This window comes from Myotis daubentonii, chromosome 17, assembly GCF_963259705.1.
Source record: "Myotis daubentonii chromosome 17, mMyoDau2.1, whole genome shotgun sequence".
NCBI lineage: Eukaryota > Metazoa > Chordata > Mammalia > Chiroptera > Vespertilionidae > Myotis > Myotis daubentonii.
In genome coordinates, this window is record NC_081856.1 from 13,785,982 (window position 1) to 13,858,070 (window position 72,089).

Consider the following 72,089-nt stretch of genomic DNA (forward strand, 5'->3'; position numbering starts at 1 on the left):
CAGATAAACTTGAACCCACTGTGTGTCCTTGGGCAAATTCTTCTTTGAGCCTTCGAGTTCTCCTCTATAAAGTAGTAACAATAGTAATAATGATAATCACAATCATCTCCATCCTCCTTGTTTTGAAGAATTAATAGTAAGTGTACAGGGAGAAAAATGATTTTTTTAAAATTCAAAACAGAATAAAAAATGGAGAGTATAATTGCTCTCCAGGTGCCTTTATATATATATATATATATCTAAAAATGCAAGAATATGAAAAACTCAAGGGGTAATTTGCAGTGATGAAAGCAAAGAGAAAGCTGAGCTTCTCTGCACAGGAAAAACACTTGGAAGTTTTGGAGAAAAGGGGAACACAGAAGAAAGGAGCTGGATGTGGGACCAAGGACACAGTGTTCAGGTGAGGAGATGGGTGGCTGTGGAGATCTGTGGAAAAACACCAGGACTGAGCAGCTCCAGTGATGAGCATCTCTAAGAAATTGTGACGTGATGCCAAGTAATTTTATTGCAGCCAAACTCAGCAGATGCCCTTGCACATGAAAATTTATACTGTGAATGTTGTATGTGGAAACCAAACATAAGGGGCAATTGGGAACCACATCTGGCCACAGGGAAACAAAAGAGTACAGTTAATAGGATGTAATGAGACCCAGTTGAGAATGGGCCCTTGAAGGTGACAGGAAGCTGGAGAAAGAACTGAACTTGAGAAAGAGCACCAGCTACTTAGAACTTGGGGATATCAAACACCCGAAGGAACTTGGGAGAGAGAGTTTAAACTAATTGTTTGCATATCTCAAATGACAAGGTGTCCCCAGCTGATATTCAGATTACTTAAAGATTTAAAATACCAAGAATAGAGCCTGTTTTGATTTTTAAATCAAAATTGGAGCTAGGGTCAGGGAGTTTAAAAAATTACATTCCCAGATTGCTGAACATAATTCATACAAAATTAAAGAATATGACTTACTAAAGAAATTCACCCATTGGGACTTGAGTTATTCCTATTCATTAGATGGATGTGTTAACCGAATGGGGGAATTCTCTCACAATGTATATATGCATCAAATCATCACAGTGTGCACTTTAAGTATCTGACAGTTTTGTCAACTGTACTTCAATAAAATAATAAAAGAAGATGTGAGTCAATTATATCAATTTATTATCAACTATATTCTGTATTATAATATGTCTATATCTCTACACACATATTGCTATTAAGCTGCAAATCAAATGCATCAAAATCCTGTTAATACGTTCTTACTGTGGAATTTGTAACCCTGTTGCATATGTGGTCACTAGCTCTTCCCTCTCCTAGGATGGCTCCTTTTCTTCCTCTTCTTAATCTTGTCCTAAGGTGAGACCTCTCCGAACTGCACTCTTACCAGCTCTCACCTGCCCAGCACACTCCCTCCGTATTCCTGCTTTATTCATTAGTGTATTAACGCTCCTCTAAAACAGTTACCACTATCCACTAATTTACTTATTGTTATTTTTTCACAATTTCCTCTCCACAATAAAAGTTCCATGAAATCAAAAGTTTTTATTCTTTACTGTTTTCTTCAAGATTGTTTCTCTAGCCCTTAGAACAGTGCGCATTCCCTAGTAGGCATGCAATGACTATTTATTGAATAAATAAATGAATTTTTAACTAGGAGTCCCATTAGGACATGCCATCTTCTCTGTTTGATTTGTCCTATTTTTCAGTTAATGTCCTGGGTTCAGAGTGGCTTGTTTATCTGGTACTACATCCTCTACTATTTGTAATGCATTCATATTTCTGAAATAAGACTTTGTTACACACAAGAGGACATTCTCATCATTTCTATCCCAACTTGTTTTAAATTCACATTTTAAAGACAGAATATTTTGGGGATATCACCTTTCAAAAATTTGTTTTTTAATATGGTGGTATGTTATTTTTTTTTAATTGGGAAAATGGTGTTAGTTGCTTCAGTTTATCCATTTTACTTGAAACATAAAATAACTTCTATGGCAGGGAAGCACGTGAGAGGTTGACCGTGTCATTGAGGCCTTCTCTGTAAGAGGCTAATTTCTCTTCTTTCCTCTCCTGGATGCTCAGCTGCTGTCCTGATGGCATCTAAGCTGTTATTGCCACCTAGCCTTTTCCTCCCCTCTCTGATTACTCTGCTCAGCATCTCCTTCTTCTGTTATCAAGATCACTGGGACACTACAGAGGTACAGAGGCTTAAACTTCAGGGACTTTTCCTTGCACAGGCCTCTCTCAAGACCCGTACATCATTTTATATTTCTAGATCTTGTAGTCTTTTCCTCACCATTTCCCCACTCCCATACACATATGAAATTGTGTATGTCTTAGTCAGCTCAGGCTGCTATAACAAAGAACCTAGAATGGGTGGCCTAAACAATAGACACTTATTTCTCACAATTCTGAAGACTGGGAAGTACAAGATCAAGGTGCTGGCTAATTCAGTTCCTGGCGAGAGTTCTCTTCCTGGTTATGTCCTCACAAGGTGGAGAGAGAGAGAGAGAGAGAGAGAGAGAGAGAGAGAGAGAGAAAGTGCGAAAGCCAGAGGAGTGAGTGAGGGAGAGGTTGGAGAAGAGGGAGGGAGAGAGGGAACTAGGTGGAGAGGACTCTCTGTAGGGTCTCTTTTATGAGGGCACTAATCCTATTCATAAGGACTCCACCCTCGTGACCTAATCACCTCCCAAAGGCCCCACACCCTAATAACCATCACATTGGGAGTTAGGATTTCAGTATGATTCAGTATGACTATTGGGAGGACACAAACATTCAAACCATAACACCTCACAGAACCAGATGGATCCTGCCATTGTCCCATGGAATTTTGTAGGGTCTAACGAACTTACCACATGTTATCATAGATATTTATCTCTGTGGATAGTATTTATGCAGAGTATGGCCTTCTCAAGTCCAGAGTTTTGTCCTATTATCTTTTTATCCTGCGTGTGTGGCATGCAGCCAGATGCATAGTGGTCACTAGTAGGCAACCACGGAAGTGATATTTTTTAGAAAGAAATGGCACCACAGTTCCACGAATCCATCTCACGACTTTCTCACCCTATAATCGGGGGTGGGGCGGGGAGCTTCTTTCCTTCCTGCCACCCATTAAAAGTTTCTTTGAATTAGTTAGTACCCAGCTCAGGAAGGAGCAGTTACATTTTTCGTTTCACTCATTTCAAGTCCGAGTTAAGCTGTTTACACACTTCGAGGGAAACTACCGTTATGGGAAGAGGGATGACGTTTTTAGCTTTAGATCTGGAGCAAGCACCTATATTTGTATGACTCTGGAGAAATCATTTTCTATCTGTAAGCTTCGGTTTTCTTATTTAGAAAAGCAAACAAACAAGCAAACAAATTCCAAGCGGGCGAGGAACCTGGGGAAGAGCAGTACTTGACCTGGCAGAATCACAAGCCGTTCAGCAATCAGATGGCATTTTATATATGGAAGTCTTGACACTACATAAATCTAAAGTGTTAATATTATTTTGAAGAGTAGGGGATAGCTTTTATTTACATAATCTTATTTATATGTAAACATGGGTTAGCATTACTCTTTAGTTAAATGATTATGATCTCCCAAGCTCACAAATTTAAACTCCAGGATCATAAAGTGATTCACAGATCAAAAGAAAAAAAAATACATAAGTGCACTCATAATTAAAATGTCATAATAATAAAGTTCACTTGCTACTTTTGATTTCTTGGGGTTTAGAAACAAACAACTCGCTCAGCATGTTTTGGCAGAACTTCTTTTTAGAAAACAAGAAGGTTAACTACGAAATTATGAGGACAGCAAATGGAAAAAAACAACCGTAATGTTGCTAAATATAGATAGGAACACAAATTCTATATTGGAAATCAAACTAGTGTGTTTTAAATTGGAGGTTGTGTGGGTTATTTTTTTTTTTTTTACTTTCTTCTTATATTGGATAAATTTTTCAAGAGTCTTATTATACTTGAAAAGGAGTTCCATTTTTTGGTTCCTTCCCCCCTAAAAAAGTATGAACTTTTTTAAAAAAAACAACAACTCCGTGACGTCTATTGACAGAGAAATAAATATGTTCCTCTATTTTAGTCTTATTTAAATACATGTGGTACATAAAGGTGTGATTAGCACTAAAAATACACATTCCATGTGAAGAAATTGTGTCTTTAGGATATAACATGTAGGAATGCAGTAAGAGACTTTCTGTTGGACCGTGTGTGTGAAATAATATTTTATGGCTGTTATACTATTAGCAGAGGGCATGCGTGTGGACTTGGCCCACAAACTGGTGAGAAACATAAAGGGAGCCAGCCCCTGTGGGAGGAAGGCATAACTCGCCCTTACAATTCAGGCCCACATAGATTACTTTAAGAATATTGTATGGCTCTACCAATTTTGGGGTGAATCAAATTGCTAAGTCCACCGTTCACATCACCACACACTTGAGTATTTGTAGATGCAGTTTATTAAAAAAACATATATATCTTTCTTTCTTTTAAAAAAAAATATATTTTATTGATTTTTTACAGAGAGGAAGGGAGAGAGCCGGAGAGTCAGAAACATCGATGAGAGAGAAACATCGATCAGCTGCCTCCTGCACATCTCCCACTGGGGATGTGTCCGCAACCAAGGTACATGCCCTTGACCGGAATCGAACCCGGGACCTTTCAGTCCACAGGCCGACGCTCCATCCACTGAGCCAAACCGGTCTCAGCTAAAAAAACATATATATCTTTCTTATTGCCAGGTAGGCTGGCAGTTTCAAAAGATTTCACTAGTGAAACAAGGATGGAAACAAATGGGAATAAAGAGAATTTTCTTTTAATGGCTTACAGAGCACAGAAGGGCTATGCTAAGATAATTAAAAGTCAAGAGATCAAGCGAAGGACTTGTATGCATGCATATAAGCATAACCAATGGACATAAGACACTGGGGGGTAGGGCAGGCTAGGGGACTGTCAAGGGCGGGGGGGGGGGAAGGACACATATGTAATACCCTTTGTAATACTTTAAGCAATAAATATATATATAAAAAAATAAAAAAAATAAAAGTCACCTCAGTCTTCCTGCCTGACGCTAGACAAGCATTTTCAATCACTGAGTTGACTTGGTTAAAACACAAGAGTAAAGAGACCACCAAGCTGAAATGGCTTCAGGAGCTGTTGTGAATCACAGACTATCTTCGAAGCTACGTTGTGGGGTTACCCATCGGATATGAACACATCGGTTTTACACTCTGGTTTCAGGGTTGACTGTCTTTCTCCATTAGGTTCCTCAGAAATCTGGGAGATAAACGATATTTCCATTTCTGGTCCCTAGTTTTCGTCCCAAGTTTCAAATCACTCTTTACCCAACTTGCAGGCAACTTTGCTTTCACTGTGTCACATGGTTTCTCTTACTCCCTGGTACCTTACTTGCTGTCCTGTTTGGCTTGCTTGAAACATAATTTTTTACCCAGTGTTTCTCAAATGATCAGAATGCAAAATAAATAAGTAAACTACAATAAAAATGTTGACATGCAGAAAAGGATCCCCTGGTGAAATAAACTGAGTTAATTGAAGTTAATCTGCAGAGTTTCTCCGGGTTGCAGTGTACAAAGTTTACATCCGAGGTGCTGAGCATTTTCCAGAATCGTTTAACTGTGGAACATTTTTTCCTCAGTGGAGAGTACTGTGAGAAGTGATGCTCTGTTGGAAGTTATATAATATTGATTCTACCCATAAGCGAAGTCAAACCTTTCCATCTGAGTTTGCATTTGGCATCTGAGCGTCGTTAGCCAGCTCCTCCTTGTCCCCATGTCATTGGTGTGCGAGGATGGAGAGGTGGGGTGGTGGAGTAGAGGATTGGGCACATTTTTTCAAAGATCCTGAATTGACCCCAAGTACCTCCTCATTTTATAGGACTATTAGAACACTCAGTATCACTCTCTTCAAAGACTCCGTTTTTCCTCTAAGAATTTTTGCTCAGTTCTCCAGACCCTCAAATAGTTGAAATTAAATCTGTGCTGATCTTAGGAGATGTATGGACCTTGAATGCCATACACTCAAGGTCTTGGCTGGCCCCACTCTCCATTTCTATTTGGTCCTGGCTAGAAGAATAGTGTGGTACAATTTTAGTCTTTGTGACCCAACAACTAAATCATTAAAAATGCAATCTTACTAACAGAAGCCTACGTGGTCCTCACGCCCTCATGCCATCACAAGATGGCTGTGCGCACAGCGGAGGCAGGGTTCCTGCAGCCGCTCCGTGCGACTTCCACCGGGGCTCCTGCAGCCACTCTGGACCCCCGGCTCTGGCCTACCTCTTTGGGGCAATCCATCGAGGAGCCCTGGATGGGTGGGCAGGGCCTGCCTCTATGGGGCGATTGATCGCCGGGCTCCCGCACTGTGAGAGGGCACAGGCCAGGCTGAGGGACCCCCCCCCCCCAGTGCACAAATTTCATGCACTGGGTCTCCAGTAATAGTAATAACAGAGAGACCTTATTAGTTAAGTTGCTCACTTTTAAAGTCTTGACTTTCAAGATTCTAAAGATTAAATGAAATAATGTGTATTAAGTGTGAAGCAGAAATACCTGCTACATAATGACTCAGTAAATGGTGGGGACTCTTTGTCTATAACAGTGATGGCAAACCTATGACACGCGTGTCAGAGGTGACACACGAACCCATTTTTTTGGTTGATTTTTCTTTGTTAAATGGCATTTAAGTATATAAAATAAATATCAAAAATATAAATCTTTGTTTTACTATGGTTGCAAATATCAAAAAATTTCTACATGTGACACGGCACCAGAGTTAAGTTAGGGTTTTTCAAAATGCTGACACGCCGAGCTCAAAAGGTTCGCCATCACTGGTCTATAACTAAATCTTAAAAAAAGAATTATATGCAGAGTATGAAGGACTATTCTATGGTAATTCCAAGCTTTCTAACAAGGGTAACTGAGAGGCAGGTGACCCATGTAATGGAGGCGAGGAAATGTGGACAAATCATTCTGCTGAGGCAGATACCTTAAAGAACCAACAGAATACCTGTTTCTCCAAAGCAGGTCACACACCTGCAAGGTTGATGTGGTCATATACTTGACACAGTCAGAAAGTCAGTTGTGCTGAAAATAATTTTCTTAGTTTCTCCATAACTGATATCACCTTTGTTCATACGACTTCAGCTCCAGTTGTACTAGAAAATGTAACCTTGCTATTCTAATGTAACTCAGTTGGAATCAATTAGATCTCATTCACCAACTATTTGGATTCTTCAAGGATTTCTCCTACTTCCTCCTCTTCCCTTATTACCAGGCAAAGGGAGTGATCTAGATGTGTGGCTCAGGATACCTAGTGAAGAAGCAGAGAGGGAGGTGGGGTGGCTTGTAAATTGTCCTGGCATCAAGGAAAGTGTGTCCATTCTGTGGTCCTTGCATGTCCTTGCTGGCTTCAGCTTGTAACCCCATTTTGCTCAGTGGCCTCTATCCCCAGTGCATCAGTTGCCAATGTCCATAGTTTTGCCACAGCCCCCACTTCTTCGAGCCACATGTTATGCATCCTTGCTCTCCCCCGGTGAATGGTCACTTCTTCTCTTCTGGCCCTGAGAGCTATTTCTACACCTTGCTCAAAGGGTTTTAGGATTCCCCAGTGTTTTCCCTACAACTTACTGGCATTGGCTGACACTTGTAAGCCTACACTCTGACATTTCCCACAGAATTAGCAATTCCGGCACTCAGAGACCGGATTCTAGGCTTCTCCCTAAAATTCAATATACATATGATAAAAACAACACCACCACCATTTCCCCCTACACTGTTAGAATTGTTCTTTATTTTTCTCTGGTTGAACACAACCTATTTCTTAAGGATTTCTGAGCTCTCATTTTTTTTTTTTTTTTTTTTTTAGAGAAAGGGAGGGACCCCGTTTATTAACACTAGTGGACTCCGGGAGTAATTTCCAAATCAGAGTCTCTGAGCTCTCATTTATTCTAACTATAAAGTTGTTTATGGATAGCTTGCATGATTACTAAAAAACCTATGTCATATTTTTAAGTGCAAAAATATTAATTGTTAATTATTATATTTGGGACTTGAGGATCCATACTTATTTTTCTTTACTAATCAATTAAACTACTATGTTTCTATTTCAATTTGTAGTATTTTTTTTTAAATCTATCATCTATCTATCTAGCCAGCTAGTTACTCACTCATCTATTGCTATTGCAAGTAAACCAATTACTTTCAATTAATGATTAATGTTTATGGGAGAGATCTTTACCTTATTAAAGGTCTAAAAGCAAATAATAACACACATACCAGATACTCCTCTCATAATTGTTTCTGGACACATCATAATTTTCCTATGACCCATGGTGAAAGGAAAGAGAAGAGGGCTTGGGGGAGAATTCAGAGTTGATTCCATAGTTACACTAAACAGAGTTAAAAATGGATTGAAAAGACAATTTTCTGTTTTTCAGAGTAGAAATGGTATGTGGTCTTCTAGCCATACGAAAACAGATATAGGGATTAAGAGCAAAATGAGATAAAAGAGATAATACACAACTTTCCACCTGCAAATTAAAAGGAAAGCATTCTCTTAATAATACATCAAAGTGTAAATAAACTAAATGAGAAATCTATAGAATTGAACATTAATGAAAACTTTATATATCAAAAGATATCAAATACAGCAATAGCAGAGAAAATTAATAGATTTACTCTTGCACATAAATTAAAGAAGCATAAAATAAAAAAATTCAACTAAAGGACTAAGAAAAAGAGTAACAAAATGGACCAAAAATACAAAAGAAAAAAATGGACATAAAATAGAATTAATAAATTTAAGAAGCAACAAAATATAATTCTAGGAGTAGAATAAATATAGACACAAATACACAATATACACATATTGAATGAATAATCACATACATTTGGGAATTAAAAGTATAAGCCACTGTGCTGCTCAAGCTTATGCACTTATATTTTAAAGTATAATTAAAGTAATTTTTTTTACTAAAACTAGAACAGCTAGAAAATGGAAAATACTAACAATTGCAAAAAAAGTACATAAAGATCTACCCCTCACGCACAGCTAGCAGGACCAAATAGTAAATAGATTTTCTACCAGAACTTTAAAAAGAGGTAACTCTACTATTATTTACACTATTTCAGAGCATTGCAAAAAAGGAAAACTTTTACATTTTTTATAATTCTAGTACAATATTTGCAACTAAAAACTATTAAAATGTAGCAAGATTAATTTTATTTCAAAAAGTTTAGCAAGTTTTACATGAAAATATGTCAAAAAAATTACCAAAAAATAACAATAAAAACTACAAAAAAGATTTTTAAAAATAGATACTTCAAACAAAGTACTAATCTACACTAATAAAAGAGTAGGATGCAAATTGACAACACCTCACGACACCCACCAGCCAATCAGGAGTCAGTATGCAAATTAATCCAACAAAGATGTGTTAATTTGCATATGCAGGTGCTGAACAGTCGGGGGCGGGGCAGGACCTTGCATCATCGCCATGGTGATGATGCAGGTGTTCTGCATGGCCCCAGCCACTCCGGGCCTCTGGGCAGTGTGGGAAGGCAGAAAGGAGGCTCCGGCCAGAGCGAAGGCGGTGCCGGCAGCCAGGGGAAGGAAGGCCCATTCTTGCACGAATCTTCATGCATTGGGCCTCTAGTATATTTAATAATCAAAGTTGCCCGGCTAGTGTGGCTCAGTGGGTGAACCAGGAGGTCACAGTTCCATTTCTGGTCAAGGCACATGCCTGGGTTTTGGGCTCAATTCCAAGTAGGGGGCATACAGGAGGCAGAGATCCATGATTTTCTCTCACCATTGATGTTTCTATCTCTTTCTCTATCCCTCTCCCTTCCTCTCTCTGAAATATAAATATATAAATATAAATATAAATATAAATATAAATATAAATATAAATATAAATATAAATATAAATATAAATATAAATATAAATATCTATGAAGGTTAATCAAATTTAGAAATAAAATACCAATCAGAAAATAACAAAAGAGGTAATCATTTGAAATTACTTTAAATTTATGTAAAAACTAGCCAAAAGATGAAAAGTAAAAATTAATGTATAATGGGATATCACTTTTCTCTAATCAAATGTGCAAAAACTGAAAATTATTGGTAAAGTAACATTTTGGCTAGTGGATGTGAATTTAAGATAAATTAAGCAATATTCTTTAAAATTTTTAATGTACTTCCCCTTTGGTTTAATGATTTTACATATATATTCAATCTGTGGATAAATGCACAGTATGCATTTCAGCATTCATTTTTGCATTTTATAGTCACAAAATGTGAAAACATCTGAAATGTTCATAAGTAGGTTAATTTATATAGCCATATAAATGTGTACATTTATATTCATTAAAAGCAGTGGTCTGTGTTTATTGATTTGGGCTGATTTCCAAAATATATTGAGTGATCCAAAGCAAGAGGGAGCACAGTGTACAAATGCTATCATTTGTGCCAAAAACACTCATAGATATGAAACAGAATAGAGAGCCCAGAAATAAACCTGAACCTTTATAGTCAATTAACATTTGACAAAGGAGGCAAAAACATACAATGGGATAAAGATAGTCTATTCAATAAGTGGTGTTGGGAATATTGGACAGATACATACAAAAATGAAACTAGACTATCTTCTTACATTATACACAAGCATAATCTCAAAATGGATTAAAGAATTAAACATTATGATCAAAGCCATAAAAATCCTAGAAGAAAACATAGGCAGTGAAATCTGGACATTTCTCAGAGCAATATTTTCTCTTATATGTCTCTTTGGACAAGGGAAACAAAATAAAAAAATAAACAAATGTAACTACATCAAACTAAAATGTTTTTGCAGAGCAATGGAAACCATCAGCAAAATGAAAAGGCAACCCACTGAATGGGACATCATATCCGCTGATACATCTGATAAGGGATTACTATCCAAGATTCATAAAGAACTTATAAACCCCAACACCAGGAAGACAAACAATCCAATTAGGAAATGGGCAAAGGACCTGAATAGAGGCTTCTTCAGAGAGGGCATACAGATGGCCAATAGACATATGAAAGATGCTCAACATCACTAATCATCAGAAGAATACAAATTAAAACCACAGTGAGATATCACCTCACACATGTCAGAATGACTATCATCAATAAATCAACAAATAACAAGTGCTAGCACGGATGTAGAGAAAAGGGAACACCCAGGCACTGTTGGTGGGAATGCCGATATCCATAGTCTTGTCAGAGATTTCCTCCCACAAGTTTAAAAGAGTATATATTCTAATAAATTTGAGCTTTTGTGGATAAAGTGTTGAGAAAAAAATTCCAATGTATTACATTTCCATATTATAAAGTATATTGACATTTATGTATAGTTAAAAATCTTTAGCATTCAGCATATATAACAAAACATGAATATGGTTTTAGTTATTTTGAATACCTTTTTGAGTGAATAGGAATAGTTTCTTAATCCAGAATCCTAGAAACTAACCAGATTCCAATCCTATCTAATAAAGAGGGAATATGCTAATTGACTCTCACACCATCGCAAAGATGGCAGTGCCCACAGCCAATAAGGAGGGAATATGCTAATTGACTGTCACGCCCACGAATATGTTGGTGCCCACAGCCACAAGATGGTGCTGCTGGTCCCCTCAGCCCCGCCAGGATGGCAGGCACATGGCAAGGCTGGACCTGCCGCCTGCCTTTGGAGTCCTCCAGTCCCCTCGGCCCCCCAGCCACCCAGGACCCGCCCAAGGCGCAGGCAGGCCTAGGATGGTGGCTGCCCAGCTGATGCCTGAGGTGCAGGCAAACCTCAGATGTCGGCTGCCCAGCTACCCAGGCCAGCCCGAGGCACAGGCAAACCTCGGATGTCGGCTGCCCAACCACCCAGGGCCAGCCTGAGGCACAGGCAATCCTTGGAAGTCAGCTGCCCAGCTACCCAGGGCCAGCCTGAGGCACAGGCAATCCTTGGATGTCGGCTGCCCAGCTACCCAGGGCCAGCCTGAGGCACAGGCAATCCTTGGATGTCGGCTGCCCAGCTACCCAGAGCCAGCCTGAGGTGCAGGCAAGCCTCAGATGGTGGCTGCCCAGTCTCCCAGGGCCGCCCGAGGCTCAGGTAACCGGGGCCGGCCGAGGCTTGCGCTGCTGTAGCAGCAGCAGAGGTGTGATGGGGTGTCGCCTTCCCCCTGATTGTCGGGTCGCCTCACGCCCCTGAGGGCTCCTGGCCTTTGAGAGGGGGCAGGCTGGGCTGAGGGACCCCCCCCCCACTCCAGTGCATGAATTTTCATGCACCGGGCCTCTAGTATGACTATAAAAACAAATAATATGTCATTTAAGTACAATGCGATAAAATGTAGGTGGCTTTCGATTTTTGACTAAATGGTATATTGTTATTCCAAAAGACTAATTGGATACCTGGGTTGAACAAAGGGTAGACTGAGAGTTGGGGAACATTAAATACAAGTCAAAAATATGCAAGGTAACAAACATCCTGTATAAAAAAAGCCTAATATGCAAATCGACCAAACGGCGGAATGACCAGTGGAATGACCGGTTGCTATGACACACTGACCACCAGGGGGCAGACGCTCAACACAGGAGCTGCCCCCAGCCCACAGGCCCCAGGCCAGCCAAGATGGGTGCCAGTGGCGCCCCCCCCCCCATCACCCCGCCTGTTGCCCTGCAGAGGGTGGCGACCGGCAGCAGGGGGTGGGGCCGGTGAGCCTTACTAAAATCACTTCAGTTTGCCAGCAGAGCAAACTGAATTATAAACCTATGCGCTGACAGGTTCTGCTTGAAGTAGTTATCTTTAGAGCCCAGCTGGCATGGTTCAGTAGTTGAGCATCAACCTATGAACCAGGAGGTCAGAGTTTGATTTCCGGTCAGGACACATGTCCCAGCTGCCGGCTCAGTCCCCAGTGGGGGGTGGGGGGCGTGCAGGAGGCAGCTAATGGATGGTTTCAATCATCACTGATGTGTCTATCTCTCTCTCCCTCTCCCTTCCTCTCTGAAATCAATTAATAAAAAAAGAAATAGTTATCTCTTTAATTTCCCCAGCTAATTCTTTTGCTGCCATCAGTGTATCTGAGGTTTAGAGAAATAGCTCCAAGAAACAACTGACAATCAAGCACCATTATCTGCCACGATGGCAGCAATTCTAGACCATAAAAGAATTTCCAATGTTTGAAATCAAAATACGAGAGTATGAAGATTATTTTCCATTCAGTCATTATTATCTTCCTTGAATTAAAAGTTTCAATTTCAGCAGATTCCTCGGATCCGTTTCTTTTTAAAATTTTGTTCAAAAGTTGCCTTTTTTCTCCCACTAGCTTTGCTTTCCAGAACAAATAAACATTTCCACTAACCGCGGCCGGCACTGTGGCTGGTCCCTGAGCAGAGGTCTTATGCTGGTACATAACACCTTGTCAAAAGGTGGAAAACCAGCTTCTGGCCCGAGGGAACTTGGGGTGGGCGCTACTTTATACTCTCTCTTATGCGTGTACACAGGAATTTTCCTTTCTCAAATATCTTCAAGAAAATCGCTACCCACTTGCCTTTCCACCGGAAGAATCTACGTTGCTTTGTCAAAGGTTGGGGAACTTAAAGTCATTCACATATTCTCTGCATAGATTTTGTTAATAGGCATTGACTGTTGCTTCTATATTTAATGTAAGTAATGCAAAGGATGTATCAAATGCTCCTATGATATAACTATTCTAAGTTCCTATCAATTTCAGCAGAACGATACTACTGCTGATAGTTACAAGAGTGGCATCTGTTGGTCACTCGAGTACCTGCGCGTATGTGACTACAGAAGAAACTATGTGATAGAATGACCACAAAGGTATCAATTATTTCAATAGGACACAGCTAATACTTGAGACACAATGATGACCTAGCACAGACTTGTATAACAAAAACATTTTTAGAATTTTGTGAATATGCAGTAGGGGAGGCAAGGAGGTAAATGCAGTAACAGAGATACAGTTCAAGTGCTATTGGTGCTCAGAGGAAATGGGGAACCAAAGAATCCCAAAGGAGGTCAAATTAATGCCATGTGAGAAGGACTTGTGTTACGAAGGACACACACACACACATACATATACAAACAAAAATACACACACACAAGTACACACACAACACACACACATCCATACATGCATTTGGACAATGTAAATCATATGAGACTAGACAGAGATGTTGAAATGTTTACATTAGTGTATGAGTGATATTAATTAGTTTTGTTCATCTATAGAAAAGATGTGTAAAGAGTAGTAGGAAAAAACTGAAATACAGTGGGGCCTTGACTTACAAGTTTAATTTGTTCTGTGACGGAGCTCGTAATTCAATGTGAGGACACACTGTTTGCATTTGTGCTGGAGGGGGCAAGAAGCCAAAGAAAATATTCGAAGAGGGGAGTTACGTCTCAGGAAGGCTGATTTAGGAATGAGTTGCCCCATAAATTCACTTTCTCAGTCACAGTTAACCTATTATCTTCCCGGGAACCAGAGATAGTAGAAGTCAAGGAGAACAAAGAATCCAAGGAGAAGAATTTCAAGAATAAGGAAATGAATTGCTGCCTTGAGTGAAATGGGGAGACAGGAGATAGTAAGAAGCGCTATCTACTTTCAATAAATAGATCAGAGGAACCTTCCAGCCAGTTTCCTTTGATAAAGAACAAACATTCAGGTATTTGCACAAATTTCACCTCGTAGGTGAGACCCTTCCTGGCCATCACCATCTAAAATACCCACAGCCCCTCACCCTCTATCTTCTTCCCCTGCTTTATTGTTCTTCCTAACAATTACATCCCCTGGGCATTACACCCACTGCTTTTGGTCAGCAGACACGTGGTCTGATTTTTATCTTGAATAGTACTTAGCATGTAAAATGTACTTGATGAATATTTGTGGGATATGTGAATGAATGGAAAGACACCAAGGATAAAGTGGGTAGCCAGGGTCAGAAGTCAGTGAATGTAGGTGGCACGTTTATGAATCTGAGTGGTGAGGGGCTAGAAAGCAGATAAAATAGTGACTATTTCTTGTGCTGCTCTGGACTTGGGAGAAAGGTGAAAATACAAAAGAAAGGATGACGGACAGAAGAGGGCTTAATGAAGGCGGCCTCCCTGGCTCGCTACACTGTTTGAACATAGAGGCCAGGTGATCCTTCTGAAATGTCCGAGCATGACACTTTTGACCTCTTTGCAACACCGCCTTCTTCCCTAACTCTGCTGCAAGTCTGTGGGCCCAGTGGCCATGCCCTGCAGGAGGGCTTTGTCCTCGCTTCTTCCTCTGTCTGGAAACTTCTTCCCCAGAGATCCACATGGCACGGATGCTCCTCAGCCATAGGGTTATGGCTGATAAAGTCTCGTAAGTTGAAAATACCATTAAGTCGAAAGTGTGCTTAACACACCTAACCTACTGAACATGAGCGCTTAGCCCGGCCTACCTGAAATGTGCTCAGAACACAACACCCAGGAAAGGCGTCTGGGACTCAGTCCACCGTGGAGAGCTGGTTGTTGACCCTCCGACCCCGGGGCTGATGGGAAGGTGTGGCTTCCTGCCGCTGCTCAGCTTCGCAACAGAGGAATGCACCACATACCCCAGCCAGGGAGAGATCGACGTTTAAAATTCCAACGTTTAAAGTTTCCACCGAATGCGTGTTGCTTTGGCACCACCTGCGAGGTTGAAATGTGTTAAGTTGAACCATTGTAAGTGGAGATCGTATGAATGTGCAGAGGTATAGGCTCCCCATAACCCTTCACATCTTTGCTGAATGTTCCCTTAGGCCTCGTCTGACCTTTTATGCGAAACAGTACCTCCCCTCCTCCCACCGTAAAGTTTCTCTGCAGCATTTACTGCCCTCTGACATATTCTGTGTATTTGTGATTGTTGATCTCCTCCCCTCTGGAATGTTCCATGAGGCATGGATTTGTATCTGTTTTGTTCATTGCATGCCTCCCAAATCTAGAAGAGGGAGTCAAAAAATATTGTGTGGGGGGGGGGGGGGGGAGAGTGAGTATGAGCATAATTGCAATGAAATGATGAAATGTAGGAATGAGCAGCCATAGAGGAATTTAATGAGTTCATCAGACGGGTTCGGTTGTGAGTGTTCACTCATGAAGGTCTGTATCAGGGGTCCTCATACTATGGCCCGCAAGCCATATGCGGCCCGCCGAAAACATTTATCTGGCCCGCCGGGTGTTTTTGCCGCCGCTGCCTGTTGCTGAATTTGTTCATAGTTTTTTTTTTAAAACTATAGTCCAACCCTCCAACGGTCTGAGGGACAGTGAACTGGCCTCCTGTTTAAAAAGTTTGAGGACCCCTGGATCAACGGTTCTCAATCAGGGGTCTGCTGCGCCCCTGTCCCTCCAGGAGGGCATTTCACAAAGGGTGCTGTCACCACCCGGTAGAACCTGGACCAGGTCCACAGGCATTGTTTAGTGTTCTGAGGGGCCAGGGGTGATATATGCCTTTTAAGACATGAGACAGACCCTCACAGTATTTTCCCACCCAAATGTCACATCATGCCTATTGAGAAACACTGTTCAAAAATTCTTCCTCCTTACTTATTAAAGATAACATAGAAGGGTTGCCTATTCCTGTTATGCCTGCTTATTAATAAATAGGTGAATATTGCCCTAGTCAGTTTTGCTCAATAGTTAGAGGGTAAACTGCAGACTTAAGGGTTGCAGGTTTGTCTGGTCAAGGGCATGTACCTTGGTTGCAGGCTTGATCCCCAGCTCTGGCTGGGGTGTGTTTGAGAGGCAACCAGTAGATGTGTCTCTCACATCAATGTTTCTCTCTGTGTGTCTCTACCCCTCCCTTCCATGTTCTCTGAAAATCAATGGGGAAAAAAAAGTATCCTCGGGTGAGGATTAACAAAAAATATATATAATAAGTAAACAAACAGATAATAAAATATTAAAAATACATGGGCATTGTGTTTTCCTTCAGGGATGATTTTTAATTTATCTGAAAACTTACTAATATAATCACAATTTCATATAGTTGTTATATAGCATGATTTATCATTTTATTTTATATCTCCAAAAAGTTATTTTATGTTCTTAGCCTTCATTTTTTCTATATAAATGTGTTTCTCCTTCTCACTGGTTTAATAGCTTGAGTTCACGAATTGGGTAGAAACAGATTCTCACTTTCTCACTGTTCTGTGTACAGGAACTCTCTAAGTGAATGGAAGTCCCAGGTTTCAAACATGACCATGAATCTGGACATTTCCAGATTGCCTGTCTGATTTACATAAAACTACTGCACTAACACAGCCTGCAACGCAATTCTCTGTACTTTTTAACCTCATTTTCTGTAGCCTCCTCTAGTTCTTTAGTGCAAACAGTGCAGCAGAAGCTGCAGAAGTTGGTGCTGCTCTCTCAGCATTTCATTGTTCGCCTAATTCTTTTCCATATAAAGGTGAAATCAGGGCCGCCATAAAAATGTCTCTCTGGGCGAATGTGTCATCGGTTGACCATTCAAACTATGTGGACTAGTTCCAAAAGGATATTAATTTAATTCTGATTTCAGCTGCAGATTTAAAGAAAGTATCAGATGAGGGATACTGGTATTCTGGAAAACAGGCTTGGTTAACTGCTTCTCTGGTAAATTAATTCTGTTCTTTCTTTCTAAGGATAGAGATCCCATAGATTTCCAGTTAGTTTCCAGAACATTATGAAAAAATAACAGTGGTGATAAAAATCACGATTTTTGTTCATTCCTTACCAGAAACTGTGTGTATGTAATGCTTTATGTGTGTTACCTCATTTATCTTTACAACCCCATGCATTCATCCTATCTAATAATAGACAAAGATGCAAATTGACCGCACCTTCACCATGCCCACCATTGGCTAATCAGAGCAATCTGCAAATTACCCGCCAACAAAGATGGTGGCCAATTTGCATCCTGCAGGTGGGGCTGGCAGCGCGCGACACTGCTCATGGGACCCCAGCCCCGGATCCCTGACCCGGCTAGGTGGGGCCGGCAGCACACAACGCTGCCTGTGGGACCCCGGCCCCGGATCCCTGACCTGGAGAGGGAGCAAAGCGGCAGAGAAGGGAGGGAGTGAGGCAGCGGAGAAGGGCTCCAGTCTCAGGAAGCCCTATTCTTGCAGGAATCTTCCTGCAACAGCCCTCTAGTCCTATATAATTGCTCACGTGCTAAGTGCAAGAGAAGGGAGTGTGGAGGGGAAGAGTGTCAGTCACGTGACCTTCTGGAAGGTCAGTGTGAAGAAGCTCAAGGAGGGTGTGAATTGGGCAGAAAGAGAGGGAGAGAAGTAGAGAAGGATGTGGGAGGATGAGGCGGAAGCCAGCCCCGTAGAACTCTGTAAGCAGATAGAACACTGAGTCTGTCAAGGTCATTGGGATGTCACCGGAGGTTTCCCGCAGTGAAGTCACTGCACATGCTTGACTTTCACAAAGGCCAGTCCCTGCGTGCACACGCGGTGAGGGGGGGACTGTTGGGGGGAGCCCAGCGGTGTGTTAGGCAGCTGCCAGTGTTCAGACCTGTCGCCTCCAGACATTTGGGTCGTGCGCCCTTATTTATAAACAGTTTTGTATCTTGCACTCCACTATATATAAGTTTTACCAAGCACTAATATATATTAGACAGTATACCATGTGAAATAGAAATAACACATAAAATATGCAGAAAAATTTATAAAAACCTTCAAATGATTTCATCAATGTTGTAAAAACATTTGCATTCACCAAAACATTCTTTTGCTATTCTATGATCACTTTTACATTAATTTTAAATTTTATTAGTGCTTAAATTTTTCATCAGAGCCATATAACAAAGTGTGCTTAATAATTTTGAAGAGTTTTATTTAGGACATGACTTAAAGCTACAATTTACATTTCTGTTGGTTTAAAAATGTTTGCTAATCATAACTGCTTAACTTGCACCAGCAAATATATCAAGGCAAATGCTCATTATTAATGCATAATAGAATATTTTCCACGTCAAATAGTCTTAAAAATTCTTAATTCTTTGACCAGTTGGTCAAACCCGATTAGATCATTATTGTTTTTACCTCATACCATGGTTGACAAAAATGCTTGCTATCAGAAGCAAGGTAATGATCAACTGTTCAATTTCCTTTGTGTTAGCTTGTGCTTTCATTATTAAACCCTTTTAAATCTGGCTTCTGCGGGAATTTTCTAAGTATGTTTGTCAGTGTTGAATAGAGGCTGGGTTTCAAAATTAATTGATTCTCAGCCCGGAGTCTCTAAAACGCACTATGTGCAAAAGCCCTAGAAGCTAACAGCCACGTGAGGCCCCCCCGGAGGGACACCCCACTGCATAGACCTAGGGAGGGCAGTCATGTCAGCCCATTAGCCTGTGGGAAATCTTAATAATGTCTTTCTGATTTCCTTGATAAAATTAAACATAAGTAAACTCTTGGGGGTTTTTTTGAGCACTTCTCTCAATGGTTCATCTTCTGTGCTTCCCGGAAGGACAAACTCCACTTGGGACACCATTAATCTACATGAGAAACGGTGTTGGTTTGGGTTAGGATGATTGCAGCCTGTGGGGTGCCAACGGTACTCTCAGAGGTGACAACAGCCTGGGGAATAAATGCGCTTGTCACTACTGGGAGGCCGCTGCACCGAGAGCTTTTCCCCACTCAAAGCTGACGAATATTAATTTTCAAAAAGAATATATCTTGAGTTCATAATGACATCTAAATGTTCATATTTAATGATTCATCGTTACTTAACTTTTAAAAAAAAATTGTACCTCTTTTTGCTTTCATTGAAAAACGTTGGTCTAAACCAGTGATGGCGAACCTATGACACGAACTCATTTTTTTGGTTGATTTTTCTTTGTTAAATGGCATTTAAATATATAAAATAAATATCAAAAATATAAGTCTTTGTTTTACTATGGTTGCAAATATCAAAAAAGTTCTATATGTGACACGGCACCAGAGTTAAGTTAGGGTTTTTCAAAATGCTGACACGCCGAGCTCAAAAGGTTCGCCATCACTGGTCTAAACAAATAGCCTTATTTCCTCCTTGCATTACTCCACTCCTCCTCCCCTCACTAATAATGCTAATGGCAGACTGCTGAAGAGAAATGTTTTTTGCAACCCTGCCTTTACAAGATATTCCATTAAGGCTGTGCACTCAAAATACTGTTTCAAAGTCATTGGAAATATTTCTGTCCCCTCCATCCTGTTTCCTTCTTACTCCTAAAAATAATCATTTTTCATCCTTTTTAAGTTTACGATTCCACTTTTCTTTTGGCAAATAAAAACAGGTATGTATTACAAATGCATGTGTGCATGTATATGCATTATTCCCCCTAAGCTTTCTCACAGGAGTAGCATTCTAGTTATACTCCTGTGTACCATGCTTCCTCAGTTAGTATCATCCTGGGAGACCTATCTACCAGTTTATAGAGATTTCTCTTCTTCCGTATTTCAGTTGCATAGAATCACCTTATGTGGACCTGTCATTCAGTCCACGCCCTCTTGGTGGACCTCTGAGGTGTTTCTGGCCCTTTACCAGTACAAATGACGTTATAATGATTAATGTATGCATGCCATTTTATGAATTGCCAGTGTGCCTCTGGAATGCATTTGTGGACGAGGAATTGCTAAGTCAAAGGGGAATGAAATATAAATTCTCAGGGTGACAGATTAAGGCCACATGCCAGGTCCTTGATTCTCGTTCATCAACAGTGAGAATTGGGCCCGAGAGATTCAATTCAGGTTGGTGATGGGTCTCCGGTTGGCTAGAACAGGACCGGTGTTGGCTCAACAGTGTAAGCATGCCGGGAGCCGGTCCATCCTTGCTGTTTCAAAGGACCTGGCATACATGGCATACTGTTCTTAAAATGTTTGCTCACCTTCTTGGCACTATGTGTTTTAACCAAGGTCTCCTCTCTGAGAAAGGTTGTTTCCCCAGGTAGGGATTTTCCCCTGAAGTTAGGGAGGGAATAAAACCCCTCAACTAAGTGCCAGGCGGGTAATTAATCACTTTAACTACGAACAATCATGCTTAAGCTACATAATCTTTACTCCCTGGAATGGAGATAAGAAATGCCCTAACCTTTGTAATAGAGATTGATAGGATTGAATCAACTGGTATGAATATAGATGTAACAAGACAGCAAGACACAGAACTTAGAAGACAGAACCAAGAGGCACAGAACCTAGACCAGAACCTACACAGAACCTAGAGACAGAACATGGCAAAAGATCCTGGACAGAAACTGGCCTCAGAACCTAGAGACAGAACCTAGCGAGAGAACATGGCAAAAGATCCTGGACTGAACCTGACTACAGAAATTGGCAAGAGAACCTGACTAGAACCTGGTGACTGAACCTGGCTGGAGAACCTGGACAGAACCTGGCTGGAGAACCTAGCGAGGGAACATGGCTACAGAACCTGACTGGAGTACCTGGAGAACCTAGCAAGAGAACATGGATACAGAACCTGGCTGGAGATCCGAAGCAGAACCTCTCTGGAGATCCAGACCAGAACTTGGCTGGAGATCCTGGCTGGAGATCCTGGCTAGGCTGCTGATCAACTGAACACTGTCTCCGTGTCCTTCCTTCTTCGCCGACTCCGTGTACGCCTTTGGGAACCCCTGGACCTGCTAGGGTTAGACCCCGGCATAAGCAGGACTCGGGAAGGAGTCAGTGCCCTGGCACTGCAATGCCCAGGTGACTGTCTCAGGAGGAACTGGGTCAGAGTCACCAGCGGTGCAATAGGCTTTGCCCCCAGGAGCGTAGTCCATTGTTTCTGGGAAAGCCCTTGTCAGGGTGTGCTTGCTTCTCGCGCTTGTCTCCCATAGCTGTCACTGAGGGGAAGAAGGCATGAGGAATGAGACCAGATACCCTCTATGCCCCCACGTGTGCACCGTCAGCGGGGTGCAAGGCTAGGAGGTTAAGACTTTTTTGTATCCATCTGCTGGAATCTGCTGAACACACACACACACACACACACACACACACACAATGGAGTCCTGTATTCATTGTGGAGATAGATGAGATAGATGAAACTTTCCAAACATGTGGGTGGGAACCTGGAGACTTGAGAGGAGAAAGTGAAATGAGCCCTAGCCGATTTGGCTCAGTGGATAGAGCGTCAGCCTGCAGACTGAAGGGTCCCAGGTTTCATTCCGGTCAAAGGGCAATGCCCAGGTTACGGACTTGATCCCCATTAGGGATCATGCAGGAGGCAGCCAATCAATGATTCTCTCTCATCATTGATGTCTCTATACCTCTCTCCCCCTCCCTTCCTCTCTGACATCAATAAAATTATATTTAAAAAAGGAAGTGAAGTGAGAAGGGAGGACTAGCAAGAGGAAGAGAAGCTGAGTGGTTGCCTCAGGCCTCCTGGGGATGACCCTCTGGAAAGTCTTGTGTTCGTGAGGCTTTCTCACCTGGTGTGGACTGTGGTAAGGAGGAATTTACAGTTCTAGGTTAGGTCCGTCTCAAGGAACTGGGTGGGACCTACCATCGCATCAGAAAGGAGTGACCCTTCTGCAAGGCAGAGCCACCCTGGGAATCACAGCCCTGGGTCAGCTGGTGCTTCTCCCCCAGGACCACAACGGTTTCTCCGGAGGCCCTTCGTGTGGGAAGCATGAAAATATCTCTTCAACTCATGCAATTTCTCAGCCAGAATTTCTTGATAGTTACTTTAGGTGTAAGTAGAAAAAGAAAGGAAGAAGGAAAGAAGAATGAAAGGATGGGAGGAAAGAAAAGGAGAAAAAAGAAAAAAGATGTGTATTTTAGTAATGTGTTAAAAAAATAATCATTGTTGTTTTAGAAAAATAGATCATCGCTTATCAACATTAACATGCCCTCTAGTTCTGAATCTACTTTAAAACTCTATTGAAAACAAAAAAATTAAAAAATAAAACAAATAATTATAATCTTTTATTGAAAGGAAATACAATATAGCTGAGTTCCAAAAGCTATTCATGATAAGCTTTATAAGGACAGAGGTTTACACAGCTTCTATGTATGTACACATTCATGACATTATATCACATCATTGCAGGCACCAAGCATGGCCACAGTGTTAGGTAATGAATAAAACTCATCCAAATTAACCTTTTTAATAAAAATATCTAAAATGATACAATATATGGTAGGTTTATGTACATAGTTGAAACATCTAGATACCTTAAAGACACATTATTTTCATATATGCATCACAATTATCTCTAATTCTTAAAATATTATGGTACCAACATTCTGTTTGTCAAGTAACACAAGATGATGTAATCTATAGCAAGCACCAGTTAAAGTCAGCCTCTAATTCTCCAAGTAAGAGGCTTTCTAACACCGCAAAGTGATGTGGGTATTTAAAAGAACCATTGGAATTATTCAGAGCCTCAAACTTTGTTTCTTTCATTCGTTGATTATTTTAGAGACAATGGGCTGGGGTACTGGATGATTTAGATCAATTTTTTTTTCTGTTTGATGGAATCCTGGGGCTCTCGGAAGAAACTTCCAAGGCACTGGGGAAGGTGTGGGGAATAGCAGATCCATTTTTTGTGTATTGAATGTCAGAGCTCTGTATGTCATTGAGATAATGAAAAGGGTTCTGTTGCTTTAAAATAAGTTTGAAAATACTAATTTGGAAAACAGCCTCAAAGCATATTTCATTAGGTTATGTTAACATGGTTTAAGAAACATCTCTTTCCAAACAGATGATCACATCAGTCGATTACATACCTCACCTGAGAGTTTACCTAAGCATATGGCCCATTTAGTTACAGGGGGTGTGATTCTAAACATTTGTTAGGCTAAAAGGAGTTTGAATGGAATATTAAAATTGTATTATTAGCTCAATAGTGTGATCAAAGAACATTATCACATTATAGACCAACAAGTCCAGGTGAGGAGATAATCCTTTCCTATGTGGAATTAATTTTTTTTAACCTATCTCCTTTTTATCTTATGCATTCTGCAAAGTAAAAATAAATTACTGCTTCTGAAAGTGGAGCACACTTATGATTTTGGTTGCTTAGTTTAAATCTAATTGTATTTAAAATGTAAACCAAATAAAAAATGTTTTAGTAATGCCTAGTTAAAAACAACAACAACATTGTAATAAGCACCTCAGAACTGGAAAATCATGAAAAACATTTTTATTTAGCAAAGTCGATACCAAGATATAGTATCGCTCTTATTCTCTTAGAAAAGTATGTCAAAAGAGTCAAGCATTTTCAAATACTGTCAGATTTAGAGAGTGTTTGAGAATTCTAAAATTATGCAGCTTAATTTTTATTGGACAGAAGGAAGGGCTTTTTGTTTCAGGCCAAGTAGCCATCAAGAATTTGTTTCTACAACCGCCAGAGGGCGCCAGTGTCTGCAGTATGGTTGGTGTAGGTGTTTAACCTTTAGGCAATATTTGAATTTGGACGTTGCCAAGCTAAGAAATGCTTTAAAAGAAAATTAGTAACTTCAAAAAAATAAAATAAAATAAATTTACATTCTGTAACACTAAAATAATTTTGGGCTTTTAGATTAAAAATATAGTTCACTGGCCTGTTTCTGGTTAAGATTAATTTAACAGGATTTTATTATTATTTCCAAATCGGAATTGAATGGATAACACTTTTAATAATGACTAAAAAGAGCCTTACGAAAGCTATTAACACTAACAATTCATTTAGCACCATATATTTAGCACCAAAATAAATGATAGTTCACACTTAATAAAAACTTTAATTGCAAAGAAACCTCAAAATTGTAACAATTTTGGTGGTTGTAATGCATTTTCAGCACCATTAGCAAGTTATTGTTAAACTTCCTAAGTTTTTGATTGGCCTCTCATAAGTCAAAGTTACACCATGACATAATTTTAAAAAATCATTTTGCATGTGTTTAAACATGTCTTTCCCCATACATATAATGGCAATATTAAAAAATCATACATAAGCAATGATAGTGTCAGACCGGTAGAAATCTAATTCTACTTTCCTTAAGTGCTTCAGTAGATAAAGGCTTCCATCCATGTCAAGATTTTCATCCTCTGAGACTGCAGGACCCCGAGAATGTTGTCACACAAGGGGGAGAACACATTCAAATGACCTGTTCAGCTTATCATTCATATAATAAGCAGGGGATGAACACAAAACACTTAAACTGGCCTAAATGTGTACGAGACTTGCTTATGTAGATATGTAGATGTTATAAGTTGATTTAACAGAGCATGTATTAATGAGTGTATATATGTGTGTGTGTGTGTGTGTGTGTGTGTGTGTGTGTGTGTGTGAGTGTATATGTATATGTATATGGTTTTTATTCAAATGTTCAGAGTAAATTGTATTGCTTGAACTTGCCCTCCAGTGTTTGGTCAACTCTGTGCCAAAGCTGCCTGGAGCCTTTAAATGGCTGTTTGCATGGTTTCCGGTGAGTATGACCTCACTTGCAAATGAAGTTGGTAGGGACACTCTGATGGCTCAAAGAAGTGATGGTACTTTGATTGCTGGATAGAAGCAAAAGGGATAATAAATGCTGGTTCTGCCACATTGTAAAAGCAAGTTTATCTATCATAACCAGGAACATTAAGACAGTTGCCTACGCAACTCAAATACAATTTTATAAAGAATCCATCAGTTTAACAGCAAAATTTATCATTTTCCCAGTCTTTTTATGACATGAAAGCCAAAAAATACATAATGTGACAGGTTTTGTTTTCTACTTTTTTACTAAAAAAAAAGGTGGAAATGAAAAAACTATGCCATAGAGAGGATCCATGCTGTAGAATATGTATGCCAATTACTGTATCTTTTGGATGAAACCTTTTGAAATGAAAGCTTCAATACTGACTGTTTAAAGCTGTTCTTATGAAATAGCTTATCCCCAGACCCTTCCTGCCTTCTGGGCATTACAGTGAGAAATTGTTATCCTAGCACCTTCGTTGCATGCTGTAAAAATATGACAGGCTACTAGCAAACTGTCATTTGCTTTAGCCTGGGAAATAAAACATTTTACATGGCCACATTATATTACTAACTTTAAAAAGTATAGATAGACAAACAAATATACCCGTTACGTTTTCAGCTGAGTTGTTAAATTATAAATAAACTTAGTTCTAGCCATGATTTGGAACAGACTGCTGAGTAAGTTATAAGTGTGTAGACCTTAGTCTTCATCTGATATGTCTGATGATTCATCTGGATTTTTGATGCATTCAAAGCTTTGTACTGACGACATTTTTGTCTTAATAAAACATGAAAAGTTGGGATTCCTCTAAATTGTTGCAGTTCTAGAGTTTTTAGTTAATACTGAACATCCATTCATAGAAACATTTATTACATTACAGCCAACGTAGAAGAAGCTGAGATAAATGCAAAGAATTAGAGTTTCTGCCAAGGAAAAGCTCACAAAAAACTTACTTTTAATGAAAAGTTTCACATTAATGATAATTTAATCTTCATAAATCCTATTACTATGATAATTTTACCTTCCTAAGGACCTCTGTGAAATGTGAAGCAAGTATCATTGTTCATTTTTAAAACTAAGAAACCAAGCTACACGAGTAAACCAGTAGCAGAATTGGAACTAAGCATGGTCATCTTTGGTTGAACAGTACTTTTCTACTTCTGTGCAGCAAAATCAGGGATGGAAAACACGTTCTACAGAAATCAAGCCAAAATCCTACCAATGAGATTTCTCTCCAACTGCCTATTGCATGTTAGATAAAATTTGAATTGGGGCCTGAACCATATAATCATTTCTATCCTTCATTTAAGTCCCCAAAATATGTATTTTTGATAAAGTCTATATAGGTGCCCACAGAAGCAGAGTAATAGGATGTCAAAACATTTGGTCACCATATCCAGTTTGGAACAGGAAGCAGGCCAATTGTTTGTCATCGTGTCCATCAAAACTCCAGGTGGGCATTTCTCCCGCATTGAATGGATTTAATTAACTATCTATCCTCTCAGTGCAGCCACCCTAAGAGACTGCAAGTGTGCAGGGAATTTTAAACAAGTAGCTTCCTCCTGTTATTTGCATTCTGGAACTAACCATGTTTTCTTAGTCAGAAATTCTATGGAAGTATTATACAACCTAAGCAACTCTCTCTCTTTCTTCTCTCTCTCTCTCTCTCTCTCTCTCTCTCTCTCTCTCTCTCTCTCACACACACACACACACACACACACACACACACACACACACACACACACATACGGTATATAGCATTAAGTGTCTTGGCCCAGATAATTGAGTTTCCTCTGAAAGCAATTTCCTGAATGAGGAAATGTTGCCTTTCCAAAATCACACGAGTGAAGTTTTCATGGTAATTTTGAGCTCCACAATCAAACCTAATTGAGAACTCAACTGATAAGTATTCGTCTACATAGACATATAGTCGTCCTCAGAAAGTCGTTCTGAAGGGGGCTGTTTAACACGTCATTGCCGTCTGTGGTGGGCACCCAGGGTCTCTCATATGAGCCCCGAGGTCCCACGATCACAGTGAAGCAGTGGAGTGTCCTTGGTACAGAGGTGTTTCTTTCTGGTCCTTTCCCTCCTGCGGACAGACCTCACGATACCCCAGGCCCTCAGGACAGGCCCTCCCGCAGCTCTGCACCTGGAGTTTTTGTGACTTTCATACCTGTCTCCTCAGTCTTACTTCTCTTGGCCCTCTTCAGTGTTCTTAGGGTCTAGCTTTCTGCCTTTCTGCCAAAGGCACAACTGTCTACTCCAATCCAGTGCCTTCTGGGCAGTTGTTAATTCCTTCCTGCCTCTTCTGGTTCCAAGCACGGCAGCTAAAATTCCACGCTGATCAGGAGCCTTACCTACCCCACAGTGTGGCTTATCCCCTGTTCCACCTACAGGCGGACATCGCTATTGTGTTCACTTCCTCACAGCTCCATGAACATCCATTCGTTAAAAAATAATAATTGTGCAGCCAAATCATTGGGCTGTATCATTTCCTGAATATTTTTGTGAGCTTCTGAAGGCAGGAACCGAATCTCATTATCTTTGCATTATGAGAACATAACCAGAAGAGATTAAGTAAAAGGTAGGACTTGAAGCTTACATAGTTGGAGCATAACCTTTCGTAAACCTAAATAAGAAAAAATGTCTCCAGAATGAAATCTGGGATTGCTTAATTAATTTATTATATCCAGATATCACTGAGGGTTATTTTGCAAACTATTATTTTGTGTATTACAGAGGTGGATGCTGGACATGTCCCACCACCTCACATATATTTTGAATAGAATATTTTAAGTTTCCCTTCAGTTTACTACTGAATCATATAATTATCAATGTGTTACATCATCTATTATGTTTGTGTGTGTAAATATGGACATATAAATGCATATACATGTGTATGTCTATATATGCACACACATACCCTACAGATCAACTAGATTTTTTATGCCGTAGGAACATAATATAATTCTTTTGGAAAGCAAGTTTTAGAAGTGGATGCATCAACGATATCAATACTACCTATACAATATTTTAATTTAGGGTTAGAGATCAGAAAATAGAAATGGATGTTCTGATGACCTCAAAAGATTAAACAAACATACTAGACAAACACTAATTTATACAAGGACTAATAAAAGGAAAACAAGATTGTTATAAAATATGTATAATATGTGCAAAACTCAATATATATATAGACCTATGATTCCCAGAAAGCATTCAACTTCCTGGAAGAGCAGATAAGCTTATTTGAACCAGTATAGGTAGTTTGATGTTACTCCCGGAAAACAAAGGTTGTCAGTACAAGATCCCCCGTAACTCGGAGGACAAGCTGAACATGGTACCCCTACTTTATATGGCGCTTCTCCAATCCAGTTGCCCCTAGAGAGAAAAAGAAAAAAATGGTAGCATTAATGTTACTTGCTCATTTAAAATTTTTTTTTATTTTTGCCCTGGCTAGTTGCTCAGTGGTTAGAGTGTTGGGTCAGCCTGCTGATCAAAGAGTCTCAGGTTCAATTCCTGGTCAAGGGCACATCCTCAGTTTCCAGTTTGATTTCTGGCCCCAGTCGGGCTCCTGCAGAAGGCAACCAATGGATGTGTCTCTCTCTCTCCCCCTCCTCCCTTCCTTTTGCTCTCTCTCTAAAAAAAAAAAAAAAAAAAAAAATCAATAGAAAAAATATCATGGGATGAGAATAAAACTTTTTTTTATCGTTGTTAAGCACATGATCACATGTATTGACATGATGATTTTTTTGAGAAGTTTGTCATTTTTGGAAAGGCACTGAAAGTTATATCCATTTCTTATTTATACAGTAACTTATTTATATATCTTACTTTTAAAACACTTTCTCTCTGAATTAATAATATCTTAATTTATAGGTAATACGTGACTCACTACAATGAGTAGTGACACCATTAGTCATCTGACACCAGGTTTAATGCTCATTTCAATTCACCGCACCTGTCTCTTTCCCATAGCCATCCTCTGAAGCACATAGACCAGATTCACTTTTTTTTTAATCCACATTTTTATTGGCCAAAACTTTCATTGATATTTTTTTACATGGTTATGTAAGCTTTTAAAAAAAATTTTATTGTTTAAGGTATTACAAATAGCAGTACATATGTCTCTTTCTTTTTCCCCACTGCCTTCCCCCGGCCTCCCCTATCCGCCCCCCACACCCCACTCGCCCTCGTCCCCTTTTCCCAGTGTCTTGCGTCTGTTGGTTGTGCTTATATGCATGCATACAAGTGCTTTGGGTGCTTATGACAACTTCCTACTCATGTCATCATTTCTGGGAGGCTTAGAAATGATTAAATGAACAAAAACTTGTCATAAGCACACACCAAAAGTTATAAATGTTCACAAAATTTGTTCCTAAACTTGTAAAATATTGTAGATTCTCATCATTTATAAAATGAGATATGGAAAACTCCATTTTTGTAGTAAGAGAATGATGGCCCACAGAAGCAATTAAAGATGATTTAAAAAAATTTCCTATAAATACACTCCTAGACCTTTTTATAGTAATGCTATTCATTTTCTGATAATAAACACATTTAACTGAATTACTTTCTGTTCTCAATATTTTCCTTTATCTGTACTGATCACCAATATCAAAATAATACATCAATTCACTATTAGGAGAATTACCTTACTGTTACCTACTATTATTTAGGTCCTGTAATTACAAAGGAAAGAGTAATAAATGCACTTTCATAGCCTGGTGTTAGTAACTAGAGTACTGGGAAATAGCAATATAGCCAACAATGGGAAGGAACTTGACTGTTCAGGAGAAATCTGGTTGTCAATAATAAAAAGTCGGGGTAGAAAATCAGACGACAGTAGATAAGAGGCGAGCATATGAGACAGGTGGTTCTCAGAGTCTTTATTTAAGACCTGAGCAAGACCAAGCAGGGACTCAGAGCCTGTCTCTATAGGGCGTGAAGGTCTCAGTCTAAACGTCAGTTAAAAATTCACACTTATCTATAAAACATTTATCTACTCACGTGTAAAACCTGCTGATTAACGATTCATATTACAACACGAGATGAGATTCTAAGACTGCCTGCCAAATCTAGCTTTTTCTACACTCTGTCCAGAGAAGCTTCCTCAGGTGGAATTCTGATGCCATAAGCTGGCTCAGAAACATCCAGGGCCCCCATTCGCTGGTGAGTGCAGCTCCCTCACCTGGGTCCTAAGTTCCCCCGTTCTATATTCAAAATTGTATTTCTCTAGGTATCTCTACCCAAGCTACATCTTTATCAAGATTATGCTATTTTAATTTGATATTTTTCTTTTTACTATATATACTTCTTGAAGTTATATAGCACATATTTTGGTAACATTAATTTAGAAGTACAATTTTATTATCTGTAATAATTATATGTTACGTTATGTACTTTTACATAAATCACAGATTTTTTCTCAAATAGAGAATAACTAATTGTGTTCAATAGTAAATCTGCCAACTAATAAAACTATTATTTATTCTTTTATTGTTTTGTCCTAGCGCATGTAACTAAAGTCAGGTCCCTCCCTGTCTCTGTCTCCCCCATCCCTTCTTACTTTTTACCCTGAAAAACGATTAGGCTTGAGGTAACTTCACACTGGCATTAGAAGAATCATATTCACATATCAGCCAGGATTTGAACACTTTCTTCATTGCCTAGGTTTCAAAATAATGGTCTTTTATTACAACAAATATCTTAATCTCCTGGACCCATAAAACAATCAAATCTTTCATCGATAGTATGAGAAATTCTAGTCATTGGCCCAAAACAGAGAAGTTAAATGAATAAAATAAAAATGTCTTTCATCATCTGGGGAAGACACTTGGCTTCTTTGTGTCAGAAAGAAAGGTAAAAGCTTAACAGGAAAATATAAGGAGTGAGACTGAAAATATCGGTCAAATGCACAGTTCCATACTTTTCATAAAGCAGACACATTCTACTTTCCAAATCTTATTCTCTAGTAATTGTGAAGAGGGGTCCATCGGGGAAATTGCTATTTCTCTAACTCTGCAACAACACTGGCATACTACCACACACATGAGTAATGCAGCTGTCTGTGAAACATTTTCTCATTCCCTCCCCATACTGGCAATGCTAGAGAAAATCTTTGGGACTTACTTTGGAAAACACCAAGAATGTCATAAATCCTTTGCACATTTTGGTATTTACTCCAAATGGGAACAGACTCATGAATAAACTGCAATCTTTTATCAGCTGAAGAGTTATTGTTATCAAGAAGGCATTTTCCCGAATGTTAACACGTGCTTATTTATTGCAAAAAAAGTTCATAAATATGTCATATTTTAGAAGCTGTAATCAGTTTCACAATATTTTCATATGTGCCATAGGATGAAATTACTGAATACTTTTTAATACTGAAATTTCAATCATGGCAAAGCCTCAACTGAAAAAGAAGTCATAGCTCGTAAATCTCCCCTTCTGATATTGAATGCCTCCCTAGCCATCTATGGAATGAATAAACTATAGTTTTCAATTTTACTCTTAAAACAAAGAAGGAAGAAAGTCTTGTTTTGCTTTCCTAGGGAAAAAAGTAAGTTGACATTTTGGCACTGGGAGGTGGGAATATCATGGTGTTGATAAATTCCCTAGAAGATTATGTTCTGATGCCTTTTCATATAGCTGTCAAAAGCCTGGGAGTACAGAGTTTATTTTACAATCGCCATGACAAAGGAAAGACTGTGAGGAGAATTTAGTGAATCTCCATACTCAGATTGTTTTGCCACCAGTTTTGGCCCAGAATCCTTCTCCTTGTGCAAAGAAGCCTTTCAGCTCATTTTGTCAGGTTTATGAGAATAATGAAGGATTCAAGATCAGAGGCCCTTGTATTTAAGTCCCACTCATATTAAAATACCCAACAGACTGCCCTAGCTGGTTTGGCTCAGTGGATAGAGCATCGGCCTGAGGACTGAAGGGTGCCAGGTTTGATTCTGGTCAAGGGCACATGCCCAGGTTGCGGGCTCCATCCCCAGTAGGCAGCGTGCAGGAGGCAGCTGATCCATGATTCTCTCATCATTGATGTTTCTATCCCTCGCTCCCTCTCCCTTCCTCTCTGAAATGAATAAAAAGAAAAAGTCACCTCATTAAGGTAACAAGAGGCACATTAAAAAAAAGAAAAAAAATACCCAACAGACTGAAGATATTGAATAATCATGAAAGGTCCGAGGAAGCAGCAGGCCACCTGGGACTTACTTGGGGGCATAGTTGCACACCAGGTACACTGCACGGCGCCACACAGTTCCCCACACGTTCATGTTTTGGCAAGTATGAATCGCACATCCGATCCGATTGGAGGTGGCCCAAACCATCTGCAAAAACAAACCAATATACCATTACTGAGGTCAAAGCTAAGAACACGCATGTTCACCAGAATAGATCCCGAGACATGGAAGCATGCAACACAGTGAGGATTCTCAGATGGAAGGAGGGGTGGGGAAGAGATTAATCAAAAAATGAATATGCATATATGCATAACCCACAGACACAGACAGTCATGCCGTGCAGGGCTGGGGAGGGAGCAAGAGTGGGGAGGAGGGATCAGTGGAGGGGGAAAGGGTTCGTCTGTAATACTTTAAACAATAAAGGTAAATTTTAAAAAATAGTTAAGACCATTTTTTAAAAGTATGACCCCCAAAGTAACAAGACAGTTGAAATAACCTGTGTATAATGTGTACACATGGGGCCAAAACATCTCATTGGACATCTGGGGTTGCAGTCCTGGGGATACGGAAAAGCATAGTCTTTCACTTCATCGTACCATGGCTTGACCAACTGGAGAATAGAGCGATATCTAGATATCAAGATAAACAATGAGAACTTAGAACACATGGCGGGCTCACGTTAAATTGTAAGTTAATTGTTCACTATGCAGATTATTCACAATGAATCAAGAACATGCCCACCCCTTACAATTACCATCACCACCCTGTAGAATCCTCTATTCCTTCAAGTAGGACCAACATAAAAAAGCCCAGAGTTGGATCAAGTGATCCTATATTTGCATAAGTTTACATCTGACTGTTTCAAAAACAGACACGTAGATATTTCGGGACTTATCATTTTATCTTGTTTTATCTATGTCAAAAATTTCTTCCATCAGAATCTTATGCACAATTAAGAGTTGACATATTAGAAGTAATCATTATACTAGAACTCAGTGTGGGGTTTTTTCTTAAATTTATATCACTTTAATTTTAATAATAGGACACCTGATTTTTTCCCCCCCACATGCAAGAGACTGGGCCTTTGGAAGGTTGTATGATGACATTGCACAGTGGCAGGAAAATTATCCCATCACTGGGAACAGCTTTTCCATAGTTGCATATACTTGCAGATAGGTGTGTATGTACGTGTGTGTGTGTGTGTGTGTATGTATAATTTTTATAACAGAGATATATGCAATCAGGAAAAAGTTGCAGACACACAAGAATGGCTTCTGCCGTTGTCGGGATTTTCTTGAGGTAGAAGAGACAAGATACAGGGTATAGCACAGTGGTCAGCAAACCATGGCTCGTGAGCCACATGCGGCTCTTTGGCTCTTCCACAAAATACCACATGCAGGCGCGCACATACAGTGTGATTGAAACTTCGTGGCCCATGTGCAGAAGTTGGTTTTCGGCCTGGGTGAGTCTATTTTGAAGAAATGGCGTTAGAAGAAGTGGGGGTACATTCGCTGAGGTCAACCCCTCAGATTGAGAACATTTTTAGCAAAGGTCAGCTTAGGAGTACCCTAATTAAGTTAATAACAATGTACCTACCGATATAGTTTAAGTTTAAAAAATTTGGTTCTCAAAAGAAATTTCAATCATTGTACTGTCGATATTTGGCTCTGTAGACTAACGAGTGTGCTGACCACTGGTATAAGCACATGCTGATCCTTTCACAGCTTCTGGGATGTAAGTGCAGAATGCAGGCTAAGGGAGGGTGCTTCAAGGGTGAAATGGGAAACTGGTCGTATTAGGTCCTTTGAACCAATTAATGCTCCTTGAAGATATCTAAAACAGCCAGGGGTCCAGCACTTGTGCCTGGCACATAGCAAGCACTCAATCAACAGTTGCTGATACGACTTGAAATTGGTGTCACTCCCCCGTTGGAGTCTCTGAGCAATGACGCTGTGTAGACATAAAGGGTTCCAGGAAAGCCACTTCCTACCTTCCAGTTCGCACAGAGAGATTTTGGCCCAAAAATCTCAGTAAGTAAGAAGGTCCATGTTCCCAAATGCAGGTGGCGGCCCAGGCCTCAGCAGATTTTGCAAGATTTTCATCCCAAACCTGTGAAGGGGAAAAAAAGCCTTTAGCTTTGCCAGGTTTTGCTGGTAAGAAACAAAAAGGAAGAGGGCAGAAAAGGTGCTGCTGTTCCCCAAAGTTCTTTCAATGCTGGTTCCTGAGGCTGTTTTGACTAAAGCAAAGCAAATCCAGGCCATTGATATTTGAAGTTCTATAATGTAATATGATCATACCACCAAAACATTGTTTTTTCTAGTGTCCCTAGATCTAAAGTCTAGACGTCAGTTTTAGTAAAGGGTTGGTTAACAAAAATACTGTATCTAGGTGTAAACTGGGGACACCTCATACTGACCACTGAAATTTGAATCCACCAAAGTCAGTTGATTTCCCTAGAAGCCATCTTCACAGCAACAAGGAACCATGCTATTCAAATACCTTAAAAACTAATATGGTCAAAGTTATTCAAATCAGTTTATCAAGATTAATAACATCTAATATTATACTGAAACTTTCAAAGGTCAAACTATATTAGCATGCAATAAATCCCATGGAGTTTCCACATGTTCTATCATTTAAATCTTTGGTAATGATGACATGAGAATTACATTTTAGTTGGCATGAACTGGAAACAAACTATGATAAAAAGTAACTTGACTATGCTACATGGGGCTGATATAAAAATATAGTGCATTATGATTCAATTAAATAAATGATGAAAAATAGTAATTGTTCTTGAAAAGAACGTGGTTTACACTGGCAAGGGTGTTATGGGTGTATAATGACTTTTCCATCATTAAAATATTTGTGGGATAAAATTTAAATGAGCCTTAGCTTTAGTATACATTTGTATTAGTTACTATATGGATTGACATTCTCATTTCCAAAGCTGTATGGGGAAATCAAGCTCTGAGCGTATGTGGACCTTCCAGTAATAAAGCAACACTAGCATGATGATCTATTTTCTAGCAAGTTACAAGGTACAAAACACAAAGTATAGAATATTTATAATTCTTGTACATAAATATAGAAAAAATGCTTTCAAAATTTCTCCCTGGTGAAAATATAATTTAGTGAAGTATTTATCTCTTATAAAAATGATTTTGAACTAACAAGTTCAATACCATGACATTATTTTATAAATTATTTAAATATTGATATACTATTCTGTCTGAAGAAATTGGTTCAGATTGTGATTAGACAGTAGATAGTAGTATATTTTGGAAGGTAAGATTGTGTATGAAAAAGGAAGTGATAGTCTTATGTTACTCAAATGCAAATGAAGCTCCATGGATGAGGCCTGTGGAGATGTCCTTCTGCTAATCATTGTTTTCCTGCTTTTCATAGACTTTCTTATCTTATCATCCTTTTGGTGACTTTCTCTTCCACCAGATTGTGTGGAGCTAAGCAAGACTCCCCTCCATTAGGGTTAATAGCCATTAGTTTACTATGTGTTACCAAGCAAACTCATGGGACTGCTTGATCATAACACTATGAAGCCATAGTTTTCCTCAAGGATAATGGGATACATAGATTTATTTAATATAATAATATATTTAACTAAAAGGAAAGTAATTTAGTGACTTTGAAACAAAACAGGAAAAAAATTAAATAGATGAACTCTTCAAGAGACGCTTTTGCCCAGCCGGGTGTAGCTCAGCGGTTGAGCGTCGACCCAGGAACCGAGAGGTCACCGGTTCACTTCCCGATCGATCGGGGCATATGCCCAGGTTGTGGGCTCGATCCCCAGTGGGGGGCATGCAGGAGGCGGCCGATCAGTGATTCTCTCTCATCATTGATGTTTCTATCTCTCTCTCCCTCTCCCTTCCTCTCTGAAATCAATAAAAATATATTTTTTTTAAAAAAAGAGAGACACTTCCGCTGTAGAGACCATGGCAGCTGCCCTCAAAAGAGATTTGCTAGTTACTCGGAAGTTGTTTTAAATGAGAAAAACAAGGCCGTCACACACACACTGATCTAGAATTGCACTAAAATAAGCTCACAAGCCCAACCGGCGTGGCTCAGTGGTTGAGCATTGACCTATGAACCAGGCCATGGCATATACATGGGTTGTGGGCTCAATCCCCAGTGTGGGATGTGCAGAAGGCAGCCAATCCATGATTCTCTCTCATCATTGATGTTTCTCTCTCTCTCTCCCTCCCTCTCCCTTCCTTTCTGAAATAAAAATATTTTTAAGGTAATAAAAAAATAAACAGACTTAGAAAATTTGTATAAAATCAGAATTATTTAGAAGGATCTGGAATAATTCTGAGGTGAAAATGCTACTTCTCCTTTGCCCATGTACAAGGAGCTGTAGCAAGACACACTTTTAGTTATCCAGAATATAATTTTCCCATTTTGTGTGTTAAATTAAATTTGGCAAAATATTACATAATATCACTTTAATAAATAATGTTAAATACAGTATCAAAAATGAGAATAATGCTCATTCTATAATATTTTATGAGCTAGTGTCTGTGTATTTTTTTCTCTAAATTGATATATGCTCTTTTACAATTATGAAAAAGATTTTGTACTACTATTTTATAGTTAATTTCTTAGCTCAGTAAAATCACTATTTGACAGAAATTATATGAATCACTATTTCAAACTTCTCCTTTGTTTTGTTTGTAAAAATCGGGCAAAGTATACCAACAACATATAATAAATTTATAATGAAAATTATGGAATCATAGGACTGAAATGAACTTTTAAAAGCATTTGTTTGGTGAACTCATCTATTATCTATTCTTCTGATGTTTGTGAATAAAATATGGGTTATAGTTCATCAAAATACAAAACAACACAATTAATTCACAAAGGACTTCCAGATGGAATAGCATCAACCCAGTTTGTCCCCTGGAGGGTTCTTAACTAATTGTAGTCACTTGAGAAAAAAATGCATCCAAATATACAGTGTGCACGCCAATCAATAACTGCTAAAAACACTTAGAGTCTTGTCCTGAATATCAGCATAGCATGGCACAAATAGCATTGAGCTAGGAGTAAAGACTACTGTGTTCTAACCCTGATTCTGCTGCTAACATCATCTGAGGGCATGTTCATTATTCTTTCTGTCTCCCGCTTAATTCACCTGTGAAATAAGACTGAATGAAGTCATCTTTAAGGTACCTTTCATCTTCAACTGCTCATGACTTAATATACTTGAATAGCCCAGCTTAGAGCCAGGAAGATCTGTGATTTATATGTGTTCTATGGGTCTATGATTTACTCAGTGTTAGCCCTTTCCATTCCCCAGAGAGAGTAAAACTCCTTTTCAAAATTACTGAAAACATTTAAGGCAGTTGAGGATTTGAAAAATAATTTAGCATATATAATCCTATCTTTACACTCATTCACATATTTAAAAAGAAAATATTGTATATGTCAAAAAGATAAACCATAAGTTTATGCCTGAACAGTATCTTACGTGAGAATTCTTTTTAACTGTGATAGGGGATTTTGATGGGAAGAGAAAATGTTATTACTGATTGATGCCTACTTTTTTTAGGGGTTTCTATGTACAAAAGTCACCATTACAATTTTGGAGAAAATAGTTGTGGGAGAGGAGGAATAAGGACTGTCTGTCTGTCTGTCTGTCTGTCTCTCCCTCCCTTCCTCCCTCCCTGGTATTTACTTTTAGGGAACTGATGGCAGGGGTTTCTGCCTGTCTCCATGTCCCTGAAGGAAGGTGCTGGAAGCTTGGTGGGCACTGGCCAGGTCCCACACAGACAGTGGGTCACTTTCCCTCCCTATGCAAGAGATGATCAACTCTCCCTTTGATGCCCACTACAAAGTCAGAAGGTCCTGCACTCTTTCTTGCCTCTCTGTCCCCCGAGCAGGACTCACACCCATCCTGTAGAGAGAGGCGTATCCAGCTGGAGTAGGGAGCACTGAAATGTGAGGGTTACATCAAGCACGTCTATTGGTAAAATTGAGACCTGCCTTCACTGCCTCTGTCTTTCTTCATTGGTTACCACTCCCATGAGAAAGTGGGTAAATTACGTATCCCCTGATCTTTGTGGTATTTGATTGTATTAATTTGATGAGAGGTCTTTGAGGTTGGAAAATAGCAAGCAATGATACTTTATTTAATAACAATAGGAAATTTCAACAAAAAAACTGGGGCCTGTAGGGAGTGGCCCAATATTATCTATTCTTTCTTAATGGCCCAATAATTATCTGTTCTTTCTTAATCAGAAGCTCTGAACTACAATGATTGTTGCCAGTATAACCATGTGAAAGAATTTTAACAACTTACAGAAGTTCAGGGCCCTGGCCAGTTTGGCTCAGTGGGTAGAGGGTCAGCCCATGGACTGAAGGGCCCGGGTTCAATTCTGGTCAAGGCCACATACCTCGTACCTTGGTTGAAGCTTGATTCTTGGCCCCCACCGGGTCCTGCTGGAGGCAACGAATAGATGTGTCTCTCTCACATCGATGTTTCTCTCTCTGTGTCTCTCCCGCTCCCTTCCACTCTATCTAAAAATCAATAGAAAAATATCCTCAGGTGAGAATCAACAGCAACAACAAAAAATTCAGGGAATGAAGATGAAAATTGCTAAGCATTTAAGTTGGTATTCAGGGTGTCCCCCTAAAGTGTGTACATGCACTTTGAATAATTATTAAGCCAGTGCTTATTAAAGTACATTTCATTTTTAAAATTGAGCCATCAGCAGTCAAAGTGTGTATACATTTTTTTGGGACACCCTGTATACCTTTCCGTTTGCTTGATGGGCATCTGCTGAATCTCTCTGAGTACCTGTGGCATTTATTTGAAATGTCTTTAATATTATCCCCTACAAATACAGCAACAGAACAAAGGGCACCCAGGTGACTCACTTAACGTTCTGTGAAATTCCTAGTAAACATACAATATATTATTCTCTGTTGGTGAAAAAAAAAACAACAAAACTGAATACCTACCTAGCTTTTTGAAAAAACAACAACCTGATACTTAGCTTTAATTCAACCAGATTTAAAATGCTGTATTCCCTATAAATAGATAAGATACTTTCAAAGGTAAGTTAGTTGTGGCATTTCAAATCTGATCTTGCCTCCTAAAAATGAGGCAAAAATTAAGAATATGTATGGATACAAAAAGGTATTGACTGGGCCCACTAGAGGCTGCTATGATTAAATCAGGTAAATCACAACACAAATACAGCTTAAGGCGATGTCGGAGCATGCGCATACTTGTAGGTGTGCCCTGTTGACCCAAGTGGCTTTCTCCCATTCTCTGTTGTTAAGAACCATTGAGTTGCTCAGCTCATAAACTGATTTAGCTTTGGGCTCAAATGTTCACCATGAGCTAGTCTGCTCATAAAGTCAGCACCTTGTCTGTGGCAACCACATAGTTGGACTGAGCCATGAGAAATATCCCGGATTCAAGCTGATGTCATGTAAATATCTAAAAGGCTTGCGGCTCCAAGAGAGAGGAGGGATGTGACAAGAATGCAGATTCAAGTTCAGAGGTCTTTAGAGCTTGAGCCAAAGACATACAAAACCGAGGGAAAGGATTTTCCATCGCGGGAGAAGGCTGTTGACATTCTCAAGTGGACAGAAGAACTAGAGAACGATACGCTCTGGCCAGGGGTGAGGTTGTTTTCTCGGCCGTTTCTGTAAGCTCGGTATCCACAACAGAATGGCAGCCAGATTCAGGGAGCACGGTGCCATCTGAATCTCTCTTCTTAAGCCCCAGTCAATATCTCTGGACGACAAGAAATTGAGTCTAGCTGGATGGCAACCTAAAATTACTTGGGAATATCTCCCTGACATTATTTGAGGCGACAGACTGTTTTTTTAAGTGGGTAACATCTTTTAATTCCAAACATAAGAATTAAATGTAGAAGTATTTGAAAGAATCAAATTGAAGTTATTTAAAGGTGTAGATATATCTGGATGAAGAACCTGTGCATATTTGATATTATTAAGACTTTTAATGGTTAAGAGAATGTGGCTTATTAAAGGAACAGGTTAGCCTTGTAATTTCAATATATATATCAACCAGTAATTATCTATATTTGTGATTTTAAGTTGCAAATTTAATTTTTTAAATTTGTTAGTAACAAATGTTAAGGAAATATGATTGCCAAAACTTGCTATATTTATGGATACAATCAGAGATTAGGAAATGTAAACTAAGTTAAGGCAGAACCAGGAATATTATTTGACAAAACAAAAGATACCTCTTGACAAATGTAATACACAGTTGGAATCCATCTTCAAAGACAACAAATGTTAAATTTAAAAAATCATACTTTGAGTCTTTGGAGTCATATTTCTAAACTGGTTATGATAGTAATGGTATTGGAAACAGTATGGCATATGCTGTCAACATTATTTTCCTGGAAATTTATGTGGTCATTCCTTGTATAATAAGATAACAAGCAAAGTCAATTTAGATAGACACGTTTTGGAGTTTTTAAAAAATAATTTAGCTAGGACTGTTTGATCTTTTCCTGCATTGATCAGATTGGGGAAGGAGTATTGACATACAGAAGTGGGAAAGAGCCATTAAAAAGAAATTAAGTGATGACAAAATTATTTCCCCTGAGGGCAGAAAAATGCTTTCAATACACTTTAACAGCTTTAAATCATGGGCATGACTGCAGTTCTGTTTTGAAATTGGTGGGTTTATTCCCAGTAGGTAGAAATGCATGTGGAATGCCAGTAAAGAAAACTCAGAGCTGAGGCCCAGGGTTAACCGGACAGGAGGGCAGAGATGAGTATTGGGGAGGAAGGCTGGGGTCGGGGGAAGTGCGGTGGGACAGAGAAAGAGGAAGGGAAATTTCTGGTGTTCATTAGATTAATTAAATGATTTTAAACTGATTCTACTTTATAAGAGAAGTAGAGAGTTAAAGGAACTTGATTAAAAAATTTTCTGAAGCCACAACAATACCTATAAAAGATGGAACCAAATTATATCATAAAATATCTAAGTGGGGTCCTAAGCATTTGGTAAATGTTTAAAAGAAGATAATGAAGACTTCCCTCCGGTAAGATGAATGCCACCTTGCAGGTAGGTGGGGTAAATTTCTGTAAAGAGATGATGTAAAGTGCACTTTTTTGGAAGGATCATTGCTAACAGCATACATTTCTTAAAAACAAACCAATAAAGCCCTTTTTCCTCATCCCTTTTCGTCTTCCAATTATTGCAGTATTCTTCTCCTTCTTATAACAATAAAATTCCTTGAGAGTTGTCTTAATTGAGAATTTCCAGTTTTTCTTCTTTTCTTCTTTTTTGAGCCCCGCATAGAGATTCCCCACTCCACCACCACTCTACCCAACTGCTCTCCTCAATGGCCTGGTCACCAACTTCCTTGGTCTATCAGCAGCTCTTGGCATGATCTAGCCAGGGGTGGGCAAACTTTTTGACTCGAGGGCCACAATGGGTTCTTAAACTGGACGGGAGGGCCGGAACAAAAGCATGGATGGAGTGTTTGTGCGAACTAATATAAATTCAAAGTAAACATCATTACATAAAAGGGTACGGTCTTTTTTTTTTTTTTAGTTTTATTCATTTCAAATGGGCCGGATTCGGCCCGCGGGCCGTAGTTTGCCCACGGCTGATAGCCACTTGCTCCTCCTGGACACACCCCCATTCCTTTGTCCTTGGCCTCACCACCCCGTACTTGCCTTGTTGAGCTCTGGTTGCGGATTTTCCATGTTTGATGGTTACTCCTCATCCCTCCAACCTCTATGTGCTGGAGGGGGTCCCAGGGCAGAGAGTCTCTCTCTCTCTCTCTCTCTCTCTCTCTCTCTCTCTCTCTCTCTCTCTCTCTCCTGCTTTATCTGTATTCACTGCCTACATAATCTCCTTCAGTCTTATGGATTGACATGCCATTTACATGCTATTGATATTATCTCTCCAAATTATATCTCTAAACCTCTCACTTGAATTCCAAACCTAGGTACTTTAAGCTTCAACCTAACTTGTCCAGAGTTGAGCTCCAAATACTCACAACCCTGCCCCACTTCCCACCCATAACCTACAGTCTTCCTCCTGTCAGCAAATGGCATAGCCCGTCTTCTAGTTCCGGGGTCACCAATCTGTCCCCTTGCCTGTTCACATATATCTATGGCTGTTTCCATACTACAACTGCTCTTGTATTGCTCAGGCTAAAAATCTAGTAGTCATCTCTGTGCTTTCTTGGTTTCATAATCTTTATCTGCTCCACTGGCAAATCTTGTTGATCCTGCCTTCAAACTACTGTAGATACAAAAGATAAGTACTGAGTGCCACCACTATTGCCTCACCTGGTCAAAGCCACCATCATTTCTTATCGGGATTACTGAAAGGGACTTTTAACTGAGGGAGTGATCCATATGTATAAATAAACGAGGGCATGGATAAAAGTGAAACAATAAATTTAGGATTTGAGGTAAAAGTACTTAAATAAGATTGGTGATTAGGAAAAAATGGAAAAATTTTGAGTGCTTTAAATCTATGCATGGCTGTGAAACTGTACTTCAGCCAAGTGCTGAAAATGTCCAAACTCTTTAAATATAATTAAACTAAAAGATTGCATTGTGGGGATGGTCTACTCATGAAGATGACTAAATGTAGTATTGGGTATAAGATTACAAAGTGCACCTGCTGCTTGACCTCTGGACAGTTATATGGAGAGAGAGAGAGAGAGAGAGAGAGAGAGAGAGAGAGAGAGAGAGAGACTCAGAAATAAGTGAATTTGCTGCACCCAAAGAGGCTACTCCTCCCCTCTCTAAGCAATTGCTAACAAGTAGGAAGTGGACTCAGTCTCTCTAGACATTACCATTTTCAGGATAATCTAGAAATCCTGATATACATGTGAAATATATCAACTTTTACATGTGGGCAGTTAACTTTTAAAAATATAAAATTATGTACAATTCAATACTATACAGAGCAAATTAAACATACCTACTAGAGTGGTTGATGGGCCTGCAGGTTATAAACTCTAATGTAGGGTGTCATTGGCACCATGCCACCTACACCAATGAGTCCTCTTCCCACTTCACATCCATGGATGGTGGCAGGACATAGCACCCCTGTACCTGCATTTGCCTCCAACCTCCTTGCAATAGACTTACCACATGGGGAGGGCTGCTTTGTCCTCAACAATGGAAAGTGCAAGAATGCAAGTTTCCATATTAACCAATAGGATTCTAGGTAACTGATTCATCTAGACAGCCAGTAAATGAATATTTATTGGGAGGCACTGGGTACTATGAATTCAACTGTCAGCAAGACTAACAGGGACTCTGCCTTGCAGCTTAGGGAGGAGACAGGCAACAAAAGCACTACCAAACAAATAAGCAAATAATTGCAAATGACAATAAATTACATAAATTTAGTATTATACAATTCAATATATGTATATGGGGGTGGGGATGGGGAAAAGTGGGCTTACAGTTGTAATACAAATAAATAATACAATTTTAATAAATAAACATACAAAAATAAACTGTTTCATGTACTCACAACTGTAAACCTACTTCTGCCCATCCCTGTATAACAGATACAATGCAATCTATGAAGAAGCTCTGAGAAAACCATGTGCTACTAAGTTTGTTTCCTTTGAAGTGTCCTTAGTCAATCAAGTACATTCCCATGTAAGCCTTATCCCATGTCACACACATCTGTAGCTCCCCCAGACATGCTATGTTTTGGAAACAGGTGTTGAGTGAGCATTCAGTGACATTTTGTGATGATATAGCAAGTAGCACTGGAATAATTCTTTTGGGTTAGCCTCATCCTTGTTTCAGTGTATAGTCTCTCGTTAAATAAGTGGATATTTGAGCCACAAAATACTTTTCTCAGCTCAGTTTTGTGTCCTGAACCATGACCTGAGATAATTCTTAAAGCATGTATTGGAGTTCTCACCTGGGAACTTACTCCAGGATCACCAGGGGAAGCTTTGAGAAGAGATGCCTCACCCACCCCTGGACCAGAGTTGGGGATCTTGATTGTGTATTGCAAAGTGGTTCTGCTCTTGTGGGCAACAAGTTATCTAAAGCCCTACTTGGTGGGGGGGCTGTCATTCTGATCATGAAGAACTTTGGGCCTCCTCTCTCATATCTCACCCCTACTCATCCCTCTTTCCCCGCTGCACTCACACACCCCATGAGGGGCTTGGAAGAAGGGGCATTTCTGGTAGTTAATGTCTGTTAATTTTCACTTTATGAGCCCTCATATTAGTACCCTTCCTTTCAGCCCTGGTCTGTTATTGATTCATGTACCTGGTGACAGCGAGATGCTCTGTGAGGATGTCTGCTGTGTGTACACATGAAAGACTTATGGGTAGGAGGGGTAGAAAACAGTCCTGAATGCTGCTGTACAAATAAGCTGATATCACACATTCTGAGAACAATCATTCCAGGGGAGGGGACATGTAGTCTGCAGCTACATGGGTACGAATACTGAGATGACAGATGGTGTTCATAGTGCCTGTTTAGACAACATGGGAACTCTAAATGGATTTACTAACTGAGGTATCAAAAGTAACATATGGGAGAACAGTGTGCATCACTTCCTGAAAAGTCTAAAAACTGGAAAGAAAGGCTTTAAAAATGTAAAGTAAGGCAATCTCTTTGCATTATAACCTCACACTTGTACTTAAAACACTCATTTGACCTACACATGACTTAGTTAGTGAAGTTGCGGGAGACTTTGGCCACCACATCTGCCAACCTCCCTTGAGGGTGCATCTGCAGAAGCAGAACAAATGGGGACCATTGTGTCATCACCACTCTGCGCTGGTCAGGTCACCTCCATTCCAGGCACCTCGCTGTCAGAATAACACACACAGGTTAGAACCCAACCAGGGATACCAACCAGGTGAAAGCCCGTCTTTGACCAGAGCCACACTGCTTCCCAGGAGTAAGGGGCGAGGGAGTACCTTGAATCTCCATCTCCTTAACGACACAACTCTTACCTTTCCCAGGATTTTCAGAAAGCAAACCTCTTTGTGCAATCTCCCCTGATAGGCAACACTCTGGAGGCCAGAAGTGGTGTAGACAGCAGGTATTGAACACAAAAGGGCTGGAGGCTAAGAAAGAGCTGGGTGACTGGGGTCAGGGGTCAAAGACATAGATGCTCACAGCCTCCAAAGACCTGAAGCACTATTCTAATGCAGAATTTTCCCACATGGTGTCCAAGGAAGAATGCAGGCAGCAAGGTTCAATGCCACGGGAAGAAATACTTTCTAATATTCAGTGTTGTCCTCAGATGAAATGCATGTAGGGAAATGTCCTAGAGCAGGAGATGAACACATGCAGGGGAGTGTGTATTGCTGACTTTCCAAGCATGGACTTTGGGGTCAGGCAGAACTGTGTTCTTAACCTTTTGACCTGCTCTCCAGGTTCAGGTTTCCTGTCTGACTGTGGTGAAGGCTGGGTGAGCTAGTGACTGAGAGCATGGAGCCCAGCTCGAGCAGCGCAAGGGTGTATGTAATGGTGGATGCTATAGTAGTGGGGTCCAGGCCCTGGATGGTAGTGAATGAGAAAGCCGCCCAAAATGGGAAGCAGTGAGGTGCCCTTTGATCACATTATCTGTCAGCCTAAAGTTTGAGAGCCATCAAGCTTTTATCTCAGCTAAGCGTGTAACCAGATAAAGGTAAGCCAAGCAAACCCTAAAGCAACTAAATAATCAGAAGCAGAATTATGCCTAGATAACAAGGAACTTGCTTCCGGGGAAAAATAACATCAGACAGTGGGAGATAAAACTTAGGGGGATTTTAGAAGTGTTAAAACTTATGAATTCCCCAACTTAAACCTGTCTTTCACATATGTTGTGTCTCTAAATTTGAAGACCGTTTCATGATGGATTCTAGCAATGCCCTGCTCTCTGGGGAAATACAATGCCCATTGGCTATCATATAATTCCGGAGTTGTGAGACAGGAAGACATTTTCACGCGTGGTTAGTTCTTTTCCCCGAACTCAGCGTCACAGCAATCTAAAAAACGGATTCCTTGGTTGTTAAACTCTCCCGTGATACACGTGCAAACCCCCTCTCTGGCCATTGCACTGAAGAAGTGGAATGCCTTTCCGCCTACCTACAGCCTGCTGGCAGCTAGATCTCCCTGGAATGCAGACACCCAGATGGGGTAGAAGGTTCATATTTAATGAAATTATGAAATGTGAATTTGATGCACATTTTAGGAGGAAAAAACATGTGTCCTTAAGTAACATTGCTGGACTGTTTCCGTTTGGAGTATGTGGTGTGAAATTTTAAAAGTCATGAAAAGTTTAGTTTGAAAATACAACTTGTTAGGCATTCTTTCCTCTTTGTGTCCAAAAAAAAAAAAATGCTTGATACTTGATTTTAGACACAATAGGGAGCATAGCCTGGAAACAATGGAGCCCCATCCCTCCAAACCTCACTCTAGGATAGATTTTGTACCAAGCATTCTTTCGTGACCAGTTTGAGCTGTTAGTCTTTCTTCTCATTGCTCCTCCCCACCATTCTTAAGAAATTCTCACAATTTAACATCTCAAGTTCTGCCCAGCTGTTGAATAGCCACTGACTGGCTATTAAAAGGTTTTCAGATGTACTACACTCAGACGCCACACTAGTCAGCTGCTAGTTTTCTGAAGTGCTTTGGATAGTTTCCAGAAAGACCTTATTCTGAATGTGTCAGAAGGACTCGATGGGTCTGGTGCTATTAGGCCCCTGAAACAGATTTGAATTCGTGTTGATGTAAGTCTCAGGACTTATTCTTTAAAAAACACAAAAGCATGAAGCTTTCTTGCAAACATTCTTGAGTTGATTCCCAGACATAAAAACATCCATCCATGCTGTCTCCATGATACTCCCCGACCCCTTATGCAAAGTGGTCCATTTTGATGAGCAAAGCATATGCCCACCCAACCTTCTTTGTAGTGGAGCAGCGATTTTCAACCCTTTTCATCTCAGGGCACACATAAGCTAATTACTACTATTCTGCAGCACACCAATTTTTTGCCAATCTGAAAAAAAAAATAAAGGGGATATAATTTTGATTCATTCACACTGGACAGCTTTATTGTGTTGGCTGTTTTCATTTTTTTTTTTAATTTGACAATGTAACAGAAAAGAAATCAGTGCCCCTGACTAAATAGTTAGGTGCTGCAGGTTTTAACAATTCTTGCAACAGCTGAAAATTGCCGGATTTGAAAAATGTTCCCTCCCACACCCACTAGCTACTTCTTTCAGCCTCCATAGGGTGTACCTGGATGGTACACCTGCAGCCCTTATAGATAACCTGACCCCCACTCTTCACTTTCTGGTCTTCAACTCAGAAAAACCCGGTTGTTCTGCTCAAAACTGAAGGCAGCTCCTTGCCTGCTTTCTCACACAATCACTTACCCCTATTGACTTGGTCTCTACATGTACTTGGTCACGATCCTGTGGCCTTAAACTTTATGAGGCTTCAATTATCGCTCACCCAGACTGACAAAGTAAATAATGGCCTCTGGATTGTGCTCCCTGCCTTTACTTCTGCCTCCCTCCAACCCCTTCCTCACGCTGGAGCCATGATGTGAATGAATGATATAACTTCCCTGCTTCAAACCTTCAATGAATGATCTAACTTTGATCTTAGAATAAAACTCAACAACTTCCTGTTTGCCTTCCCAGCCTCATTAAACATCACTTTTTCCTTAATATACTCCCTCCAAGCACACCCCCCCCAACCCCGCCCTTTCAATTTCTATCCTTGCCTGCAACACACCAAGCGCCTTCTTGGAACATGCTCTCACACCTACAACAGGTTCTCTCTTTCCTTAATGCCCTCCTCTATAACTTTTATTTATTTTTCACATTTGATATTTGAAATATTGCCTTTTAGAAGCCTTCCCGGCCTCTCTATCCTAGTCCAAGTCTGGTCTAGGTACACCCCCTGTGGTCCCAAAGCACCCCTTAGCACTCAGCTCACTGTGTTCCCACTCACTGGTCTGTGCACAGTGCTCCTACGGAAAGGTGTCCCAGCTCCCCACTCACTCCCTCAGCAGAGTGCCAGGCACCTGGCTAGATACTGCGGGAGGAGTGATTGAATGCTGCATGGCTCTTGCCTACCGAGCACCAGAGCTACGTGCTCTTTACACTCATGCCAATGGAAGCACTTCATTCAATTGTTCCATAATATTCACTGCGTGTTCTCTGTAGACCAGGTATGGTCTACCAATACTCAACAGGAATACAATACAATTCTCTTCCTGCACTGTTGTATTTGGTCAAGTGTCCTTTGCACAAACCCCCCCCCAAAAAAACGCACTGTTGACTCTTGGGAAATATGGTCACCCTATATGTGGTCTCTGTGTGATCACAGCTTTTCTGTCTTCCACCTAATGGTGACCTTCTGAATTGCATCCTGTTCATGTGTTTACATTTGTGCTTCTTTGGGGTCTGTCTTCAAATGGTCTCAAACCAAATGTTCTTAAGCTTCCCTCACTCAGCTGGCTCCACGCATGGAGAGCTGAGCATACAACACCAAGTGATACTAAGCAACGTGCACCTTGAAAGAAAATTCCTACCAAACGTGCCCAGTCTCCATCTGAAGCCAAGATACTTGAAAGGTTCTGCCTCTAGAGCAGGAATGCGGAGTGCTGGACCCGCGCCTCCTGTCAGCAGCCACCTCCCCGCTCACCGCAGGCTGGCAGCGGCTCTCAGGAGGCCTTCGAGCCGCCAGAGAAGCATTCATCGAAAAGATTTAGGTTAGACACATCAAATTTCTCATGTTTATCGCAGGAAATTGAGTTATCTTTCTCGAATGAGAGGAAATGCGCCATCTGGGACAATACATGGTTTTATTTTTTCAGAATAATAAGGACATCACATGTGTTCAACTATTGAATAAAGAAAAAAAGTAATTTATATTATCTACATTCTCTTCTTTGTGAAACCTAAATAAATGAAATCAGCATTTTTCATTATTCCCAAGTCAGAAATCATTGCAGGCAAGTAGTTTATTGGTTATTTCCGAGGGTGAATTAATCTATTCTCCATTCATTCACTTGAGTCATGCTTTCTGTTATGTTACTACCTGCTGTGACTTGGTAACTAGTATTTTTCGCTTTTTCAGAAAAGCAGAAGAGGCCGTGTTCCTTTAGCTTTGCCAATAACATCTGCAGGCACCAAACAAATGAAATCGGCCACATTATCAATATAGCTGTGTTAGCTTCTTGAAATTACATTATACCTTTTATTTTCAGTTTTCAGTGCATCCTTATCTTCACACTGCCCCTCACCTGCCTTCCCACCATTCTCTACTACAGTGGTTGGCAAACTGTGGCTCGTGAGCCACATGCAGCTCTTTGGCCCCTTGAGTGTGGCTCTTCCACAAAATACCACACGCGGGCGCGCACGTACAGTGCGATTGAAACTTCGTGGCCCGTGCACAGAAGTCAGTATTTTGTGGAAGAGCCACACTCAAGGGGCCAAAGCTGCATGTGGCTCGCGAGCCGCAGTTTGCTGACCACTGCCTAGATGTGAGGATTGCTATCTCACACACTACACTTCAGTTAGTTGTTACTGCCTGTCACTGTATAGATGTAGGTGCCCAGCTCCCTCCTACCTGTGCCTAAAGCAATGGCATCACTGACTCAGTGGTTGTCACCTCTCCTGTCACTTTCATTACTGACCAAAGTCCATCAATTGCCAGGATCATCTTTCTAACATGCACTTCTGACCCTGCTCTAAACTCCCACAGTCTCTGGAACTCCTTTGTATTAAATGATCCTCAGCCTCCTTTCAAACTCCCCCTAAATCTGGTCGATGGACTGTGATTTCCCCTCTGGCAGTCTTGTTCATGCCTCGCTTTAACCTACCATAACAGCCGACCCTGCCCCTTCCTGATCAGGAGTCTCAATGCCCCTCCTCCAAAGAGCTTTTTGATTTTGTCAACTAGAGATTATCACTTCTTTCCTTGACTTCTCCATGGTATTTATCTGGACCTCTTTTATTACATCAATCTTATGCAGCAGTGTATTATACTGAATTATATGCTTAGTGGTTTTTTTCCTGTTTGTTTTGTTTTCTTTTCTACTGTTTTGTTTTATACTTTAAAGACAGAGATTCATATTATCTTTGGATCTCATATTCTCAGGGAGGGACTTCAAATTTTCTAAAGTTAATTTACTCAATTGACTTGGATTCAAAGAAGATCCTACAAATTTTACTCCATGTGTGAGTCTTGCAATTTCATTCTTTTGGGGATAATTCTTATTCTAAGAAACTAGTGTGGTTTGTGGTTTAGAGTCATGGTTTAAGCTGCCCTTAGGAAGAATGAAAAGCAGCTGGTGTCCAAGGAGCTCTGGAAATATGTCAATAAACTAATTGGAGAACAGAAGCCAAGAGGAGAGAAGTTTGACTTGCATATCTTAAGCTCTATCTATATAATGACTTTTTTGAAATTATGCAAAACTTATTTTGAGTGCATGTGATAAAATATTATTATAAGTGATGATAAAATTTCTGTAAAAATATAAATTTTACAGTTGCCCCTTGGTATCTGTATGAGATTGGTTCTAAGACTCCCACAGATACCAAAATCCGTGAATGCTCTTTATATTGAACTAGAGGCCTGGTGCACAAAATTTGTGCACTTGGGGAGGGGGGATGTCCTAAACCGTCAGTTGGACATCCTTAGTGCTGCCACCACTGCTGCACTTCCAGCTGTGAGTCCAGCTTCTGGCTGAGCGGCATGCCCCCTGTGGGAGCCCACTGACCACCAGGGGGCAGCTCCTGTGTTGAGTGTCTGCTGCCTGGTGGTCAGTGTGCATCATAGCGACCGGTAGTTCTGCAGTTTGGTCGATTTGTATATTAGCCTTTTATTATATAGGATGGTCTAGTCTTTGCAGATAAGATATGCACATCCTCCAGATATTTTAAATCATTTCAAGATTGCTTATTATGCCTAATACAATGTTAATACTTGTTTTACTATAATATCTAAGGGATAATTACAAGAAAAAAGTCTACATATTATAGGTCTGACTATATAGCATATGTCAGCAACTATGTAATAGGCTATTTCAAATATATTTGATCTGCTGTTGGTTGAATCCATAGTTGGAGAACCCATAGATAGGAGTGCTGACTGTCATATCAAAATTACAGCTACTTAAAAATAGAGATAAAAAGATGACTAAACATAGACTTAGCACCCTGAAAGCTTAAAATGAAGAAGTTTGCAGAAATATACAAATAACTGTAAATCCAGTTCCATTTTGATGAGAGCAGTATAATAGACATATAGGTTATGGTGCTTCAAAGGAGAAATCAAATGAGGTTGTGATCATAGGAAATATGAACAAAGGACACGCATTCTGATTATAACTTGAAGGGTAGGATTATAGATAATGGCAGACATTAATTAGGAAACATTAGAAGGAGAAGAAATGGCATAGGAAAAGGTTCTGAGAGAGAAGTTGGGATGAGAGAGATTACCAATCAATCTGGTGCCATTAGGAAAAGCCCTGAGCTAAAGACAGCCTTCTATGAGGCTCCCATAGTGATATAACTCACTGATGGGGACAATTTGTACACTTGGCTGGTGGCCATAGTGAGCTAAGTGTCCCAAGTTATTGAGATACAGAGTAGAGCTGGGAACTGAACTCATTTTCAAATTGCTCATAATCCAAATCAACGTTGAACAAGTTAAAACAAAGATCACTGTTCAATTGAGATCTTCATGTTTTACCTGAGCTTAGAGATTAAAGTCAACTACATCCTGACCTACTAGCTACCTATTATATTGTACCTCCCTCAATAGTTTCTCTGAGTCTTCTTGAGGGGTCCATTGAATTGTTTCCATGGGTCAGTTTACTCAGGGAGGTCTACAATTTCACTACATGAAGCATATTTTTTAATGGAACTAATAAATTTCCTGTCTCAGGGCCTTTGTCCTTCCTTACTCTTCCCTCTGCTGGGAATGATCTCTCACCTATCAGTGTGGCTCCCTCCCTCCTCTCTCTCCAGGATACTCTCACTGAGCTCTTCTCTGACCACCTTATGAAATTTCACAACCTCACCACAATCAGCTTCCTGTTTCTTCATAATCTATTATCTTCTGATGCTCTGTGAACTTTATATATTTATCTTGTTTATTGTCTGATTCCCCACCCCAGATGGCTAAGGAGTGTCTGTTTTATTCATGAATGTTTCCCTAATGCTTAGAATAGGGCCTATGCATTAAATGAATAAATACTTATGCAAATGAATTATATGCAGTGTTTATTTTTAATACATTTTTATTTATTAGAGAGAGAGAGAGAGAGAGAGAGAGGAAGGGAGATGAAGAGAGAAATATGCATGCAAGGTCAGAACATTGATCCCTTCCTCCTGGCTGCTTCCTGCATGCTCCCTACTGGGGAGCAAGCCTGCAACCCAGGAATGTGCTCTGACCTGGAATTGAACCAGTGACTTCTTGGTGCATGGGATGACACTCAACCAACTGAGCCATACTGGCTAGAGTTAAATGCAGTTTTTACATGATAATTGAGACAGTCATATGTTGCTTTATAGGACTTAACTGTTCTAACTACTGTTTTTCATCAACTTTCCTGAGTTAAGGAGGATTTATAGAGCATCTCTCATCTAACCAGCACCGAATCTGGTTCTTAAAATGTAAATTATATGTAATAGCTCCTGTATCTGAAATAAAAAAAAAGAGGGGAATGGCAAATAAAATATGAATGCTATAGGATTTCCGTTGGCAATGTAAAGAAGGACACAAAGATATCCCAATTATCTCCGGGGGTTGCCTCCAGTAAAATGCTTACTAGATCTAAATACACGTACATAGATGCTCCCAGTACAAGCCTGGGCTTTGGAATTACACAGACCTAAATTCTAATCCCAGTGATCCGGTTCCATATGGATAACAACCCACACCACCTTGGCCTATTCATGAACTTCTCTGGGCCTCTGTGATTTCAAGGGTAAAAGGAAGACCATAGTCTTAACCTCACAGGGAAAATGTGAGCTATCAAATGAGGTCATCTGTGGAAACAATCAACCAAGTCCTTGGCACATAGAAGCAATTAAATAAATAACATGTGGAATGAATTAATTCTTGATCAGTGGAGAAAGATATAACTAGAAAAATGTGGCTTTCTTCATCCTATTTCTACTGTGTTGTACCCCACCTATGCCTTTATTCATGATGGCTCCTCTTTATATCATAAAGATGGTGAATTGCATCATGTACTGACGGGTTCTTATGTAAATTATTATTCCCATTTTACAGTTAAGAAAATTGAGGCTCAGCAGTTTAAGTAATGTATACAAGACAATAAAGTAAGCAGCAGAGTTAGGATTTCAACCCAGATGAGCTTATCTCCAAAGCCTGTTCAGTTGTCTGGAGTCTCTGACTGCGTAGCTATGTGATCCCCGCCCTAAACCCACAATCTGGATATTACACTTTTCTGAGTTCAATAGAACCTTATGCAGATTACTCCATAATTGAGAGTAATTTTGAAAACATATTTGTTTCTCTTCTTTCTATGTCTATACATCACCTTCTAGAAACACCTCTTCAATGTCCATAACTCTTACTACTTTAGATCTTGAATAGGTTTTCGCTGGGCACCTTTCACAAGAAGTTCATGGAAACCCATAAAAGTTAATGTTTATTGAACATCTATTTTGCAGTAGGCTTTGGTCTAATTGCTCCACCACTCAACTTATACATTCCTCATAACAACCCTGTATAGAAGATACTACCTTTACCTTCATATTAGAGATGATGAAATGAATGAGGTAGTGAATTCACTCAGCTTATATCCCAGGACTGGGGCTTAAACTCACACATTTAGATTCCAGAATTCATAGTCTTAATCATGAGGCTATATTGCCCCTTATGCACTAGGACTGATTGCATCTCCTTTTCCTATTTCTTTAAAAATCCAAGGAACATGCATTTTTATAGAGTCTAAACTGCACTCCTATGAACTATGACTCTCCTACGCTTGGCAAGCCTTTGATTTCCCCCTGACAGTGATAGCTGCAATTAGTCAAACTTAAAAAGCAGACTTGAATAAAATAGATGGAATTTATAAACTGATCGGAATCCCAAAATTTTAGGTCAGCACTTATGAAGAGTTGTTAGTGGTATCTCCCCCCCAACCCACCCCCACAAACCCATCTTAGAAACACCATATCGGTGGTCTCCATTGCCTTAAATAGGCTCCAAGCTGTGCTCTTAGAAGGTACTGGAATTTAAACCATAACCTTGCATAAATTCAAAACCAAAGAGAAACATTAAAAAGACATCTATCCTTTCAATACCATCCCAATTTGAAACATTCTAAGTAAAATGATTTCAGCCCAGAGAGCCTATTTTAAGAGAGAGCAAAGAATGTGTTCAGAGCAAGTTGGAACAGCACGCAAGTCAGTGCACACTGGCTCCCTGCTCTCTGCGGGGCAGAGCAGTAAATCACCCGGAGGCAAGAGCAGCGTGTTCCCTGAGCACACTGTACATGAGCATCAGAAATGCTCTGTCCAAGAAAGGGAAAGGACTCCTACCCAGACAATAAATCATGCCCGCGAAACCTATAATTTGAAAAAAAATGATTTTCCATAAATGTCTTAACTGGGACATGGGGCTATCAGCTAAACAAAGGCCCCCAAAATTTCCCATGAATTTTTTTTTTAAAGTGGACCTTCCAACTGTGACCAGTCAACACACCTCCCTCTTTACCTTTGTTTCTTATATGAGACCTGATTCATGGATGGTTCTGGAACCCACAAAAGTTCATGAGACACCCCTCCCCCCCTTTCCTTCTGTAATAGGACAGCACCTAAGCTTACCAGGCACACAGGACTGGTTCTTGTAAGCAGGTAAAAAGCGCCCCGCATCTCATACACACACTCTTTAGGTTCCTCTCATGTACGATTGGAACAAAGCATTCTCACCCAGGAGGTACAGAAAAGTTCCTCTTACCATGTATTCCATGTTGGCGGCCGGCGGGAACACTTTGCCCCGGACCTGGTTATGATAGTCAAGGATGGCGATCATGTCATTTTGCGAAATGTAGCGCTTCCGCCTGGCTTTGGGGATGTCCGCAGAATGGAGCTGAGCTTTCAGAGCGGCTTCAATATCAGTGAAATTATTGGTTGGCGAGGATGAGTCAGTGGAATTGAGTAAGACAACAGCACTTGCCTCACACAGAAGGGAGAACAGGAGCGCGCCGCTCACGGCAGAGGTTGCTGGCATTTTGAGGCTGGGGGAAGGCACGGAGTTCCCTTTGCTTGAAATCAGAAAGGTAGAATTAGGGTCGAGGAAAGGGGGGAAATGGGCCCGAGAATGTGGATGTACAAGTTGTTATTTGGGAGCATTGCTTGCTTTGGTTTTTCTCCAAAAAAATAAAAATAAAAAAAATAAAAAATCCAAGCACATGTTGAATTCAAGCCTAGGAGACCACCTAGAGTAGCCTCTTTGCATTTTGCTTGGTGTTAATGAGACAGACTCCTAAGAGGAATTTCCTACGGCTAGAGAAAAATTAGCAGTCTGACTACTAACCCTAAAATGCATGTGAGCATGTGAGCCATTTGTCCTAAATTCCTGCACCACAAAATGCATTACTGCATATGTATTTTCAGAGGGAAATCTTTAGAAATTAAAATTCATCTGGAGAGTGAAGAGGGGGAAAAAATGCATCGCAGGTAACAGCAGAGAACGTGCTGATAATGTCTCCCAGACACATATGGACACCAAGTGAGAGAAACATACAAACGAGCCATAACCATCCAAACTCATTTCTAAAAGTTAAAAAAAAATTAAAAAGTGTGAGCTACTTTAAAATCAATGCATGCAAAATAAACTTGTTGAGCTAAATAGCTTACCTCTGCACAATGCCAAAATGAATATTTTGTTCTTCCAAAAATGTAAAGTCTTTGCTAAGTTGTAGTATGAACTCTTGTAAGAGGAGTGTGTCTTATTACAAACTCTGAGAGAAAAAGCCTGCAAGGTTTGAATGCTGCTGGCTACAGGAGCAGCTAACAGCTTTTATATGTCCCAGTCGGCAACGTCCAGAAAGGGCAGTCTTTCTTAGGGTCTCTCCCAGCCAAAATCAAAGGGGAGGGGTTTGGGATAGAAAAAGAAAGAAAAAAAAAACAGTGATTGGGTGGCAACCTTTTTTATGTGGGTGGTGAGGAAATTGAGTCACACCCACAGCTTACAAAGTACAAACCATAATACAAACCCCTTTTTCTTGGGGCTTCTACCTTTACTGTGAGTGGTTAATTTCCCCCATTTAATAGTTTCTAGTTCCTGGTTCCCATACAAAAAGAAGAAAGAAAGAAAGAAAGAAAGAAAGAAAGAAAGAAAGAAAGAAAGAAAGAAAGAAAGAAAGAAAGAAAGAAAGAAAGAAAGAAAGAAAAAAAAAGAATGTGAGTTCTTGAAAACACAGATGCCTGAGTAACAAGGAGTACATTTTTTAAGATAGTAAATGACATGGGAGCTGAAAAGAGCAAGCTGATATTAAACCAAAAGATCAGCTCCCATAGCTCATCTGGGTGGCCACAAATATGATTCAAGAGAGATGCCAGGCAAGTCCGTGGTAGCCAAGCTATAGCATATGATATTAGGGTAATAGATGCTCAAGTGGTAGTTCTCTGTCTCCATGTGGCTTTATTCCTCTAGTTTCTATATTTATTCTCTCTTTTGTTTCATCCCCCACCCCCTTTTCTTTCTCTACAAAGTGAGGCAGCAAATTACCTGCCTTGTATGTAATGCAAATAGACAAGCCCATGGCAAGTGACGGCCGCCAAGATAACATCTGTTTCAGGTTTAGGAGCATATAGTTGAAATTTTAAGCAGAGAGTGGCTCAGCCTCTCAGGAAGCGTACTGGAGGGCACAGCACAGAGCCCATGAAGAATTTAGCAGCAGCAGCAGCCACCACCGCCAGCAGTCAGAAGTGCCTTCTTAGAAAGATGCCTTTGGAGCAAAATCCGTGTCGGGCAAGACAAGAGCCAAGAACGCGAATAGCAGGACAATCTGTAATGAAAGCTCCCTCAGCGATGCCATGTGTCCTGGTGACATTAACAAAATGTGGCCCATTCACAGGGAGTGGCAACAGGAATCCTGGAAAATACACATTATTCCGTTTAGTGAAAACAGTGCACTGGCTCGTCCAGTGTGCCGAGGTGCTCGTCTCCTGCGTGTTTCTGCAGGAGGAGTACTACGTGAATTCACAGCCGTCAGAAATGATGGTCATGTGGTTAGAAGCACACCAGACTGAGAGCCAACTTTCCTGGGCTCTATTCCCAGTTGGATCTCCAGCAATATGTGTGGCCTGATGCGTGTTCTTTAACTCTTTATTAGCGCATCTAAACGTGGGAGGGGCAAGGTGCATACTCATGGGGAGGCTGACTTCATCAAATTCCCTAGGAGAGCAGAACAATGTTTGAAACGGGACGTGCCATGGAAGTTCAAAGTACAGTGACGAGGTGCCATGAGGGATGTCTGCTGGCAGGTGTCAAAGTTCGGGTGCTGCTATATTTTGATGAGTATCAAACTTTTCACTAAAGTGGAGTCATTTTAGGAAAGCTCGGTTTGCAGTACTGAAAGCTGTAAATAAGACTTAGCACTGTGGTGTTGAGAAGGCAAGACCATGTAAGGGCAGGAGGTGAATAGGAATAGTGTGAAACATCAGAGCAGCTGGAGGAAATGCACGTGACCGCTCACAGCTGCAGATGTTTAACAGCTGGAGCTGTCCAGCTAGGGTCTCACCCCTTCAGGAAGGACTCCTGGTGCCTTGAATGAATCTCAAGGATGTTGTGTTAAAGGTCTCTGAATTGAATAGGAGGTTAGACAACATTCTCTCTATGAGCCATCCAGCTCAAAGGTCCCAGGGCATTTTGAGAAATTAATGACAGCGCTGATTAGCCTATACTTTCCAACATATGCCATATAGCAGTCCAGCATATAGGGGACAATAGGACTTTTAATGCCTAAGCAGTGGACATGAGCCTTTCTTTCTCCAGGGTGGCTGAGTTCTTGCTTAGAATCTCATAAATATCAGCAGTTGCTTTCAAGGTCAAACCTTTGTCATGCACATAGAGAGGTATTGTCTCTCTCTTGGGGTTTGACTTGAGGGACTTCCTTGTGAATAAAAAAAGCGTTCCTGGATAAAGTTGTCTGAGCCACAAATGGGTTTACTGTAAGAGAGTGGAAGGAAAGAGGAGGACAAAGAAAGAGAGGATTTCTGAGATAAACCTAAACATGACCAATTACCCAAGGGCACACCTGATAGTTGCTTAATTTTAAGACCCTCAGGCATGTCAATGATTTCAGATATCTTTCAGCACACATGGATTATAGTGTGGAATTTGGGACTGTTAAGTAAACCCACAGGCTATGGAATCATAAAAAATTAAAAAGACCTGTGGGAGGAGAGTTCAGGATTCTGCTTCAGGCAAATGTTATTGCCAGAAGAAGTATTTAAAATGCTTTGAAAGTAATTTTAATTTGAAAATACTTGCAAAATGAAGAGGTATGCATCCAAGTTGTCAGTAAGAGAACTATTAATGAACAAGTAGTAATGAGATGGTTCTTTATGAGATCCCTTCTTGAAAAGACCACTGGCATATTCAGAAACCTTCAAGGAAATGCTTGCCAACAGAGACAGAAGTGGAATGCATTCAGTTATATTACCCAGAGGAAATATGTATACTATTGGCAGCCACTAACATCCATCTTGAAACCTATGAGAAAGTGATTGGGATTTTAAAATTGAAATCAGGCACAGTACATTGAAATTGTCTCAGAATGGCACACCTGCTTAAGCAAAGGTACTTTGATGTGTGTGTGTGTGTGTGTGTGTGTGTGTGTGTGTGTGTGTGTGTGTGTGTGGCTTTAGTCAAAATCCTTTCTAATCAAAATGTGTTCCAAGGACCAGTGGCATTGGCATCCTGGGGAGTTTGTTAGAAATGCAGAATTTCAGGCCCCATCCAAGACCCACTGAGTCTGAATCAGCATTTTATCAAAATCCTCAGATGACCCATCTGCTCAGAGTTTGAGAAGTACTGTCTAAATTTTTTCAGAAACACACAGATGTCACCTATGACATGCATGCCCATTAAATAAGCTCTTTGTGAAAATCCATTTGTCTAATATTATGGGGAGAATTAAAGATAATACAGGTAAGCAAGTATCTTTGAGGAGGAAAACATAAGTCAATCTCTGCTACATAAGAAAAAAAAGATGACTTGATATCACATCTCGCAAAGAAATGATTCAGTAGTGGTCGGAGCCTTTTTAAGCTTGCTTTATAAACCCTATTTATTATTGAATGCATATGAATTTATCATAAGATTGTGGAAACAATGGAAAGCAGTATAAATAGAAGTGTTTTTGTAAATTGCAATGTACCATATAAACAGAAACTATAACTTAACTGGTCATCCCCAGGACGCAAGCCCAAATCATACTCTTTTCCTCATTCATTCTCATATTGTCTTTAAATAAATCTACTGGCTCTGCAAAACATGGGAATTTTGTCATTGAAATGTCTCAGAAATCTAGCCCCCCTTTTAAAATTATTATTACTAGAGGCCGGTGCATGAAAAATTCATGCACTGGAAGGGGGTCTGCCCCCCTCGCACAGTCTGGGAACCCTCAGGGGTGGGAGGTAACCCGGCCATCAGGGGAAGGTGATGCCTCATCACACCTCTGCTGCTGCCACTGCCGGCAGCGCAAGCCTCAGCCAGCTCTGGTTACCTGAGCCTTGGCGGCTCTGGGAGTCTGGGCAGCCAACATCTGAGGCTTGCCTGCGCCTCAGGCCGGCCCTGGGTGGCTGGGAAGCTGAAGGCACTGGGGGACTCCGGAGGCAGGCACATGGAGCGGCCAGGTCCACCTGGGGGCTAGCCTGGCCTTGCCATGTGCCTGCCACCCCTGCGGGGCTAAAGGGACTGGGCGCTGCCATCTTGTGGCTATGGGCACTGCCATCTTTGGGAAGGTGTGAGGGTCAATTAGCATATTCCTTCTTTATTAGATAGAATGACTGTTTAAAGTTAATCTTGTTATCTTATCTAGGATTACGCTAATGTCTCTCCTTTCATTCATTATCAATGCTGTCTTTGTTTACCTTCCTAAAAATCAAATTGAATCATTTTACTCATTCACATATAACTCTGTTGGCTCTCCATTGTTCATAGGATCAAGTTCAAGTGCATGATTGCCTTTACAAGATCCTTGAGAAGATAATAAGTTTTACCTTTTGAGCCTTATTTGCTGCAACCTTCCTTATCTATTTCTCTGCTCCAGCCACACCAAGGCCCATTAACCGCTCTCTTTTTGCTGTTAGCTGCAATAAGTCAGCAAGCCACGTGTGCTTGTTCATTGGTGGGTTGGAAGCCTTCCTGCCTCTGATATGTATATGATAAAAGATCTTAGCAAACAGTAAGATAACACTGCATTAACCTCTCTTTACTAAATTATTTTATTACTTAATTATAAGTCTCATATAGATGCCTAAAAGACCTTGGCAAACTTTTAAAAAACATATTTAGCCAATTATACCCACTAATCAACCTAATGCGTATATAGGGGATAATTTGATGAAAGGTGGAAGCTTTGCAAGAATAGTAAAGAGTTTTGGTGTTGAATGTGTATTTCTACATTTTACTCTGTAGAAATACACATTAGATGATCATGAATTTATTGGATTCAGAAAATGTGCAGAATTTTGGCTCAAATAAACTCTTATAAAACCCTTTCTTAGAAAAAAAGAAAATATGCAGAATAAACATACAAAATATTTTCAAATTTCAAGTTCTTCATCTAATTAATACTATAGATAAATATATGCTACATATAGTTAGTTATATATCACTAGAGGCCCGGTGCATGAATTCATGCACCAGTGGGGTCCCTCTGCCTGGCCTGTGGGATAAGGGTTAAACTGGCTCTCTGACATCTCCCAAGGGGTCCTGGCTTGTGAGAGTGTGCAGGCCAGGCCAAGGGACCCCACCAGTGCACCATCGGGGCTGGGGAGGGACATGGGGGGTTGGCCAGCTGGGGAGGGACCACAGGAGGGCTCCAGGGCGTCTCCGGCCTGTCTTGCTCAGTCCTGATTGGCCGGACCCAGTAGCAAGCTAACCTACCAATCAGAGCGTCTGCCCCCTGGTGGTCAGTGCACATCAAAGCGAGCAGTTCAGTAGCCTTAGCATTCATTAGCATATTATGCTTTGATTGGTTGAACAGATGACCGGACACTTAGCATATTAGTCTTTTATTATATAGGATATATACATATACTTTTATGTATTATATATTCACTAGAGGCCCGGTGCACAAAAATTTGTGCACTGGTGGGGGAGGGGAGGTGAGAGGGGTGTCCCTCAGCCCCATTTGTGCCCTCCCACAGTCTGGGACCCCTTGGGAGATAACCACCTGCTGGCTTAGGCCCGCTCCCCAGGTGGCAGATGGCAGGCCCGATCCCGCGGTGCCTGCCCCTCCTCCCCAGGTCACGCACACAGCTGGGCCAATCCGGGGGTTGGGGCGCCGCCCCAGGTTGGGTCGCACACAGGACACCCGGGCGGGTCTGCCGATCGCTGCTGCCCCTCCCGGCCGCCCTGGGTCGGGTCACACACGGACGCTCACCACCCCAGCTCGCAGATAGCAGGCCTGGATGGCAGCAGGGCAGGCAGGATGGCGCTGTCCCGCCCTGCCTGCAGTATGCAAATTAGCTGCCATCTTTGTTGGTGGTTAATTTGCATATCGTGCTGATTATCCAATGGGAGGCGTAGCAAAGGTATGGTCAATGACCATGTTTGTCTTTTATTAGATAGGATAATATATACATTTTATATATTATATAATAAACATAATTATGATATGTAATACCAAAATACTGCATTTTCAAAATATTTTTGAGACATTCTATAAAATATATATGTAATTCTATTTGTGCATATATTCCACTGTAATTTTATTACTTAGTTGTGAAACCATATTCAAGCTTTTGTATTTTAATTCATCATTATCTCCTTTTTTCATGGTCTTTTTTACAAAAAAGAATTAGGAACTTAATATCGCATAATGATATTTGTGTGATTATTTCAATTTCTCTGTTTATTTTTTATTGATTGAGTTATTACATATGTGTCCTTATCCCCACGTTACCCCCTACCCCCCCGCTCATGCCCTCACCCCCCTGTTGTCCGTGTCCATTGGTTAGGCCTGTATGCTTGCATATAAGTCCTTTGGTGGATCTCTCCCCCTTATCTCCACCCTCCCCTACCTTCCCTCTGAGGCCCAATGGTCCGACCGATGCCTCTCCGTCTCTGGATCTGTCCTTGTTCACTAGTTTATGTTGTTCATTATATTCCACAAATGAGTGAGATCATGTGGTACTTATCCTTCTCTGACTGGCTTATTTCACTTAGCGTAATGCTCTCCAGTTCCATCCATGCTGTTGCAAATGGTAAGAACTCCTTTTTTACTGCAGTGTAGTATTCCATTGTGTGGATGTAGCACAGTTTTTTAGTCCACTCATCTACTGATGGGCACTTAGGCTGTTTCCAAATCTTAGTTATGGTGAATTGTGCTGCTATAAACATAGGGGTGCATATATCCTTTCTAATTGGTGTTTATTTTTCTTCACGTTAAAAAAAAAAAGCACTTTTAGGTTTTCTGCACTGAAACACCATATAAATTAAAAATTTTAAAAGTGTGACCAAACTTGAGCTTTCTCGTCGGAAATGATTCTGAAAAGCATGTTTCCGAAGCAGTTCTTTTAAGTCTCTGATACACTTTGATTCTAAAATAAACAAATAATACAGAATAATAAGGAGGAATTGTTCAGTGAAATATTTAATGTAAGAGTAGAATAGAATTGTTTATATTCATACAAGGTTTTCAGACATTACCATTTGTGTACCCTTTTTGGAAAGTTATTGAAGAATTTGCTACAACCAAGCAAAGGAATAAATCAAGAAGGAGGTAGATGTGGAATCAAAAAAATTGGTGCTACAAAATGAGAACAATGGATTGCCATGATGATGATTAAGGGAGTTCCCAAGGCGAGAATGTTGTAGTAGCCCAGGAAGAGCCAGTCTATAGTGAAATAGGATCATAAAGAGCTTCAATCTAGAGTGTTTCCAAGAGGAAAAATGAAATTGATAGATTTCATATACTTTTTAAACATATAATATTTTGTGTATGTATAAACATTGCAGGAGAAAGAAGATACAATCACAGCATATTAAGTGGCTCTGCTATGAATATTTATATACATAATAATACAAACAATCTATAGTATGAGAACCCAAAGTTATGAAATTATTTTATTGGAAGGATGAAGAAAGAACTGAGAATATGAATAATTAAGAAAATGGGGCAGAGGTTAGAAGGGAGCGAAATACTCACCTTTTATTACAGGAAATGCAGTGAAACTTATCAACCATTGCACAACAAATTATTCCAAAACTTAGAGGTTAAGACAACAATAAATATTTATCTCAGAGTTTCCATGGGTCAGGAATTTAAGAGTAGCTCAGTTGGTGTTCTGGCTCAGGGTCTCTCATAAGGTTGTAGTCAGAATGTTGGCTGGGACTTAAGTGGGGCTGAAAGATTAGCTTCCAAGATGGCTCATTCACTTGGCTGGCAAGTTGGTGCTGTTGGCAAAAGGCCAACACACATGGATTTCACCACATGGACCTGTCCATTGAGCTGTTTGGTGTCCTCACGGCATTGAAGCTGGCTTCCCCCAGAGTGAGTGATCCAAGAGTGAGCAAGGTAGACTGTCCAGTGTTTTAAGGCTGGACCTGTGGAAGTCACGCACCAGCATTTCCACAATGTCCTGGCAGTTACAGGAGACACATAGACCTGTGCAGTGTGGGAGGAGCATTCACAAGGCCATGACGCAGCAGGTGAGAATTCTCGTCAAAGGTCACCCTGAAGGCCGGCTACCATAAGACAGTTTTAGAAAATAGTTATTTTTTTTTAAGTCAAGAAGTATGCCTATAACTTGGAAATACGGAGTTAACTACCAAAAAGAAACTATTAAAAGAAGTGAAAACAGTTGCTTCTGGTGAGCAGAAATATAGGTGGGAATGAGGAACACGGGATAACTCTATTTTTTATTTTAACTTTATAGAACTTTTTGACTTTTAATATATATACATTTGCAACTTGATTAAACTAAAAGTTAGCTAATTAAAATTAATTTGGTTAACCATTCAGATTAAAGTTTATCTGTCCACTGAGCAAACAAACAAATGGCAAAACAGGAAATGGAGAAAAAGTGAAACAACATTGTGTTTCCCTAGGATCTCTCTCATTGGGTTGGATATGTTACAGGAGTTTCTGACTGGAACCTTTCATCTTAATAATCTCACTCTAGAGTAAGCTTCCTATGTTTTAAAGGGTCCTGTCTGCCTTCCTTGTCCTAGTGAGTTTGAGGCTATTTTCATCTTCCTATGATTCAATGGAGAAAAGGAGCCCTGAGTGAACATGCGTGTAGCAGTTGCTGCTATGGATAGAATGGGTTAATAGTCTGGGTATTTCTTGGCCCTGGATAAAGAGAGGGAAGCCTTAACTCTTATCTCAGGTATTGTGTTGTTGCCTTAAAACCAAGTGCATGAACACCATTGTCCATGGTTTCCTTCAGGCCAGTGAAAGGTGAAGGCTTCCCTTCAATGATCAGATCCATCCTGAAAACAGGTACATACTTTTCTCTACCTCCTCTAGACATTCTTCAGAAATGTTGGGTAATAATCTCAAGGCTCTTAAGACCAAAGTGTCTTTAGGATCAAAAAGAATCTCATACCTTAATTAGACTTTAGCCATTAATGGACTTTGCCAGCCCTGAAGGAGGGTAAGCATGAAGGAACTCTTCAATCAGCTACTGTGTGTGTGTATCAGCAAAACAGCCAGTTAGAGAGCTCTGTTGTTCTCCACTAGGAGGCTTGCAGACCCCCTGGAATTTATTGGGTCTAAAAAATTATATAGTTGCATGTATAACCATCTGGCTCCAGAAGTTACAAAAAATCATATTCATGCTAAGCAGATAATACATACAATTACATTGATAAATTCAGGTGTAAAATATCAGGTATATCTGGTGAAACACATGAAGAGGCAAACATACTTTAGAGGGAAATGGTTGGAGTTAGGGTATGGCAACTGATTACGTAGTGAAGGAAAAAAGAACGTGGGTGTTAGAGTCCTCCAGTAACTATGTGGTTACTCTACAGCAGCAGTTCTCAACCTGTGGGTCACGACCCCTTTGGGGATCGAATGACCCTTTCAACATGAGGAACTGTATTAAAGGGTCGCGCCATTAGGAAGGTTGAGAACCACTGCTCTACAGAGACAAAGATCCCTAAAATTCTATTCTAGCAAATATATATATATATATATATATATATATATATATATATATATATATATATATACACACACACACACACACATTTATTTATTTATTTATTTATTTATTTATTTATTTATTTATTTATTTCCTCTAATATTTAAGATAAAGTTGCTGCTAGAAAACAAGAACAGTACACTGACCCAGGGTAGGCTATTTTCCATGTGCCAGGAATATATCAAAATAAAGCCCAAGAGGTCCATGCTGTGGTCAAGTAGACTAAGAGATTTTAACGCACTTATTCATGGCATAATTTCAGACTTTGCCTACAGTAGGCATTCACAAGATATTTGTTAAGCTTGATAAATGAACAAATGCTGTATCAGCATGGCCTTTTTCTAATCCAGGACCTCAGCACACAGCCAGAAAAAACTTGGGCTCTCCAAAAGCCATCTGCACTCTGGCCAGAGTCATCAATTCTCTTTGGTCCTTTCACTGTGAAGAAGGTCTGGGTAAACTTTGTGGGAAAGTCTCGCTAACTGTCCAGTAAAATGTTTAGAAATTCAGATAAGAGATGGTGGTATTAGGATGCCTGGCACTAGTAGGCAGATTATCTTTCGTGAAATCCGTTATTTGTCATTCACAAAGACCATGATTAGAGGTGTGCAATCAGGCTGCCCTGGTGAGGGGTGACGGAAAGTGCACTGAAATCTCTTGGAAATGGGTCATTTCTGACATTTGAGAGTAACCTCAGACTATTGGGTAATCAACAGTTATGAAAAAGTCTGCTGAGCAAAATTATACATAATGGGTTAATATTCTGAAAATAACAAACTGAAACAATTATTATGTTTCCCCTAAGTCATGTTCCCACAAAGCCTGCCTGCCACCATGGCCCCAGTGAAGGGAACAGGATGAGTAGGTTATCCTCTTCCCTAGACAGAAGAGGAAGACAAAGAAAGCCTTCTTTGATCCAGAGAACATAGAAGAGAAACAGGAAGTGAGATGCATTAGCCTAACTAATCACTGCACGTCACAATCCTGGGAGATAAAGCATGATGGCAGAAGAGAGGCACTTCATGTATACAAAACATACAGCCTAAAGTAGAAAGGCTTTGACTCGCTTCTAATCTGGGCTTTTAGGAGGAGAGCACTTTGCAGGCATCTCACACCAAAATGGGATTCCCACACCTGGTGAGAGGGTGGCATTGGTAGCGTGGCATATTTCAGCGGAGAGAGGAGCAAATGTAAGATGGGATAAAATTCCCTCTGATCACTAGTATCACAGAAAGCAATCTTCAGCATGCTCCAGTGGCAGAGAGGTTTGGGGGACAGAGGAGGGACAACCATGAAGGACGGGGTAACCTTGTAACAGAAGCTGCAGGTGGATAGAGTTGGAGAGCCCGAGTGAAAAGTGAGAATGAATTGCCTGGTTGAAATTAAGAAGACCTGTGGCACCAGTTAGAGCTGAACTGAGGGCAAATCAGCACGTGAGGACTACTGGATATGGTCTGTCCTATGTGATAGATTCAAGTTTCACCCACCACAGTTTCAAGAGCAGATATTAGTGTAATGCCCAGCTACTAGGCATACAGGAGACTTTGACACGTAAGTAAATTAGTAAGCAGGAGACATAAAGACAGACACAGAATTAAACTGTTCTATCTTCATGAAGTCTTCCAAGATTTCCTCTTCCCTTGATGTCATCTTGCGTAGAAGGTTGGAGGAGAAACCCTGAATTATTGAACATTTACCCAAAACACATTGAGTTAACCTGTGATCTTGGTGCTATCTCTGGATGAAGCCACATGCCAACAGAGAGCCCCATTTCTTTGACCCTGCTCCAGTCCTGCTGTAACTGACTTCTGCATTGGTACTGTGCCTGTCAGGAGAACAGTACACTCTTAGTAATTCCAGGGATACCGGTAAGGGTGTTGCCAACCGCACTGTCCAGTGTTTCCACCATAAGTCTCAGCATGAAAAGCTAATTTCCCATAGATAATAGGATGACCTTCATTTCTATGACAAATTTGTGTGTTTTTCCTTTACGACTATTGCAAACCTTGAAAATGACTGTTTCCTTTCTGCCTGAGTTAACAAACCTCTGAGAGTCAATGTCAGTGCCCACCGCTGAATATCTGCTTGTCCTTCTGGTTATATATTCCTGGTCTCACTGTGCTTTTGCAAGCCATGATTTTAAATTATTAGCTTTCTTTTAATATGGCCCTTACTCACTTTTTAGATTAATTTTTAAATATCACTCAAAATTCTTTCATAATAGCAACTGATGATAATAATTTCCATGATATATTGAGACTAGCTCTTCTAAGATAAAATGTAATCCTCACGACAATTCATAACCTATGAAAAAGTTTTCATATGTTCCTATTTTACTGGTAAGAAAACTGAGGTTTAAAGAGATTAGGCAATTTTCTCAAGTTCACAGAGCTAGAAAATTTTCCCACTGGGATATAAACCTTTATCTTTCTGAGGGCAAAGCCTGATCTCTTAGTTTCTATAGTATTTCATCACTCTCGAGCAAAGTGAGCGTTCTATAAATAAATGATCAATTACTAAACAATTATCTTGTGCTCTCTCAATTTTTAATTCTTTGTTGAACACTAAAGATAATAACAAAAATAATAAAAATAAGTCAGCCAGCCTATGCTCTTAAGCTTCTTATATATTTGTTGTGGAAATAAGACATACATTGATTTATTACAAATTATAGAATTGAGTTTACAACTAAACATATTCCTGTACTACATAGTGGAAAAAGTCATCTAAAATTTCTAAATGGAAGGAAACCTGCAAATATTAAGTTAATTGGGAGTTTCTTGTCAAGAAATGAAAATGAGATGAATATAAAGGAAGGCTAAGAATAAAATTAATGGAGGAGAAAACAAAGCCTTCAGAGAGACTTTGTCTTCCACATAAGGAAAATGGGTAGAAATTAGACAGGAGACAAAAATACAAAAATAAAAGATAGCACTTTTGTGGGACAGAGTGATTAGATATAGTCAAGAAATAGGGTTTAATAGGTAGATCAATAATAAGGATTTATTAAAAGCCAGGATTTTTAAAAAACATATCTATGCCCAAGAGTTTGGGAAGAAAATCCCGTTTGAGGAGTAAAATGGGAAGCTTAATGTGTATGTGTTGAGTTTGAAATGATCCAATTGGAAATATCAAGCTGTGGATTTGGAGCCATAGTACTGAGGACTGCGGAATAGTCAGGATTTATGACTCTGAGGCAGATGAGAGGAAGACATAGAATATACTGTAGGTCAGGTTCCGTGGAGAAGCCAATCAATACTAGAGAGTTAGTTAATATGTAAATAAGTAACTTAGTACATCTTACTCCAGGCAAGGAAGCAGGCATAAAGTTGAAAAGTCTAGACCAATGAGAGGAAGAAGTGGAAATGTATCTTGGGGGGAAAAGCAAAACCAGATATGCAATGTCTTGTTTGAGGCCCTAGTTATACGTTGCTTCCTCTAAGTGGGTGGTTAGCAAGAGTGTGCATTTGGAAATAAACAAAGAGATTAGTAGGCTAAAACATTACCCCCCGAAAGAGCACTAGACCTTTAAAACTATTCTTATGATTTATTACCCTTTGCAACAGCATGGATGGACCTGGAAAATATTATGCTGAGTGAAATAAGCCAATCGGAGAAAGATAAATATCACATGATCTTACTTATAAGTGGAATCTAATGAACATAATAAACTAACAAATAGATTCAGAGGCATGGAAGCATGGAACAGATGGACAGATCTCAAAAAGGAGACAGGGGCTGGGGGGAGGAGGGGATGATGGGAAGAGATTAACCAAAGAATTTATATACAAATATGCATAACCAATGGACACAGACAATAGTGTGGTGAAGGCCTGGGGTGGGTCAGAGGCTGGGAAGAGGGGGTAAAGGGTGGGGGGAAATTGGAGGACATTTGTAATACTGTCAATAATAGAAATATTCTTAGAAGACTAGAAGTAAATATAATCTTCAAAATAGATATGCCACTAAAATCCTTGAAAGTGTGCCCTAACTGGTTTGGCTCAGTGGCTAGAGCGTCGGCCTGCAGACTGAAGGGTCCCGGGTTCAATTCCGGTCAAGGGCATGTACCTTGGTTGCGGGCACATCCTCAGTGGGAGGTGTGCAGGAAGCAGCTGATCAATGTTTCTCTCTCATTGATGTTTCTGACTCTCTATCCCTCTCCTTTCCTCTCTGTAAAAAATAAAATAAAATATATTTAAAAAAACCCTTGAAAGTGTACTAGTCATTTAAGGATGCAGTGTTAGGGAGAGAATAGTCTTTGGAAAACAAGAGATGTTAGGAAGTGTTAGGGAGAAAATCAAAAGAAAGGGATGAAGGAATGAGGACGACAAGGAGAAGAGGGAACGAGGCTGGTATTCTTTAGCTATGATCACACACATTATGGTTCGCTCTAACGTATCTGCATTTAAAGCTTATATAAAAATACAAACATTATGTAATAATCTATACAGTGTAATAAGCTAGAAAATAAAGGTTTTGACTAATTCAACGATGTCCTTGTGTAGAGCTGGTGTTCCATGCCCAAATGGTGACTGATTATAATGTATATTTTAAAGAAATTTTAAGGCTTTACTTACCACTTAATCTTCTCTCTATTATGCTAACCCCCTTCTCCTTTCCTAATGGGAAATGCCCAAACTTAGAATCCCTAATAAAATAGGCAACAAATGCAAAGCATATGTGTTCAAAAGGTCAAGGATAACATGCATGTCCGATACCTAAAATAAGCTTTATTTCCTTTCCCCATCAGCACACTGATACCCTAATGGAGTTTTTGCTATGTACCCCTTGAAAGGCAAAGATGGCCTGCCCCAGGGGCCTCCCAAACCCCAGAGGCTTGTAGGGGCTGGGAGCCCCCCAATTTTCTTGGAGCACAGATTCTCATACTTGAGCAAGATTAGAATCACTTGAAGGGCTTTTAAAACACAGGTTGCTGGCCCAGTTTTCTGATTTAATGGGACTGCATAGGCTTAAGAACTGGCTTGTCTGATATATTCTCAGGTCATTACGGTATTATGAGAAGCACTGATTTAGGAGAAGGTTGTAGTTGTTTGTGCAGTTAGAGTTGCCAGTTAATTTCATACTTACCTTGTTCACTAGGCAATAAGGTAAAGTGAAGACCATCTCTTGTTCATCTCAGATCTCCCACTGGGCTGACATCCTACCTAAGACAATGATAAACCTGGGCTGCATAAATGAATAAATGGGTGGATTAATTTACCCTCATTTCAAAGACATTGAGCTTTTTAAAAATATGTATGCCCATTCTCTAATTTAGTTTCCTCCTCTCCCACCCTTAGAATAAGAGCTATCTTTCTCTTAAACATTAAGTCTTCAAACTTGCAGCTTAATTTCCTTCTTTTCGGAAAAAGGGTATTTTGGAGGTGAGGCAGTTCATTTCTTCCCCTGCCAGGCCTTCAGTCCCAGGCCTTGGGACCCTTCCCTTCCCATAGGACCTCCTTTAGAAAGCTGTCCAGACGTCTTTCCCTTCAGACTGAACCACTCACTCAAATCCCAACCTCATGCTCCACACCACCTTCCATTAGATAACTTCATTCTCAACAATACCAGACTAATTATCACATGCTTCATAAAATAGTTTCTCTCACCTTCTGTCTCTACTAGTTTCACCCTTGGTCTCCTATTCATGTCTAGTATGCAATGTAGCCAAAACCTACCAATTTTCCCTTCATGAATACATGAATATCCATCGATCTCTCTCCACTGGAGCTTTTATCACCCCATCTTAGGCACTCATGACAGGGGATGCTCAAATTAATGCTTAACAGTTTTTCCTAGCCTATGTAACTAACCTTTATTTCCAGAATTTCATAAACACCTTTACACCTTTATTATTCCTCTATTTAAAGTTCTAAAAGACTCTTACTTCCAGAGTATGAACCCTTTCTTCATCATACTGTCCATTCCTATTTCCCATTAACACTGGGCTGGTCAGTTCAGTCGCCTCCACATAAGGCAGTGTCTATGCCTACTCCGTATCTGTGACTCTGCTCAGGATGTGTTCCCAATCTCATAGATTCACACTCTCTT

General features: G+C 40.1%; 1 protein-coding gene across 1 annotated transcript; it reads right to left on the reverse strand.

The window, feature by feature from the left end:
• Positions 1-25,084: 25,084 nt before the first annotated feature.
• PI15 (peptidase inhibitor 15) lies at positions 25,085-56,734 on the reverse strand. Its single transcript, XM_059672841.1, has 6 exons — positions 56,508-56,734; positions 55,606-55,912; positions 34,634-34,752; positions 33,140-33,272; positions 32,675-32,790; positions 25,085-28,831 (listed from the first exon to the last, which is right to left on the reverse strand). Exons 2-6 carry the CDS (start codon positions 55,876-55,878, stop codon positions 28,696-28,698), a joined length of 777 nt encoding a protein of 258 aa, XP_059528824.1. The 5' UTR covers positions 55,879-55,912; positions 56,508-56,734; the 3' UTR covers positions 25,085-28,695.
• Positions 56,735-72,089: the final 15,355 nt, after the last annotated feature.

Coding starts and splice junctions, on each gene's coding strand:
- PI15 (XM_059672841.1), bottom strand. CDS start 55,878: ATGCCAGCAACCTCTGCCGTGAGCGGCGCGCTCCTGTTCTCCCTTCTG. Junction 34,753..55,605: donor CCGCCAACATGGAATACATG/GTAAGAGGAACT, acceptor TCCCCTTCACAG/GTTTGGGATGAAAATCTTGC. Junction 28,832..32,674: donor GTGTGCAACTATGCCCCCAA/GTAAGTCCCAGG, acceptor TTTTCTCTCTAG/GGGCAACTGGATTGGAGAAG.